General features: G+C 36.6%; 4 protein-coding genes, 2 long non-coding RNA genes and 1 other non-coding gene across 15 annotated transcripts; 5 read left to right on the top strand and 2 right to left on the bottom strand.

The window, feature by feature from the left end:
• Positions 1–9,969: 9,969 nt before the first annotated feature.
• On the top strand, positions 9,970–10,878 carry LOC118485395. Its single transcript, XM_035981472.1, has 2 exons — positions 9,970–10,414; positions 10,526–10,878. Exons 1-2 carry the CDS (start codon positions 10,202–10,204, stop codon positions 10,787–10,789), a joined length of 477 nt encoding a protein of 158 aa, XP_035837365.1. The 5' UTR covers positions 9,970–10,201; the 3' UTR covers positions 10,790–10,878.
• Positions 10,879–14,574: 3,696 nt separating this feature from the next.
• On the top strand, positions 14,575–18,854 carry LOC110903226. The gene is made up of 3 exons (XR_002571759.2): positions 14,575–14,788; positions 18,268–18,324; positions 18,625–18,854. It is a non-coding gene; the product is annotated as an uncharacterized LOC110903226 (long non-coding RNA).
• A 10,617-nt stretch (positions 18,855–29,471) lies between these two features.
• Positions 29,472–33,526, bottom strand: LOC110899284. Of its 9 annotated transcripts, none has more exons than XR_004875871.1 (11): positions 33,413–33,526; positions 32,917–32,960; positions 32,744–32,812; positions 32,559–32,660; positions 31,834–32,137; positions 31,618–31,712; positions 31,431–31,534; positions 31,214–31,320; positions 30,807–31,000; positions 30,639–30,720; positions 29,474–29,993 (listed from the first exon to the last, which is right to left on the bottom strand). It is a non-coding gene; the product is annotated as an uncharacterized LOC110899284 (long non-coding RNA). The 9 variants fall into 9 exon arrangements; XR_004875872.1 differs by lacking the exon at positions 31,618–31,712 and having other exon boundaries at positions 31,834–31,932; positions 32,039–32,137; XR_002570091.2 differs by having other exon boundaries at positions 29,473–29,993; positions 31,618–32,137.
• Positions 33,527–47,525: 13,999 nt separating this feature from the next.
• LOC110901670 (keratin, type I cytoskeletal 10-like) lies at positions 47,526–48,080 on the top strand. The gene has a single exon (XM_022148478.1). The coding sequence runs from the start codon at positions 47,526–47,528 to the stop codon at positions 48,078–48,080; it is 555 nt and encodes a 184-aa protein (XP_022004170.1).
• A 2,693-nt stretch (positions 48,081–50,773) lies between these two features.
• Positions 50,774–51,394, top strand: LOC110901671 (uncharacterized mitochondrial protein AtMg00810-like). The gene has a single exon (XM_022148479.1). The coding sequence runs from the start codon at positions 50,774–50,776 to the stop codon at positions 51,392–51,394; it is 621 nt and encodes a 206-aa protein (XP_022004171.1).
• A 2,195-nt stretch (positions 51,395–53,589) lies between these two features.
• On the top strand, positions 53,590–65,046 carry LOC110899285. Its single transcript, XM_022146164.2, has 18 exons — positions 53,590–53,888; positions 55,348–55,537; positions 55,651–55,878; positions 56,028–56,114; positions 56,519–56,608; positions 57,469–57,595; positions 57,675–57,772; positions 58,512–58,680; positions 58,782–58,903; positions 59,950–60,078; positions 60,161–60,259; positions 60,333–60,390; positions 61,049–61,124; positions 61,220–61,349; positions 61,974–62,131; positions 62,543–62,810; positions 62,901–62,994; positions 64,105–65,046. Exons 2-18 carry the CDS (start codon positions 55,352–55,354, stop codon positions 64,884–64,886), a joined length of 2,901 nt encoding a protein of 966 aa, XP_022001856.1. The 5' UTR covers positions 53,590–53,888; positions 55,348–55,351; the 3' UTR covers positions 64,887–65,046.
• A 2,380-nt stretch (positions 65,047–67,426) lies between these two features.
• Positions 67,427–67,497, bottom strand: TRNAG-CCC. Its single transcript has one exon. It is a non-coding gene; the product is annotated as a tRNA-Gly (tRNA).
• Between the last annotated feature and the right edge of the window lie 4,592 nt (positions 67,498–72,089).

Raw genomic sequence — 72,089 nt, 5'->3', positions numbered from 1 at the left:
CAGTCCCTGTTCATGTTTAATGCTATATCTGACACATTTGAGGGCCGTTAAACCATTTTTCAGAACGTAAGATATGCGCGAAAATGCAAACTTATGCACTTTTTGACGCTTTTAGTCCCTTTTGACCAAATAAGATTATTTTTGCGCACCAAACACCTCTAAGCCTATTTCTAAGCTATGTAAAGGATATTTAGGACATGTTTAACTTATGATCATATTCCGGAAGGTTCGATACTGATATAGGGTAAAATACACATATTTGTCCCGTGCAAAATGTATAATTATTGTGTAGGTTTTATTTATTTTTATTTAGTTTTGTTGTTATATTACATTATTTTATGTTTTGACAGGTCCTGGTGCAAATAGAGCGAAAATGAGTAATATAAAGATGACCAGACAGTTGAGCAGAGTAGGATGCTAGTGACCGAATTAAAATTGCCGTTATTTTCCTTGATTGGGCTGAGACCACTATCTCTATATAATAAGATCAATGGATTAGAATTGCAATTAAAGAAAAGTTGCTTAAAAATAGTTTATAAACTCAAGAGACTAAAAGTTGACAGTAAGTGAAACTTAATTAAATGTGGGAGTACATCTATGGTGCATCACGAGAAAAGAAAAGAATACAGTAGGGACGAATTATATATTTATTAGAGGGAGGAGCCAGATTTTACTAAATAATAGTCAAACTTGGAAGCTAAGCAACATTGTACGAATACATATATTGGATAAGATCAGCCGCACATAGGGACGTACAAAGGAGCAGTGTTGGACGGCTGAATATGGGCCAAGCCCATTACGAATAAAGAAAAAAAAAGGTTTTGTGGTGGATGCCAACATATACATCAGCATCATGCGGCTGGGGGAGGGATCATCAGTTGGACGCAAAAAAGATACAACATCAGGAGGTTCGGTCAGCAGGAAAAAGAAGAAGTGTTCAAGATTCAAAGCCGCAATCAAGATTTAAGTCGAGTTCACAACGAGTTAGTATTTTGGTTTTAATTTACTTTATGTTATTCGAACCAATGAACATGATTGGTTATTTATTTGAGACTTATTTCTTTTTAGTGAGTCTGGTTCTTGGCTAAAACTCTTTTAACTACCTACGCATGACAATAGTTTAAATAAAGTTTTGATTTTTATTCGGTTTTTGGCGTGGTTTATGGATTTACTTGTATTGTAAAAGCTATGAAATTTTAACTTGGTGTATATGCATGCTTGATATTTGTTTTATCGCTGTTTATTGCTTCGTATAATCCTTGGTGACGGTCTTTATCACATAATAGGGTTATGCTAGGGTTCTTGATTTAGGTGAGTGTCTATATCACATAATAGATCATTAATCCTTTAGGGTGATATGCATAAGTAACCTTAGAAGTAATAATCGGTAATTTAATAAAATCAAGTGTTCTGCTAATCTTGTCGCTGTGAGGCTCGAGGTTATTAATAGGTCTCGGTTTGGTTTATAGCTAGGTCTAAGAAATCGGTCTAGTCTTTAAACATTCTCTTGTCTATTAAACCAAGATTAAAATCTATAGTTGCCTTAGACTTTCGCGTTGTGAGGTAGATTGTCTTATTTAGGCACTTTCAAGAAACTAGAGGACTGTGAAGAAATCTAGAAAACCGGTAATCATAACAGCCTAGGTAGTGCCTCAAGAATCACCTTGAGAGGGATTGAGGGGCTTAGTTGGTATCTTAATAGGTTTAGCATTTAAAGATCCCAGTTCCATACCACAAAACTATCGAATAGAGATCCATTCTGAGTCGAACTTGCATCTAGCCTAGGTAGTCTTCATCACCACTAGTCAAAACCTTCGTTCGAGTTCGTGTCTAGTCTTTTAGCATTATTTTAATATTATATTTTTAGGATATTTAGAAACCCCCCCCCCCCTCAAATAAACAATTAGTTAAAATCCGTGTCAGTCTAAGTCTAGATAGAGTCATTAGCGTAATTTAGTAGAGTCTCTTGGGTTCGATACTCGGACTTCCTTAGGCTGTATTGCATCGATCGGTACACTTGTCGGTCGTGTGGTTTAGGTTTTAGAGAGTCTTAGTTTTATAAATTTAAAACTTAGAGAGTCTAGTTTAGGGTTTAATTTAGTTAATTTAGTTAAACCACTTTTAGCACATCAAGTTTTTGGCGCCGTTGCTGGGGACTCTTTGGCAATTGCGTTGATTACTTTATTTGGACTTAATTAACATCATACGTGCTACTTGCTTTTGTATATTGAGTCGTAGGAGTCTAATTGTTCGTGTCTTTTATTTTTCTTGAGTCTTGTAAATATGTGTGAAATTTGTGGAGGACCTCATTTTACTGTTAATTGCCCACAATATGAGGGGTCCTCTGCACGATGTTACGCTAACCCTTTTATGTGTCAAAATTGTGGTATACCTCACATCTCTATATTTTGTCCATATTTCCCGAGGTACTCCACACGTTACGCTAACCCTTTTGTGAAGTCACAACGATATTTTTCACAGGGGTATTCTTTGAATTATTATGATAATCAGCCATATTACGATGATCCGTATCAGCAAACACAACATAACCAGGGTCAGACTAGCGATAGAGGTTCAGGGGGTAGTTTGAGTAGGATGGAAGAGATGTTCGCTCAGATGATGACACAAAACGCGCAGATGATGACGCAAAATGAGGCGACACAGAAATCTCTAGCTGATTTCACTAAAAATCAAGAGCAAATTAATAAAAATAAAGAGTCTGCTTTATTAGATCAACAGTCTGCTCTATTAGATCTTCAACGTACAGTAGATGACATTGCTAGGAGATTGAAAGAAGAGGAACAAGCGCAAAAAGTCCAACCAGAACAGCCAACGACTGGCTATACATATGATGCGGAAGGGAAAAAGTTGTCGTATGAGGATTGGTCAGATGAAGAGATTACTTCAGTCACGGAGACGAAAATGGACGCTGAAGTCCCACCTCTGATTCCACAAATTCCAATTATTAATTACTGGAGTGACTCTGATGATGAAATAAACGAAGAAGAATGGGCGGCGTATCAGAGGTCGTTAGTAAAGAAAGAAGTAATTGAAGAAGAAGTGGAATTGGGGGATTCCACTGGTTGGATGTTTGATGAAGTGGAAAAAGAAAAAGTGATGAAGGAGGAAGTGGATTTAGGAGACTCACTTGGGTTAATGTTTGGTGCAGAGGAAGAAATTGAAGAGGTAGAAATTAAGTCGTCTGGGGAGGATGAGTTTTTAGAGTTAGAATTAGATGGTTTACTAGTCTATGAAGATGTAGGAGTGTTGGATCCTGATGGGGATATAGCGTACTTTGATGCCCTACTTGAAGGTGAACCGACAGAGATGATCGAACCTACCTCTTACGAAGAGACTAAGTGTGGAGATCATCCTGCGAGAGTGGTGGAAGAAGAAGAACATCACAACTGGCCCATGGTATTAGTGATAGGTGAAACTGAAAAATCAGAGAAGCCACGGGAGAAGGCAAAGAAAAGAAAGAGAAAGGATCTAAACCGGAAGAGGATCGAAGGTTGGGGCGAGATGGAAAAGAAGAAGACATTACAATTCACGCATGATCAGTCCTCTCGCTACATGTCATGCATTCGGTTTTTTCCAGGTAAGTATAAATTCTGGTGGTCTGACCCGTTTCAAATTTTTAAAATATTTTATAATTCCACCAATAAATTTTTAACTATTTTTGAGGACCGGATGGAATTAAACGGGTTGGATAGGGTCCAGATCAAAGAGAAGCCTCCTGATTAAATTCAAGTGTAGGGAGGTTTTGTAGAGTTTGTAAATTTATTTATTCGGTGGATTTTCGGTAGTTTGTAGAGTTTGTATATTGAGACTTTTATTTTGTATCATGAGTCTAATTTAGTAGTGTTGAGTCAGTTTTTTTTAGAGTCGGTACTGCTTTGGTTTTTGCTTGTTTTTGTCTATGCAGGTTTGAATCGTACCACCCGTACTCAATCTCCATTCGGGTGATTTTGGAGCTGCTTATCAAATTCCAGGCATTTATCGAGTGTACTAGTCAGTGTCAAAAGCCGATCGCGAATGAAATGCTATACTGTGACAACCGGTAATTTACGCGCTTAATTATGTCATTAACAAGCGATTAACGCAATAGTAAATAGTGTTTACAGCGCAAATAAACTTAATTAGGCCTTTGGAGTGCCTAGGAACGTCCGTACGACTTTACAGTGCGCGAGCGGTGGTTTGCAGAGAAACATGGGAGACGTTAAACGACAACGGATTGAAACCGAACAGAATACTGACAACGCCGACAAATATGGATGTTACACGAATATTTTTATGCTTATGAAGTTTGGGTTGCGATATCGTGTCTCGTAGGAATTACGGGCCACTTACACATGAGATGAGCTTGTGGGCCCTGGGCCCAAGCCCAAAACCCACAAGCCTAAACCTACACGTAACATATTAAATCTTGACAAGATTCACACAATCTCCTCAAATCTACTCAAAATCTCTATATAAGATTTTTGCCTCAAAGATTTGAGACACAAAATCCATACAAGATCTATATACAAGGAACATAAGGAAATAACTTTAGTTAATACCCATATGAATTATTATAAAGCACCTTCCTTTTTCATGTATCTGTTATACACACTAAAACCTCACTTTCTCTCAAATGTGCATAAATAACACCAGCCAAACACCACTCTCGTCTTCTACCCACACAAACACACAACTACTGTTTACCCCCTCCACCACTTTCGATACCCACTGCAACCCCACAAAAGTTGGGGCATCTTCCTCCTACCCAGAACACAGACACAATCAAGCACCCATGTCTCCTCCCCCTCTCTAAGGTAGTCGGCCGACCACCATAGTTGGTGGTGGCGGCGCGTGGTGGCTTGGCGATGGGCGGAGAGAAAGACGAAGAGAATTATCATAGAGAGAGAGAGAGCTGAAGAGATGAGAGAGAGGGCGCCGGAGATCGAGCAACACCGCCGTGAGCGGCGGCGGCATTGGTGGTGCGGCGGCGGTAACGAGCAGAGAGAACGGAGAGGAGAGAGAGAATCGGTGATGGAGAGCAGCGGTCACGTCTCGAACCGGTGGTCTACGTCTCGAACCGGCGGTCCTTGTCTCGGACCGGTGGTCCTTGCTTCGGTCCGTCGGCTTTCGGCGGTAAGACCCCCTCCTATTTCTTTTATCTTCTGTTTTCTAAAAATCGATTGTTGGTTCTTATTATTGAAGATGATTGATGATATCAGTGGTGGTGGTGTTTTAACGGTGAAGGTGGTGGTGTTACGGCATACGGCGGCGAGAAACGGAAGAAACAGTGAGAGAGACGGCATCGTCGGAGGGATTCCGGCGATGGCCGACGTCGGAACTTCGACGATGGAGGTGGTCCGACGGAACCATGCCAGTGACGATGATGGTTTGGTTCAGATTCATGTTCGAGTCAGATTCAAGTCGGTCAACAGAAGGTCAAAGGTGGTCAACCAGGTCGGTTCGGTTCGCGGTTCATGGATTCGGGTCGACTCGGTCGAACCGAGTCAACTCGGTCAACCGAGTCAACTCAGTCAGTCAACTCGGTTGACCCGGTCAACTCAGTAAGCATCGTCGGCGTTCGATACTAGAAGATGGTAATAGTTTAAGTCGCGATTATTTTCGTTAACTATTCCTTATTTTAATTATACGTGATAACGAGATCGAACCGACATGATTATATTTTGCATTTTATGAAATATTTGGTAAGTTGATATATTTGTAATTGAATCTTGGATTGAATTTTGTTAAATAACGACAACTTGGTTGTCCGGGCCGTCCAAAAACAGAGGAAACTCTGCCCGTTTTTCGAGAAAATCTGTAAAATAACTACGTTTTGTTATAAAACAAACTATCGGATTTGAGTAACTATTTTATAGAAACGAATACCACTTTGAAATTATGTACGACAACAACTTGCAATCACGAAAACGACGATACTGAAATTATTTCGACAACAAAAATAAATATAGTTATTATTATATTTATTTTTTTCAAACGAACTCGAATCATTTTATAAATAAATATAGTATATATATTTATTTCAAATATCACGCGACACGATTTCGTCTTATAAAATAAATATGGTTTTCATATTTATTTCAGATATCGTACAACACGAATTCGTTTTTACACAAAAATAAATATAGTTTGTATATTTATTAAACAATACGTATTCTTTTATAAAAAAAATAAATATAGTTTTATATTTATTTTAAACTTCAAGCGACTCGTACTCGTTTACAAAAATAGAGTATATATTTATTTCAACATCGAACACCTAGATGATACTTCTATAAAATAAATATAACATTTTATATTTATTTCAAACGCCTAAACGGCGTACTATATATCAACATACGACCTCTCAAAAACGAGCTAACAAGTATAACTTCTTCGCTTCTTTTAAGTTGACAATTTACCATTGAATCGTTCAGTTAACGATTCGGTAGAGCTCGGTAACACGTAGATTTGTTACCACATAAATCAAAAACTTATAAGATATTTCGTGCTGGAATACTGTAGAATGCACGCTAGCGAGTCTCGTCTTGGAAACGACATCACAAAGTCGTATATAGCTAGCTTAGCACAGGAATATTCAGGTGAGTTCATGCTCCCCCTTTTCTCTTAACTGTTTTCAGTTTTATAACTTCGGGGGTGAAATACATGTTACAAATATTTTTATGTTAAACAAATGGTATGATAACAAAAAGCACACTTGGTGAGAACGAGTAGCAAGTGTGTTGTGATATAAGAATACAAGAAACACACTTGGTGAGAACGAGTACCAAGTGTGATGTGATATAAGAATACGAGAAGCGCACTTGGTGAGAACGAGAACCAAGTAGGATGCGTTATGAGAAATGATACGAGAAATCGTGTCACGAATAGGGTACATAAGCACCATTAATCAACAATATACCTAGACCGCAGAACAAAAGGTTAGATCTAACGGGTGTCGGGCATCCACACTCTCGGTGAGGACGAGTACCGAGTAGTGCTTTTGTGTCTCAGTATATGCCAAATAGAGAAATGCCTAAGGTTTGGTGGCTTCCTATGTCGTGTCACATGTTAATGGCCTTGCAACCCATTAACAATCCTGAAACTTACAAGAATACTTTGTTTACATAAAATTCATACCATACTAAAACTTGATTTATACTTAAGTACGTGGGGTACTCAAGAAAACTTGAATTAAACTTGAGTACGTGGGGTACTCAAGAAAACGGGAACTAACTTGAGTACATGGGGTACTCAAGAGAAATGTGAATTATACATAAGTAAGAATACGTGATCTGTACAAGAAAATGACTTTTTTTTTAATTCGTTTTCTCAACAATACTTCAAAAACCGGTTACTTCAAAAAGATTTATTTCAAATCTTTTACAAACAAACTATGAACTCGCTCAACTTTATGTTGACTTTTTCGCATGTTTCTTTCTCAGGTTGCATTTCAAAGCTAAGGCACGGTTGGAATAGGAGAACCATTGGAGATACGAGTACTTAGCGGCGTTCATTTTCTAAAAGACTTAGCTTATTTGCTTCCGCTGTGCAACGAAGATACCAGTCCAGTCACGCCAATGCTCTGATATTTTGGGGTGTGACAGATTGGTATCAGAGCTATAGGTTACAGCGAATAGGGTTCCTGTAGAGATACCTAGGCTCTAACCTCAATTTTCTCTGGGAACTTAGAATATTAAAACCCGAATACAGAACGCATAGTACTCGAATATGGTCTCCAACCGTTGCCGAAAAGCAAACAGTCAAAAATTTTGTTTTCAAACATACGCTAAAGTGGTGTTTTGCACACAGTACACAAAATAGTCACATACAGTACACAAAACCCTGAGAGTTTAGGAAACATACATTTAAGACCTTCGGAAACTCATGTTGAAGTTCATTAAAGGTCATCACGTAGGAACCGAGAATATTAACTCCGGCACACACTATTATTCATATTGTCTATGAAGTTTTGACTTCCCGAACAGGCAGCCTACGCATAATGAAACGCTAGTGCACAGGTATACGTGAAAAATAAGCTATACATCAACGGATATTGAAGTACGTCACACACGACTTTCGAGAAAGCGGCAGTTTGGACGCGGTCCTGCAAACAACACGAGTCATGCTAAGGAGAAGACGTATCTCTCCGCAGTCCCCCTAACTCAATAATGGCGAATACGCTATGTTCGACATTCCATTGTAACGTCACCTAACAACTGGTCGTCACATGCAACCCCAGGTAAAGTCCTTAAATTTCTTTTATTGAAATTTCGACTTTCACAATTACCGAGTAGATTTTCGCATCTCTACTCCTCTTGATGGTCATTGCATCACAATAACTTCTTCATTATAGCGAACGTTCATTTTCTTCATTTCTTGAAAAATTCATATGTTACGCATGCATCGTTTGTTACGCATGTGGTTTCGTTTCGAATAAAGCGTTTCATTGAAGCTCAAATATTGTTTCGCTAAATCTAATTGTTGATTTGTGATTCGAATGACCTGCATTATTGTAATTGTTGGCTTCTTCATTATCAGGTCAACACATTTTCTTGAAATCCCTTTCTTTCAAGTTACATATATGGTTTTCGTTGTGACCATGCCGAAAGTTTTCATGTCGATACATGCAATTATTGTCGGCTTGCGCCGAAGTCAAATTCAATTGTTTGAACTTGTTCATTTCACATATTCAATTCAAGACACCATATGATGTATTGAAAACATCATATTCGAATTCGTTTTAACAAGCATTTCATTGTTCCGAGTCGTAGTAGATTTGTTTGGTCTACGACTCCATTAAGTCGTTTGTGATTTCGACACCTTGAGGTGACATTTTCACTAAATTGAAGCTTGCGCTAATCTCATGCACGGATTTAATTGTCTGTTTATTGATTTAGATTAAATCCGCTTCGATTTATTATCGCGCTTTCATTTGACTTCAAACACAGGTGATACTTGTTTGATCACCACTATTATTGAATTATTTTTTTTATCACTACGACACCTTGTGGCGTCGGTAGAACTTGCAGCTTGGGCTGATCATGACCGAGCGTTTCATACAAAACAGTTTCGTTGGGCTTGTTGATTCTAAGCTTCTCCTAGCGAATGTTATTGTTTCTAACATTCATTTACATATTGTAACCGTCCACTTGGAATTCTTTTGGTCGAAATTCCTCTTTTATTGGACCCCTGTTAACTTGATCACACTAGTGACTGTATCAGTATGCCTCGTTTCCTTTGACATTATTCGTATTTACTTACATATAACGTAACTCTAAGGAGTTGACGTAGTCTAAATTTCGAGGACGAAATTTTATTAACAGGGGGAGACTGTGACAACCGGTAATTTACACGCTTAATTATGTGATTAACAAGCGATTAACACGATAGTAAATAGTGTTTACAGCGCAAATAAACTTAATTAGGCCTTTGGAGTGCCTAGGAACGTCCGTACGACTTTACAGTGCGCGAGCGGTGGTTTGCAGAGAAACATGGGAGACGTTAAACGACAATGGATTGAAACCGAACAGAATACTGACAACGCCGACAAATATGGATGTTACACGAATATTTTATGCTTATGAAGTTTGGGTTGCGATATTGGGTCTCGTAGGAATTACGGGCCACTTACACATGAGATGAGCTTGTGGGCCCTGGGCCCAAGCCCAAAACCCACAAGCCTAAACCTACACGTAACATATTAAATCTTGACAAGAATCACACAATCTCCTCAAATCTACTCAAAATCTCTATATAAGATTTTTGCCTCAAAGATTTGAGACACAAAATCCATACAAGATCTATATACAAGGGACATAAGGAAATAACTTTAGTTAATACCCATATGAATTATTATAAAGCACCTTCCTTTTTCATGTATATGATATACACACTAAGACCTCACTTTCTCTCAAATGTGCATAAATAACACCAGCCAAACACCACTCTCGTCTTCTACCCACCCAAACACACAACTACTGTTTACCCCCTCCACCACTTTCGATACCCACTGCAACCCCACAAAAGTTGGGGCATCTTCCTCCTACCCAGAACACAGACACAATCAAGCACCCATGTCTCCTCCCCCTCTCTAAGGTAGTCGGCCGACCACCATAGTTGGTGGTGGCGGCGCGTGGTGGCTTGGCGATGGGCGGAGAGAAAGACGAATAGAATTATCACGGAGAGAGAGAGAGCTGAAGAGATGAGAGAGAGGGCGCCGGAGATGGAGCAGCACCGCCATGAGCGGCGGTGGCAGTGGTGGTGCGGCGGCGGTAACGAGCAGAGAGAACGGAGAGGAGAGAGAGAATCGGTGATGGTGAGCAGCGGTCACGTCTCGAACCAGTGGTCTACGTCTCGAACCGGCGGTCCTTGTCTCGGACCGGTGGTCCTTGCTTCGGTCCGTCGGCTTTCGGCGGTAAGACCCCCTCCTATTTCTTTTATCTTCTGTTTTCTAAAAATCGATTGTTGGTTCTTATTATTGAAGATGATTTATGATATCAATGGTGGTGGTGTTTTAACGGTGAAGGTGGTGATGTCACGGTATACGGCGGCGAGAAACGGAAGAAACAGTGAGAGAGACGGCATCTTCGGAGGGATTCCGGCGACGGCCGACGTCGGAACTTCGACGATGGAGGTGGTCCGACGGAACCACGCTAGCGACGATGATGGTTTGGTTCAGATTCATGTTCGAGTCAGATTCAAGTCGGTCAACAGAAGGTCAAAGGTGGTCAACCAGGTCGGTTCGGTTCGCGGTTCATGGATTCGAGTCGACTCGGTCGAACCGAGTTAACTTGGTCAACCGAGTCAACTCAGTCAGTCAACTCGGTTGACTCGGTCAACTTAGTAAGCATCGTCGGCGTTCGACACTAGAAGATGGTAATAGTTTAAGTCGCGATTATTTTCGTTAACTATTCCTTATTTTAATTATACGTGATAACGAGCTCGAACCGACATGATTATATTTTGCATTTTATGAAATATTTGGTAAGTTGATATATTTGTAATTGAATCTTGGATTGAATTTTGTTAAATAACGACAACTTGGTTGTCCGGGCCGTCCAAAAACAGAGGAAACTCTGCCCGTTTTTCGAGAAAATCTGTAAAATAACTACGTTTTGTTATAAAACAAACTATCGGATTTGAGTAACTATTTTATAGAAACGAATACCACTATGAAATTATGTACGACAACAACTTGCAACTCACGAAAACGACGATACTGAAATTATTTCGACAACAAAAATAAATATAGTTATTTTTATATTTATTTGTTTCAAACGAACTCGAATCCTTTTATAAACAAATATAGTATATATATTTATTTCAAATATCACGCGACACGATTTCGTCTTATAAAATAAATATGGTTTTCATATTTATTTCAGATATCGTACAACACGAATTCGTTTTTACACAAAAATAAATATAGTTTGTATATTTATTAAACAATACGTATTCTTTTATAAAAAAATAAATATAATTTTATATTTATTTTAAACTTCAAGCGACTCGTACTCGTTTACAAAAATAGAGTATATATTTATTTCAACATCGAACAACTCGATGATACTTCTATAAAATAAATATAACTTTTTATATTTATTTCAAACGCCTAAACGGCGTACTATATATCAACATACGACCTCTCAAAAACGAGCTAACAAGTATAACTTCTTCGCTTCTTTTAAGTTATTTACCATTGAATCGTTCAGTTAACGATTCGGTAGAGCTCGGTAACACGTAGATTTGTTACCACATAAATCAGAAACTTATAAGATATTCCGTGCTGGAATACTGTAGAATGCACGCTAGCGAGTCTCGTCTTGGAAACGACATCACAAAGTCGTATATAACTAGCTTAGCACAGGAATATTCAAGTGAGTTCATGCTCCCCCTTTTCTCTTAACTGTTTTCAGTTTTATAACTTTGCGGGTGAAATATATGTTACAAATATTTTTATGTTAAACAAGTGGTATGATAACAAAAAGCACACTTGGTGAGAACGAGTACCAAGTGTGTTGTGATATAAGAATACAAGAAATACACTTGGTGAGAACGAGTACCAAGTGTGATGTGATATAAGAATACGAGAAGCGCACTTGGTGAGAACGAGAACCAAGTAGGATGCGTTATGAGAAATGATACGAGAAATCGTGTCACGAATAGGGTACATAAGCACCATTAATCAACAATACACCTAGACCGCAGAACAAAAGGTTAGATCTAACGGGTGTCGGGCAGCCACACTCTTGGTGAGGACGAGTACCGAGTAGTGCTTTTGTGTCTCAGTATATGCCAAATAGAGAAATGCCTAAGGTTTGGTGGCTTCCTATGTCATGTCACATGTTAATGGCCTTGCAACCCATTAACAATCCTGAAACTTACAAGAATACTTTGTTTACATAAAATTCATACCATACTAAAACTTGATTTATACTTAAGTACGTGGGGTACTCAAGAAAACGGGAACTAACTTGAGTACGTGGGGTACTCAAGAGAAATGTGAATTATACATAAGTAAGAATACGTGATCTGTACAAGAAAATGACTTTTTTTTAATTCGTTTTCTCAACAATACTTCAAAAACCGGTTACTTCAAAAAGATTTATTTCAAATCTTTTACAAACAAACTATGAACTCGCTCAACTTTATGTTGACTTTTTCGCATGTTTCTTTCTCAGGTTGCATTTCAAAGCTAAGGCACGGTTGGAATAGGAGAACCATTGGAGATACGAGTACTTAGCGGCGTTCATTTTCTAAAAGACTTAGCTTATTTGCTTCCGCTGTGCAATGAAGATACCAGTCCAGTCACGCCAATGCTCTGATATTTCGGGGTGTGACATATACGATTGAGCTGGATTGGACGAGAGATTTGGAGCTTACACTTTATTAACCAGCTAAGTCCTTTCCATTTATGCCCTTTGTCTTTTATTTTTTTTTTTATTTATTTTTTAGTTTTTTGAGTCGGTTTCCATCCTACATTGAGGGCAATGTAGAGTTTAAGTGTGGGGATGGGAAACTATCGTTTAGTGTCTTTAGTATAGTTAGTCGAGTCATAAAAAGTCGAAAAAAAAATTCAAAAAAAAAATTGAAAAAATTGGAAAATGTCTTTTGAAATAAGAAGTTTGCAAACTAAAAAACGGAAAATGATAGAAAAGTCGGATTTTTGTTCGGGTTCAAATAATAATAACATGAGATAATATAATTGAGCTTGTGTCTAGTTTGGGATATGCGGGTAGGCTCGATTCGGTTCTAGGTTCCTTTGATCTTAAAATATACCTAATTGTCGGTCTACTAGTGGGTTCTCATCTAGGGAAAGTGAGGAAATTGAAACCGCCGATAATAGTATAAGGGATGCCGTTATAAGCTAAATATCATTAGATTTTTTTGTCATATCTCGTTGAAAAAGGAAAAATGAAAAAAAAAATAAACGAGCTAGAAACTTAATGAAAGTAGCCATTCCTATGTAGTCTGTGGTTGGCTATAGCGACTCTACAGCCGGATTACCGCTAGGATGTGTGAAATCGACCTTGCAAAGAAAATAAAAAGTACCGAAGCCTATGTAGTCTGTGGTTGGGGATAGCGACTCTACAGCCGGAATGTCTCTGGGTTAGGGAAAGCAACGTCTACGCTCGAAAAAAGCAAAAAAAATGAAAAAGTGATGAAAAGTGAAAATGAAAAAAAAAATGGAAAGAATAGATTTGATTTTAAACTCTCTTGATCTTGGTATAAGGCGGTTAGGAAATAACCCAGTGGTTGTTCCTTTTGTCCTATAAGCTTGAGGGGGGATTAGGTGGACCTGCGATTCTTAGCGTGAGACCCTAGGTGGATTGACCATAATTGAACTAAACTTGTATGAAAAGGGCTTGGAACCGGGTTTGGGTTTAAGAGGACAAGTATACTTGCAATCGCGGCTAACACAAGTTTCAAGTTTTAATAAGTGATTTAAGCTTTTGTCCTGAATAATTATTCCGTCTATGATTCTGTTTTGCATAATTCTTTTTCGAGGACGAAAAAAGGTTAAGTGTGGGGATATTTGATATAGGGTAAAATACACATATCTGTTCCGTGTAAAGTGTATAATTATTATGTAGGTTTTATTTATTTTTACTTAGTTTTAGTGTTATATTACATTATTTTGTGTTTTGGTAGGTCCTGGTGCAAATGGAGCGAAAATGAGTAATATGGAGATGACCAGACAGTTGAGCAGAGTAGGATGCCAGTAACCGAATTAAAATTGCCGCTATTTTCCTTGATTGGACTGAGACCACTATGTCTATATAATAAGATTAACGGAATAGAATTGCAATTAAAGAAAAGCTGCTTAAAAATAGTTAATAAACTCAAGGGACTAAAAGTGGACACTAAGTGAAACTTAATTAAATGTGGGAGTACATCTATGGTGCATCACGACAAAAGAAAAGAATACAGTAGGGACGAATTATATATTTATTAGAGGGAGGAGCCAGATTTTACTAAATAATAGTCAAACTTGGAAGCTAAGCAACATTGTACGAATACATATATTGGATAAGATCAGCCGCACATAGGGACGTACAAAGGAGCAGTGTTGGACGGCTGAATATGGGCCAAGCCCATTACGAATAAAAGAGAAAAAAAAGGTTTTGTGGTGGATGCCAATATATACATCAGCATCATACGGCTGGGGGGAGGGATCATCAGTTGGACGCAAAGAGGATACAACATCAGGAGGTTCGATTAGCAGGAAAAAGAAGAAGGGTTCAAGATTCAAAGCCGCAATCAAGATTCAAGTTCGAGTTCACAACGAGTTAGTGTTTTGGTTTTAATTTACTTTATGTTATTCGAACCAATGAACATGATTTGTTATTTATTTGAGACTTATTTCTTTTTAGTGACTATGGTTCTTGGCTAAAACTCTTTTAACTACCTAGGCATGACAATAGTTTAAATAAAGTTTTGATTTTTATTCGGTTTTTGGCGTGGTTTATGGATTTTCTTGTATTGTAAAAGCTATGGAATTTTAACTTGGTGTATATGCATGCTTGATATTTGTTTTATCGCTGTTTATTGCTTCGTATAATCCTTGGTGACGGTCTTTATCAGATAATAGGGTTATGCTAGGGTTCTTGATTTAGGTGAGTGTCTATATCACATAATAGATCATTAATCCTTTAGGGTGAAAATTGCATAAGTAACCTTAGAAGTAATAATCGGTAATTTAATAAAATCAAGTGTTCTGCTAATCTTGTCGCTGTGAGGCTCGAGGCTATTAATAGGTCTCGGTTTGGTTTATAGCTAGGTCTAAGAAATCGGTCTAGTCTTTAAACATTCTCTTGTCTATTAAACCTAGATTAAAATCCATAGTTGCCTTAGACTTTCGCGCTGTGAGGTAGATTGTCTTATTTAGGCACTTTCAAGAAACTAGAGGACTGTGAAGAAATCTAGAAAACCGGTAATCATAACAGCCTAGGTAGTGCCACAAGAATCACCTTGAGAGGGATTGAGGGGCTTAGTTGGTATCTTAATAGGTTTAGCATTTAAAGATCCCGGTTCCATACCACAAAACTATTGAATAGAAATCCATTCTGAGTTAAACTTGCGTCTAGCCTAGGTAGTCTTCATCACCACTGGTCAAAACCTTCGTTCGAGTTCGTGTCTAGTCTTTTAGCATTATTTTAATATTATATTTTTAGGATATTTAGAAAACCCCACAATCAAATAAACAATTAGTTAAAGTTCGTGCCAGTCTAAGTCTAGATAGAGTCATTAGCGTAATTTAGTAGAGTCTCTTGGGTTCGATACTCGGACTTCCTTAGGCTGTATTGCATCGATCGGTACACTTGCCGGTCGTGTGGTTTAGGTTTTAGAGAGTCTTAGTTTTATAAATTTAAAACTTAGAGAGTCTAGTTTAGGGTTTAATTTAGTTAATTTAGTTAAACCACTTTTAGCACACCAAACACCTCTAAGCCTATTTCTAAGCTATGTAAAGGATATTTAGGGCATGTTTAACTTATGATCATATTCCGGAAGGTTTGATACCATATGAATCGGTATACTTTTGCACTTTGACGCAAATAGTCCTTTAATCGCACAAAGAAGCGCGAAATGTCGTTTAATGATATGCAAGCCTTCCATGGCCCATAATGTGATAACTGGCACCAAACCGGTAATTTCCGTACACTTTAATTATTACTTGATGACTGCAATTATGTGCTTAAATGTCAACATTGTCTGATTACATACTATACTTGTGAATTCATGCGCGTTTTATACTACAAGAATTACTTTATGCATTAATGAATTGCGTTGCGTCAGAAATACAAGTAAACTCACCGGTAAGACACATTGTGTCAACAAATCTGCAGAAAGCAGTTACACAATAGAATTGGAGCCTAGGTGTAGGTCCAACGACAAGAATACATTAAAACCCAAGAGTACATACAAGGGTTAACATATAGGCTTTCCGGAAGCTAAAATACGCACTAAAAAGCACCCGAAACGCACTTTAAGTGCAGAATTTTATTAAATTCAGCTATAAATCAGCTTTTAACACTTAAATATTTTGCAGAATTCATGTTTTATTATCTAGAATACCCTCCTAAGTGTTGGGAATTAAAAGGGTTACAAAAAGATACTTAAAAGACACTAAACGGTGCAATTTAGCACTTTAACGAACCGGTACTTAACCGAACAACCGGACATTACCCGGGACATCAAAATATTACTAGGAACATTGTTTATATATATATATATATATATATATATATATATATTTTTGAGCTAGTATTGGGTCCCGAACATGTAAACATACTACATAAAGCATGATACACATTAAACACTAGACTTATACATTTAATCTTCCACTAAATTACCTACTTACCAAACAATTTACACTTTGCCCCCCCCCCTCTTGCTCATGGATGGCCCAAGTGGCCCCCACACCTCAAGATTCACCTAATCTCCTAAGATTTCTATAAATCTTCTCTAAGATCCTCCATGATATTGTGTAAGTTTTGATGTGTACTTAAGGAGGCATTAAGACCTTTGGGTATTAGGGATTGTGTATAAGAACCATCATCTCCTTCACATTATCACACTACACACCCACTCCTTCCTCCCACCTCCATTCTCGGCTCAACCACAACCCCACACCATCACCATTTTCAATCACCTTCCATACAATCCAAGGTTATTTCATGGAGCTAGAAGGTCATTAACAAAGCTCGGTGCTCATGGAACTCGAAGGACCTCACTCGTTTGCTTTTAACCACTTGATCTTCATCATAGTCCTTCCCTAGCTTCAAGCTAGTAGTAAGCACATTGAACACTCTTATTTACTTCTATTTTTAGTGGTTAAAAGACTTATTATGTTGAAAACCTTATGAACATTAAAAGACATATTGTAACACCCCGAGTTTCGTATGATACGTTTTATTATTAATAAATTTAATAGTCTTATGTATGTATAAATGTTACTAGAATAATAAATAAATAAACAAAAGAGAAAGTGCCATGTTTTGGATAGATGAGGGGGCTAAAATGAAAATGTTGACTTAAAACACCTAATACAAGAAAATGCCCAGTAAAAGGAAAGTGTGGGTGTGCGATCGTGAGCAGGGAACCAAGAAGAACTCCTCATCTAACCCTAACTTCACAATCCATCAAATAAAAAGGGAAATCGGGGTCTAGTTGAATGCATGAGATAAGAATGGTGATCACCTAAGTGTTTCTTGTATCAAGTAAGTCAAATTTTGCAATTTGGTGATGTTTGATTTAATGGGTTTAGTATAATTCGCGAATGTCTTGTTAAATTCAGTATGTTTAACGGTTTCTAAGGGGATTTAGACATCACTAGATGCTAATTTTTAGTATGAACATGATTAGGGCAAAAACCCATTTGCATGTCAAATAATGCTTAGAAATTGTGAAGCTTTGTATGTTAATTTGATGATTGAATTATGAAATAGTTATGAATATTGATTTAGAATTGTATGCTCTTGATTCGAATGATAGATTCTAGCATGGTAGGATGTTTATGTTACTCAAGGAGTAAACTATAAAGTTGTGCTTAAAATGCTTGTACATTATGCTAGTCAAGTGATATGCACACCATGTGTTTGACAAAATGCCTAAATGAGTTTAGTTATGGCTTTTGCATGAATACTTGTTAAGATGATGCAATTTTCTCATGACAATGACGTGTGTGATTAGTAGATATCATAAGGTACAATAAGGATTGTGAAAGTGATGTTTATGAAAGCTAAAGTGTAAATTCATGACATATAGGCTCGAAGAAAGAAGAAGGAGCAAGTCACTCGAAATCACAAGCAAATCAAGATCGCGGTAAGTTCATATGAACTTTATTTACTTTAAATATAGTATTACGATAAGTAGTATTTGGATTCTATGGAATTTGTTGTAAAGGTTCATAACGGGTCGAATGACGTAAGTGAATTGAAAAGTATGGTCTTTAATGATTCATGGTGAATGATTCGGAAAGCGATACATTGAATGTTTCCGAATGGAAGTATGAATGCTAATAAGGTAACAAGACATGTTAACGGGTCGAATAATGATAGGTAATTAAAGGAATTTTGAAGTAATAGGTGTTTTGAACTAATAATGTTTTGTTATGAATGTTAGGTAAATCCCTTGCATGATTGCGGCGCACCCGAACCGAACACATACACGAATCGTCGACTTTATGCGCTTCCGGTCCAAGATGTTGGTTTTGATGGGTTATCTTACCATTTTGTTTAGTAAATGTTGTTTTGTAAGTGACTAGTTTGTTAGTAAAAAGTTTGGATACTAGACTTTTGTGTAGTTTGTACAAAAGGTTCATGGCGAACCATATACGGTCTTAACTTTGATTATGTTGGAAGGTGTCGTAGTATTAATAGTAATGGTTTTGTTAAAACAGGGAGAAAGGTACCTATTACGAACGGGTCATGTCAAAATTTTGGTAAAATTGTTAACAAAAAATTTTATGTGTCGGTTGGTCGAACGAGGAATTTGGGCTCCACAAGTGGAAGTTTATGTTATTCGTTAAATGTGAAAAATTCGGGCGTTACACATATTCATAAAACTTGAACATAAAGCTTATATACATGATGAATCTTGATGAAATAGTGATGTTTTGCATATGTGTGATATTTGTTGTTGTTTATTTGAGATAATGATGATTAATCACCACATGAAGCTTGCTAGATGATGTTTAAACACTTAATCTAGCAAGTAGGGGGATGATTATGTAACAACCTAGAATAATCATCTCCTTATCTAGTCATGAACTTGATGAATAAATGATTTTTTGAAAAGTAATAAACAAAGTGAGCTAGTAAACTTATAGATCCAAGATTTATGAATGATTTTCCAAGAAAACCAAGTTTAAAATATGATTTTTAGAAGATCATGATTTTTACTCAAACTTACATTATTTTTTGTAGTAAAATAAGTGTAAAGATACTAGAGAAACAAGAAGATGTTACAAATAAACATTTTTGTAAAAATTGATTACAAGTTGTAAAGGACCAAACCTTTTAATAACGTGATTTACAAACAAACAACCATGTTTTTAAGGGTAACTAAGCCTACTAAATAACATGGTGAGTTACTACAAGTTTTTATAAGAACCTCAAGTTCATGATATAGTGTGATTTACATGATTTTGGCTTGTAGTAAGACTTGAATGAGTTGTTGATGCTTGATGATGATTTAAAAGAAAATAAACACATGTTTTGAAAACATGGGAAACCTCCATTTTTAGGGGAAACTCTGTCAAAATTTTCTATAAAATTTTGACACTTAGAAAAATATAAGTTTTGAGAAACTTATTCCCTAAAATGTGTATCTAAAAATATTTACCAAGGTTTCCCGAATTTTTGTGTTAAGAAACGATGATTTCTTCAAGATTAAAATTGATATTAAGTATGTATATATTTTTGGAGAAAATATATATATTTAATTGATCACCAAATTTTGTGCTAAGTATATGTAGTATGTATTATACGTGATAATGTATTAGGACTTGAAAATACGCTAAATACTCATAAGAAGTAAAAGCACAAAAAATTACACATACAACATGCTTAGACACATACAAGAAAGTATATTTATGAAAATATATTTTTTCATAGAATAAATAACTTGGACAAGTTATGAATGTGAAATGAAGTTTTGAACAAAGATACATAATTCGGGTGAAAAATACAAGATACTTATATTAATTTTCAAGAAAATAATATAAGTAAGACACATAGTTAAAAATATAAACTATTTTTAACACAAGAACACATATACAAAAGATAATGACTTGTGCTTGTGCGATACAAGTCTAGTGACTAACGATAATAAAACACGTTTAGGTCACGACGCTAGATAAGCAAATCCGGTGAAGTTTACGACGCAGGAACGCAAAGTTGTGAGTTCATGCTCCCCCTTTTCTTTTAACTGTTTTCAGTTTTATAACTTCGGGGGTGAAATACATGTTACAAATGTTACAATGTTTACAAATGGTATGATGGATACAAAAACAAGAAGCACTCTTGGTGAAAACTAGTATCAAGTATGATGCGTTTTGAGAAATGATACAAGAAATGATACGAAAGATGATACGAGAAATGATACATGATACGAGAAATCGTGTCACGAATAGGGTACCATAAGCACCATTAATCAACAATATACATAGACCGCATAACAAAAGGTTAGATCTAACGGGTTTCGGGCAGCCACACTCTTGGTGAGAACGAGTACCAAGCAGTGCTTTTGTGTCTCAGAATATGGCAACTAGAAAAATGCCTAAGGTTTGGTTGCTTCCTAGGTCGTGTCACATGTTAATGGCCTTGCAACCCATTAACAACTTGATTTATACAAGAAAACTTGATACATACAAGAATACATGACTTAGACAAGAATACTTGATTTATACAAGATACATACCATGTTTTTCATACAAGTATACAAACGTTCAATACAAAAACTGCATGAATTCACACCAACATTATGTTGACGTTTTTCCAAAACTCACATGTATTTCAGGTAACTAAAAGTGGATGTGCGCGCAGACTTACTCATGCTTTTGGATGTCGTTTATGTTTATCGTTGAATAAAGTTGTAAACTTTCAGAAAATGTGTTGTCTCGTGATGCAAACACTTAAACTATGATTTCAGTTATGTAATGTTTTGCATTTGAAGTTATTTTTATGAGCATGTAGTATGTTTACCAATCGTATGCAATGAAAACCTTTCATGATCACACCTCGTGCTTCCGCCTTAGAAAGGGGTGTGACACATAATGGGTATTTCCCAGCATGTGTTTAAATATTGCTACGCTCTCGATCGCTTAAATGGTCACCAAAAGGCGTAGATTCAAAAGTTGACGCTTTTGGTCCCTTTAATGCGCAAACTTGCACATATCATCGTTTAATAGCCTCGAAGCCTTATCTAATCCATATTGGGCATTCTTGAGAGTATTATTAAATATCACGATGCTTCGGGTTCGCTAAAAGGTCATTCAGAGCTATAATTAAACATATTGACACTTTTAACCCCTTAAACTTGCAAAGTTGCGCGTAACGTCATTTAAAGGCATAAAACCTCAGACGGCCAATAATTGGCACTCCCGAGAGTATAATCAAATATCATGAAGCTCCTGGTTTGTTAAAAGGTCACTCAGAGGTAAGAATTAACATGTTGACGCTTTTAACCCTTCATTGCGCAAACTTTCAATTAATTACGCAAACGGCTACTCTTGATCATCAAGTGGCTCATTTGTGAATATAATACCGTAAGAAGTTATTTGGAAACTTATTTTAGGTATGTTAACACTTCTAGTCCTTTCAAAATCAAAGTTTTCGATTTTTCGCAAAATTAGTCCCTCAAATTCAACGTTTGACTTTATTAGGGTATTACACGTGTTAATACATCATTGGACGTGATTTTATGTGGTGTTACAAATTTACATAAATGCACACGTGTTAGTATAATAACCCATTTTAACATTAGTAATACTCTCCCCGAGACGGCATTCAAACGACTACGTCGGGTAGAAACACGACAGCCGTTACGGAACCCTAGATCAATCGGGCAGCGTATCTAATACGTATCTAGGGGTTATGATACTTACAACGGAGCAGAACTTCGTTATTTAGGGGGTATTATACCCGAGATTATGCCTACACTTCAGAAATTTAGAGAAAGAAAGAGTTTTGAACGAATTCGAATGAACTGCCGAGGTCTGCTATTTATAGGGCTGCATTTCGGGTCTCTCGTGGCCCGCGTAAGAGTAAGCTAAGGCTTACGCAACCCGCGTAGTAGGGGTGTAGCTGCTAGGGTAAATCATTCGCCGAACTAGGGTTAACACGGAGCTGACACGTGTCGGCTCAGGGATGCGCCTCGTTGCAGGGCTGTCGCGTCCCGTGTAGACCCAGGTGTGGTCTTACGCGGCCCGCGAGCGACACAAAAACTTTGTATTTATTTAATTTTTAATGTTATATCGTATTTTGGACTCGGTTTTCACATATGAGGTGTATTTTAAGACATATAGGAATATTTTTAATATATTTAGGGCGTCAAAAATATTTTGAGGGTTATTATAAAAATCGAAGTGGAAAACGTTGTGTAATCACATAAAACTGTTATATCTTACTTGAAAATGGTCGGACAACAATTCGGCAGTGTTTCAGTATGAAAATCAGCAAGTGAGAATGAGAAGGAAGGGCTTGGGTATTTATAGAGGAGTTGGATTCGAACAGGGAGCATCCGTTCGAAGCAGTTGCCTTCGTACGAAGGCAGTGCCTTCGTACGAGGCCAGCTGGCTTCGTTCGAACGTGTTGTTTTGGGTGGGAAACTCCTCGTTTCGCATGTAGGATGCTCGTTTAATGCGTTTTGTTGTGTTAGTTAGTGTTAGTACTGTCACACCCCGATTTCCACACGTTTCACCGGTGGGCCCGGTGGGGGATTACCGTGACGTAGTTGGCAACAATACAGTCAAACAACACAATATTTAAATGCACAGCGGAAGCAAAAGATAGATATATTTCAACTGAATATAATTGTAATATCGTGTATCACAAGTAGCTGAAATAATCCACAGGGGGATCAAAATAAAATAGGAAATAATGTTCAACAGTTTGACGTCCAAGCTTGCGAGACTTATTGTGGACGCTAGGAGGAAGCCAGCCTATTGCGCTTAGTACCTGCACTTAACCTTTTTGGGAAAATACGTCAGTTTACACTGGTAAATACATTCAACCGACACTTTTGAAAAAGGTTTAATAAAATTGATTTGAATGCACGTGGCACAAACTTTTATAACTTGAGATAATTATTTTAATATAATACTTGTAAACGAATTACATGTTTCTTTGCGTTCAGTAGCCCGTTCCGTAGACCGGGTTAAAGACTAATAGACACACCACAGGTATAACACCCACAAGGTTAATCCTTAAGTGAGATACCATTTTTCATATGCAGCTGTCAGGTGTACGCCTACACCCCGTGCTTAGGTCGTGGCCATCTCGTAAGATGATGCCAGGGATATCCGGGACATGGTCATTAACCCCCCAAAGGCTTTAAGCAAACAAATCAAATTTTTAACGGGTCATCTTGATAATACTTAACCACTAATCGATTAAGATCAAATGCCCGACCAAGCGGTATTTTATATACCATACCCCAAGCCCGTATAGGGAAATAAGTTAAAAGTATTTACCTTTGCAAGTATAATTCACAAACAGCTAATGCAAGTAGCTTTTACCGGGTCTCCTATTCTGGAACGAAGGTTTATAATAACCTATTAGAATCCTAACGGGTCTTTGATTAAGCTTAAACTTAGACCGGTTAGTATTAACGAAGGATACGGTTCGAACGCACGATTAAGCGAAGACCGGAATAAAATGTGATTTAGACCTGAAAAGTTTGAAGACTTATTTAATATGGGTAATCCAACCACATTCTGGATTTTGAGATAAAAACGACAAGGTTTGAGCCGTTTCGGCTAATTTATGTAAACTAGTTACATAAACCGAACCGAACGCGTAAATGGCGTAACGGGTAACCGTAAGAGTCCTACACAGGTTTCCTAAGTTAATATGCTCTAAAGAGGTTGGTCATTTTAAAGATTATAAAAGAGATTTCTGGGTTATACAGGAAATCTGAATTTTCTGACCATATTATAAAGTCCAAAATACTTTATTTATTATATGGAATCAGTAGCAGTTGGATTCGGGTCAAAATACCATGTAGAACTCATTTTATGTCCGAAAAGGGTATATTCGGTATTCACCGAATCAAGGTCATAACCGTAGGTTATGAGCAGGTTAAAAATAATTAAAAATCTTTAAAAATCCCAAAATATTATTTTACATCAGTGTGTAAAAGGTTTGGTGTTGAATTTTGGGTTTAGATAGGTTTTATGCTAATTGCGCCGTTTAATTACAAAAGTTTTCTTAATTGCGCTATTTAGCATAACTCCTATTCTAGACCTCGGATTGACATGAAATTTTAGGGACATGCTTAGAATTCAGTAACTAAGGTTATTTTCCTTTCACATATCCAAAATTCTCGTTTTAAGGTCAAAAGGGCAGTATGGTTAACTTTAAGCATATAACAGAAAATGTGCAAACGGCTCGGACAAACAACGAACCAGCCACAGAGGGTTATACCATCATGTAACCTGGTCCTAAGAGATTCCTAAGACATATCTAAGTCATACCAAATTGGGTCAGAACTGAAGTCAAAGCAAAAGTCAAAGTTTTGCAACTTTCGGTTCCGCACCGGGTCAAAACAGTAAATGGTCGGATCAAACAAGCTTAGACCAGTTATAATACTTATTATCAAGTTATATGAGCGATAAAACAGGTTACATGCCATCTACATTGTTAATTATGCGTTAAATCGAAAATTAGCATTCTGTTGACTTTTTCTAAGCAACTTTGACCCGACATTTGGACTAGTTAGAGTGGGAATCAGAGGGTGCCCTTTTAAGGGTTTAATGCCCACATAATTACCAATATATAACTATCTTTGATTCGACTAATCACTGGACCATTTGTGATTAATCGTTAAGTCAATCGTTAATTACGACGGATTGACTTTTAAGCTAAAACTAAGCAAAAACTTAACTAAGAAGGGTTAAGCACACTTACTGAAGTCCTATACACGACCAGAGATGAGTAGTGAAGACACTTGAGCTCTAGAAATGATCAGAAGTGTTGAATGAAGGTATGGTTACAATGGTTGCATCTCATGGCCTTTTATAGTAACTTAGACACCTTAGATCATTGCCACACAAGTCTATAATGGATCCCAGATCATCAACACTTGTCCCTAGAGCATAGGGGTCATTTAGTGGGCGCCCATACTGCTTAATAATGGCTCTAAGTCGGTTAAAACACCAAACAGTGCTTCTGTCCGCATTTTCTGTATCTGGCCATCTCACGCGGCCCGCGTCAAAGGTCCTTCAACCTTTATGCGGCCCGCCTGAATCTCTCTGACAGAACCAAATCTTTCTACTGTCCACGCGGCCCGCATAAGCTCAATGCAACTCTTACGCGGCCCGCCTGAGACCTGCTGTAAGATTTTTCAAATCTTTTTACATTATTGCAGCTGGCTCTTGGCGTTTCGAAGGGGTAACTTTGCACTTTGGGCCTTTCTTATTTACGTATAAGGGCCTCGTGACTTTTACCCAACTTATAAATCCTCGGTTAGTTTGTTACTACCTGAAAAGTCATAACTTCCAATGTTGACGCTTTTAACCCCTCACATACGAATTCGATCATAACTTTCTCATTTTATAACGGAACCTGATGAAATTTATATCGTGCATTCTAGTGAGCATATTTTACCGTTATAAAGCCTCGGGTTTGTTAAATGGTCACTCAGAGGTACAACTTAAACATGTTGACACATTTAACCCCTGTAGCTTGTGATCTCTCACTTTCTTCCACATTTCGTTCCGTATGATCCATGATTCATTCGTTTGAAGGTACGAGCATCATGTAGGGTTACTATAAAGTATATTTATCCCTTGTTGACATTCTGAACCCTTGAATTCAAATACTTTCTATGTTTGCCAACTTTAGTCCCTCTGTAGTATTTATTACCACGTGCAAACTTATGACACGTGTCATTACTTTATAGAACGCAAAAATTTCGAGGTGTTACAAGTACATTATGTAGTTTATCGAGATGTGAAGTGTAGCATTGCGTTGCATTTCGTTGTGATAAATCGAGTTGTGCAAGTAAGCGTTTTACCGTTTGGAGCGAGTAAACAATGCATATAATAAGCACACACAATTAAAGCATATAAGAACACACAACATAACATTACTACTACTAGTAGCATTTACGATTTAGCGTTTTTAATCATGGTAAGCGAATGTGGAGGCGTATGGTAACCAAACAAATACAGTCGGCAAATAAGGTAGCATAATTCTCTGTAACTCTTGTTGCGTTAGCATTTGCGAATATAAAGTGTTTAAAGCGTGCAACGGTGCTGTGTGATGGAAATGTATTTAGTATAGCAAAAACCTTTGTTTATATCGAATCTCAGAGTACAAGACGGTTACAATCGAAGCAAGTAGCAACAGATAACCATCCGAAAAGTCGGGTTATTACAATTGTTCCCTGTATTAGTTGACGAAGTTCCACTATTTCTGCTTGACATTCTAAGAAAAACAAGGAGGTTGTCATTTACGCAGAACATTACCACGACCCCGTGCCTCCACTTCTGTTATGATTTCGAACCCAGAACTCTTTGTGTTAAGTTATTTTTTCTTTGGTTTTTGAAAGTTTTGAGCATAAATATCTTGAAACATTATTGTAAAATATTTATTTTAAGAGAGTTTGGGTTTAAAATCACTTATTTATGTTGATGAAGCTTGAAACTTTGAAGATTCAAGCTTTCATGGAGGTTGAATGTTTTGGAAAAGAAGGAAAGATATGAAACTGAAAAAGACAAGAAGGTTTGATGAAACCTTTTTGGGTATATGTGTAGAATCAAATATGATCTTTGTCTTTGAAATTAGTCCAAGACATGCTGTCCAATGGCTGACTTTACAGAAAGTGATAGCAAAGTGGCCACGACCCTGTGCCTGGGTGGCACGGCCCGTGGTCTACAATGGGTCAGAGTGGCTTTTGGCCGCTAGTGGCCACGGGGCGTGTTGGCAAGGCACGACCCCATGGTTTCCTAACAAATGGGCATGGGGGCGTGCTCATGTGGCACGACCCCATGGTGTCCTAACAAATGGGCATGGGGGCATGCTCATGTGGCACGACCCCGTGTTGGTTTTTTTGTTTTATGAAGTTTCGTCTTATTTAAGGCGTTTAATTTTATCAGGTGGATCTTTTCTCGTAGGGACAACATCAAAGTGTTGGATGTACCTAAGGTTCTTGTGATTTATACGAAAACGCAAGAGGTTGTCGGAAAGGAAGAATCCTAAACTATACAGTGGGGGCGGTTAGGTTTTTGGGGAGTGCGGGTGGGGAGGTTAGCTTTTGTGAGGGGTGCGGGTGGGGGTTTAGGTTTTTTTAGGGTTTATGTTCAGGGGTTAGTTTTATTTTTTTTAAGGGTGGGTGGGGTGGGGGGGTTAGGTTTTTTGGGGATAGGGAGGGCGTTTAGGATTTTGGTGGGAGGGTGGATTTAGGTTTTTGGGGGGCGGGGGGTTAAGTTTTTTTTTTTTTTTTTGGGGGGGGGGGGTGTCGGTGGGGGCGGGTTAGGTAGTTTAGGCTTTTTCGTATTATTGCACATGTGCAGTACAACTTTTGTTTTGAATTTTTTTATATATTAAAAATAGCGAAGTTTAATAAAAAAATTCAAAAAAAAAATATGTATGTTTTTAGGCTTTTTTTAGTTAGTTTTTTGGTTTTCTCATTTAAACAAGTTTTTTTCATGATCCATCTCATATATATATATATATATATATATATATATATATATATATATATATATATATATATATATATATATATATATATATATATATATATATATACCTATATAGTGTGGGGTTCTAGAGTGAACACTAGTGTATTTGCGAACTGAGTGAACAAATCCTGGCCATTGATCTACACACGTGTATGGCCAGGATCTCATCATCAAATTGTAAAATACACTAGTGTATTTCAACATCAAATCCTGGCCATTGATCTACACACGTGTATGGCCAGGATTAGTTAACTCAGTTCGCAAGCTACACTAGTGTTCACTCTTGAACCTAATCCAATATATATGTATATATATATATACTAGTCGTTTACCCGCGCGATGCGGCGGGAAACATATCACTTAAGTTGGTGAGTTTAGGGCTATGTACTGGGCGGTTCGGTTTTGAGCCATAAATCGATTTCAATGGCTATAAATCGATTCCTAACGGCATTATAGCCGTTGGAATCGGTTCCAACAGGTGTTGCAACTTTTTCTATAAGTTACCCGAAGAAACCTGTTACACTCTACCCAGAATCAGTTAGAATCGGTTCCGGTATTTTTGGTTTAAAATCGGGAAGGAACTGGAACCGATTCCTACAAGGATCGGTTCCATTCAAACTCAGTCAAGAACCGGATACGGTTAGGAACCGGTTCCGGGTATTAAAAAAAAAAAAACCGATTTTCCTATCCCTAGTAACGCCTCGCGCATTACAGATTGCATGGACTCATGAAGCCCATTAAATACCACTCGGCCCCAAGCGTTACAAAAGTTACCGTCACCGATGTTGACAGCTCTTTAAATTAAACTTTAAACTAATAATACTAAAATCAAATGAACAGTATTAAAATAAATAAAAAAATTGGTGAAGCCCGTAAAACGGGTTAAATTATTTCACTGGGGTAAGGTGGAGTAAAAAGGGTAAAATTAGACCTGGCAAACGGGTCGGGTCAGGTCATGGGTCAAAACGGGTTCGGGTCAAAACGGGTCAATTATAAAAAGGCTTGTTATGGTTCAGGTAGAAACAGGTCCGGGTCAGAACAGGTTCCGGGTAGGGTCGGGTCAGTTTTTTTTTTCAATAGAGCTTTGGTGATTATACGGCCGGAAGTACTGTTGTAAAACTAATTAAAAAAGTTCAGAATTTGAGAAAAAGATAAGAGCTTGAGATGTGAGCCATGCCAATCTACCATGTTTAAGGTTAGTAGCAATGCCAATCTTTTCACAGTATCCAGTTTTCTAATTCTATTTAACTATCAAATAGATCTTCCAACACTAAAAGAGCAAAAGTGGGCGGACCACAATGCATATTGTATACTATCAGAACATTTAACCCACTATTTTCTGGAAAACTATAACCTAAAAGAACAAGTTGGGTGTCCTATTTCTTCTTAGGCTATTAGCATATGGTAATACAGTACAGTAAAAACTCCCTATACAACATATAGAAGACCAAAAAAATATGAAAAATCATTCCTACTGACATGTTCTAATCTACATTTAGGATAAAGGGATATACCCATGCATTTCTTAATTCCCTTAAAAACATTCTTTGGCTATGGCAATAAACAGTAAGCAATAAGGAAGCCCGGTTTAAAAGTTGCATCTATGCGCTTACAAAATACAAAGATATTGTTCCGTTTAAAGCACAGAAACACATCAAATCCATCTATCAAATTCCAAAACTCCTCCACAAAATCAAACAAATTCACAACAAAATTTAAAACGTTTACACAGATACACATCAAATCCATCAACTACGGCGCTCATGAAGTGATGATGATACCTTCACCGGAAAAGATGCTGTCGCTGATGAAGATGCCGGCAGAGGGTGTGGAGTGTGTGGCGGAGGAGACGACTGAGACGGTGGCGGGTTTGTGACGGAGGAGACGTCGGTTCAGTACTCAAGCGAACCCACTGATGCGACCCCATTGCTCAAGTTCATAGACTTGCTGGCTCGGAGTATAGCAGCTGTCTGAGGGTTTCTGTATCTGAACCGGGTCAAGAACCTTGACCCCTTGTTTCCCCAGTTGCTGCACCTCTTGTGGCGACACTATTTTAATGCACCATACCCTGCTCACAAACTCCCTGTTCATATAAAAAAAAGAAACACCACATGATAACGGGACGTAGGTGTTAGTAAAATCTTATAGGCGAACCAAAACCAAATTGATACTTTTTAGAGTAAAAGGCCATTTTTGTCCCCAGAGGTTTGGCTAGTTTTGCGACTTTCGTCCAAAGGTTTGTTTTTCCGCATCTGGATCCAAAAGGTTTGAAATCTTGAAATTTTCATCCGGCTTGTTAACTTCATCCATTTTTCTCTGTTAAGTCAGGGGTATTTCCGTCTTTTTTGTCACCAAGGGCAATTCAGTCATTTTCACATAATGTACATGTATTCAAAAGACCGAATTGCCCTTCAAGTTAACAAAAAAGACAAAAATACCACTGACTTGACAGAGAATAATGGATGGAGTTAGCAAGCTGGGTGAAAATGGCAAGATTTCAAACCTTTTGGATCTAGATGCGGAGAAAAAACCTTTGGACGAAAGTCGCAAAACTGACAAAACCTCAGGGACGAAAATGGCATTTTACTATTTTTTATGTGGCCCGTTTTTACCTGATCGCAATGGATTTTAGCCCTGAAGATGTAATTAGAGGGCATCCTCTGCTTTCAAGTGTATTTAGTTCACAACAGTTTGATAAAGAGATCAATGAGCTGTCAGTGATGCTTACACTGTAAGAACTATTGATCATTTCAAGGTCGGTGCACCTACGAGCAACCGCAGAAATGCCTTTATCCGTAAGTCCAATTGACCTAAGCAACAAAAACATATTCACCATTTATTCATGTTCAAATGCACTATAATTACAACCCTCAAAAGTAAATTTTCAATTTCAAACCTGTATAAATCGAGCTCTATAAGTTTCTTGCATCCATTCCCGATAAAAAATAAGCCCCTCATCGGTCATATTTAGACATATCCCAAGCTTCAATACAGATAGTTCAGAACATCTTGAAAGACCATCGCCTGTCACCCCCATGCACTTACTTAAGCTTAGCACTTTGAGCGACACACACCAGTAGCTCCACCCACCTGCTGAACAATTTTTGGCAGTAAAAAACTGACAAACATAATCAATGAATATACCAACATAACTATTTTTTCCCAACATTCAATTTGACATAAAACTAAATTTGATTTTAACATTTACTATGGTTGCTTCAGTCAAAAGTGACACCAAACAGAATCTAAGCACCAATACAGAAGGCCATAAATTGCCATGTGAGAACTGAAATAAAAACGTACCTTGGCCAGTTCAGTTAAGAAAAGTCATTACAATCATGGTAGCTCTGAATTTTCCTCTTCCTCTTGCCGATTTACCACGTCCCCCAGCCACATGAACTTCGTGATCCCTTTGTATCAGCAAAAAAAGTCAATACGTAAAAGTTAAATTACAATAGTCGAAACACCTTCCTGAAATTTCAGTGAGTAAAATGTAGAATCAAACATGTTTAATCTTAACCTTTGCTCATCATCCCAGTCAGTGAACCCTTAATTACTCAGCTTTGTTTACCAATTCATCGTCTTTTTGTCCAAGACCCGTCATCATATGCTTGGTCTGCTTCCCTTACAAAATTGCACCAGACCAGAAAAACAGTTCAGAATGGTTCTCTTCTTTTTGCAGTATGATTCGCCAATATGAGTGGTACCTTTTTTAGGTGAACGGTGAGGGTATGGGTGTACTTTCGAATCTATGAAAAATAAAGTCTTTTTTCAAAAACACATGCTACTAATATATAGTTACCTGTTCCATTTTTTTTAACAACCAAACTGAGATTCGATGACTAAAACATAGAACATAGCTGGTAGCAAAGACTGAACAACAAGCCCACCACTAAAAACACAAAATAACGCCAAGCCCTTACCCCTCAAAAACACTACAAGAAAAGAATTCCAACTGCCAAAAGAAATATTCCTCAGTTTTGACCTCTTAGAAGCCCACCAGAACATAGTCTCTTTAACACCTGCCACCATTTTGAACGAAGAAGTATTCGAAGTATTAAACACCTTTTCATTGCGATGTAGTCAAAGTCTCCACAAGGTCATGAGGAAAATAGAGTGAACCACCACCTTTTTCGCATCTGAGCCACCTGTACCCCTACCATAGTTCAAAGCCTGCTGGATAGAAGCGAAGTGGGAAGGAATCAGAGCTGTGATCCATGAGCAGACCTGACACCAAACCATCCGAGTAAACATACACGCCGACATCACATAATCAGCCGTTTCCACTATACCACACAACTTACACGTGTTATTAGTGTTTGACGCAAACATAAGATGGGTTTATAATGGTTTTTCAATGTTATAAAAATAATTGGTGTCAAATATGAAGATATGATTGAAAACTATATTATTTCAATAACTATCCGATCTCTTTTAAAATACGGTTTAGGACCTTATGCATCGAAAAATGAAAATACATTTTGGGCGACTCTTGAGCCATTTGACTGACTTCCGGTTTAGATACACTTTTTTTTATTTTACCCAATCGACCCGTTAGAGATAAAACATAACCGGAATCTACCCTTTTAAAAACGAACTGGTTAAAATTTCCATTTCAATAAATGGAAACAAAAAAGGAGTTCCATACCAAGGACCACCAAAGCCGATCTCATAAAATAGATCATTCCTTCCACATGCAACCCCCACAGAGACCCAATGCACAGGAGCCGCCCATCCTGATTGATCTTACCTGATTACATAAGAAACATCAGACTTGACGTCAGTTGTCACTGATTTAAAATCTCAAAGGAAGGCAAATTGTTCTGGTTTTACCTTGTAAAGTAGGCTATTGATTCTATTTGTAGTGGCATCCAGAGTGGCCTTATCATGCTTTGTTCCAGCCTGCACTTTAACATTAATCAATGTATATTTATTATTATAGCAATAGTCATAACATATCATACATGGTTCAACCAAATGAATGCAATAAGCAAGTTAAAAGTTACCTCTGTGCTAAGGAGACACTTCACCAGTTCAGAGCGAGAAGAAACTACAATTGTGGTAAAAAAATTAAGCAACCACCAGAAGCCCTTAGCATGAACATATTATCATCCTAATGCATGCCGATTAAGAAGTATACTTTACCTTTGATAGAATTTCCGTTAAGGAAAGCACCATTTCCACCAGTGGTAGTGAAAAGCTCCTTAACGGAAATCCCATCAAAGGTAAGTATACTCATAGCTATAAGCAATGAGTCATACATCATTAATTCATTATATGAGTTTCTGTAATCATATTCAATCCATTAATTTCGACCCGTATGAGCATCCATTAATTTCAACACAGATCTGAAAGTATTACACAGATCTAACACAGATACATCCCAAATCAGTAGAAAACCTGTTTAAAAAAACTTGTAACACATAAAATTTAACCGCGTATCAACATAAACTACAGAAAAACCCAAAAAAAAAAGATAGATCAGGTTAAAAAGAACGGTACCAATCTGGCCACCAAACGGTAGATCTGTGTCATCGTCATCATCTTTCACCCACAACCACCATCGTTGATGAACCCATCGCCGAGAAGAGAGAGAGAAGAGAGAGAGAAGAGAGAGAGAAGATCTGATGTTGTTTTGTGAGATGTGTGAGCATTGAGAGAGAAAGCATATGGTGATCCGTGTGAAGTCAAATGGACGGTCCCGATCTTGATCCGTGTGAGAAAGTTAAAAAATTGGACGGCAGATGTATAACCTTGTAAAGGGTAAATGGTTTTGTGTTTTCTTGTGCCTTAACAGTTGTACATTGTGCATTAAGTGTTTTTTCAACACCTTGTTCAATTACCATCTTGTCCTTCACATATGTTTATTAAAGTAGTATAGATATATATATATATATGCTAATTACAATGAAGAAACCCATCTTAGTTCAAGAAACCCAAAAAACTCATCTATGTGGACAAGGAGCATCCACGTAATTTCTGTGACGTATGAGTAAAAGGGCAATTCAGGTATTTCACATCATCTTTTTGAGCTGACACATGTTGTAGGCTGAATTCATAGGCTATAGTGGGAGGTTGACTTGATATGATACATTTTTTTTTGAACAACAACCATCTATATATAGATATAGAAGCCAGCAAGGGGCTGGAAAAAAATACACCAGTTCAAAGAACAAAAACAATTACAACATAGCAGAAATGTCAAAAGTGACCCACTCTTTCCAGCCCGCTGAGATACCCTTTGCTCTATTCTTCATCCACAAGAATGATTCTTCTTTTGTCAACTCCACAATAGTTTGGACAGGGACCATGTTGTCGTTGAATTCCTTTTCGTTTTGTGCTAACCATAGTCTCCACATACACGCCATAGCCACCATTTGCACTGTTTGCTTCCACTTTTTTGATCCAACTTGCACCGAGATGTGATCAAATAGTTGCGAAACCGAAACCCACTCGCAATCCACAGAGATTTTTAGCCACCTCAGAATGTTCCACCAAACTGCTTATTCTGCACCTGCTACAAAGATTGTTTGTTCTGCACCTGCTACAAAGATTGTTTGTGATATTAATCCCTCTTTTCACCAAGCTTAGTTTATCCGCAATTCTCCCATGCTCGGCCCGCCAAACTAAGTAGTTAACCTTGAGAGGAGCCCAAGCATTCCATTTGAAGGATCCACAGTCGCTAGGAACCGTCCCCTTCAGCTCTAACTCTTGGCGAATACTTTTAGTGGAGAACCTCTCCCCTCGATCATTATCCCAACGCCACATATCCTTTCCGCCTTTGAAACGAACTTGCTGAAGAAAGCACATTAAATTGCCAATTTCCCTCCATTCCACCTCAGACCTTGGGTTTGTTATCCAACCCCATTTCCACTGGTAGGTGGACCCGACCATCTCGAAATAGGAGTCTAAATACCCTCCTTTATCAATGGCCAACTTGAAAATATTAGGGAACAAATATTTCAACGGCCCTCGACCCAACCAATTATCGTGCCAAAAAAAGTGTTTCTTCCATCTCCCACTTCAACCAGAAGCTTATCTTTGACCCTTAGACCTGTCTTCCCTAGCTTGCCGTCCAATTCCGCTATATTTTTCCACCAACCCGTTGTAGACCGCTTCACGGGAATGATATCCTTACCTCTGTGCGGACCATGAATTGCTAATATAACCCGTGCCCAAAGTTGATGCGGGTTGTCGCGAATCCTCCACCACCATTTCATATAATTTATTGTTTGTTTTCACCTACCCAATCCATATATTTTTGCATTTCATTAATAGTGATATGCATGATTTTAAATAATGGAAATAAACGTATAATAGTGTATGATGTGATCTTTCGATGCAGCTAAAGAGATTTTCTAAGGTGTAAAATATTAATTAAAAGATACATGGCTTTATTTTTGGTATATTTAAGACTTTTTTTCTTATATTGTGCTAGTTGATTTTTTCAAATCAATCATTATAACTTTTTTCTCATGTTACATATATCATCCCCACCACAAATGTTACAGTACAATATAACATAGCCTAACAAAGCATGTTGTCATACTTCTTCCCTAAAAGTAAAATTCATTTGTTGATGTAATCAGCAACACTTTTACTATTTTTGGTACATTTCTTATAGTGACATAATATGAACCAATGAAAAAACGCAAATTAAGGGTGCTATATTTTGAGCGTTGTGGTTTGATGTTTTTTGTGTATATTTTAATTTTTTACATGGGAACTTAGATATACCCTATTCTTCCTACCTGTTTTTTACATGACCAACAACATCTTTTCTATTTTTTTTTTCTTAAATTAGATTTTTCATTCAATATGTAGATGTAACCAGCAACAACTTTACTATTTTGTTTCTTGTTACATTTTATTTTCCAACATAATAACAAGGTGTCTCATAACAAAGGTGTCCCATTATAATAACAATAAACAAATGTTACATTTTTATTTTTGTTGCAACAAAGGGGGAAGTAAACAAGATTCATCTCTTACAATTTTTTTTCTTCAAAGTAGCTTAAAAAATAAACAAATGGGGCATATTAAAGTTTAACCTACACCCCATACCTACATACTTTTTTGTGCGCTACATTATTTGAAAATGGGTCACCATCAAACAGCTTGACTGTTTGTACTTTCTTTTTCGGACACACTTTTTCCCGCTCCGTTGCTTATCTTTACTATGCGTAGGCTCCAAAAAGGTTTATTAACATGTTACAATATACAAGATTCCAACAATGTAAAGCTTTATATACATAGTTTTTGTGTACATATAAAGAAACAATACTAACAAATGTAACTTTTTTTTTTTCAAAACAACATCTAACTTTATTTATTTTTTGAAATTGTGTGGCATACCAAGTAACATTTTTTCATAGAAAATTTTTTGTAACATTGTAAAATCACATAAGTAATGTTACTACTATTGTTCAGCACCAAAAAATTAGAAATATACTTTATACATAAGTAATGTTACTACTATTATTCAGCACCAAAAAAATAGAAATATACTTTATATAACAACACACACCGATCTGTTTTTGTCAAACTAACTTCTATCCCTTTTTTTGTTACATTTTCTTCTAAATGTGAACCTTTTTTATACATTTTTTTTTTAAATTGTACGGCCTAACAAGTATCCTTTGTATCAAAACAAAACATTTTTTTTAACAATTTTAAATTCACACACACAAAAAAAACGTTTTTGTTATTCAACACCAACAAACAAAATAAAAAAAACCTTTTTATTTATATATATATATATATATATATATATATATATATATCATAATTGTTGCATTTTTAATAAAAAAATTAACTTTTTTGTAGAATGTTTCATGTTTTTAATGATCCAAGTAATAAATTATATAACATTTACACCCTTAATGATATTTTTCGTAGACTGGTGTTACATTTTCATAAATATTTAGGTGTTATATACATGATATACATTATCACACACACCAGCCTTTTAACGAATATACATAACATGTTATTAAAAAAATATCTCATCCTTTTGCAACACTAAGTAACATTCCGTAACATTTAAGTTGACACGTTTTTTTCTAGTGTAATATACACTGCATGGACCTTAGTATATATATGGATTTAGTGTTTTTTTTAATTAGAACTAGTGTATAGACCTTAGTGTGTATACGGATTTAGTTTGTTTTTTAATTAGAAATATACAATTTTGTTTTCTAAAAAAAATGTTACATACCATAGTTTAGAACACATAGCCCCTACATACCCTATACACTTTGTTGGGATTGAACCCTACCAGAGGAACAGATAATGTAAAGCCAAAACCAGATCACATCCGTGGACTACCAATAAGCAGCAGTTTACACTTTGCTCTCCCCTTTACAGTGGTATTCTAACAGCTGATCGATCTTAAGTGCTGCTCAACTACAACAACTGATGAATCAAACACTGATGATACTCAAAAGACTGCTGAAGATAAACTCTGTTGCTCTATCTACTGCTGTGTTCTAAGTACTGCTGAAGACTCAAGCACTGCTCATTCAAAGACTGATCACCTTTTGAAGAAAGCACTGATGTTCAAGTAATCAGTGCTTAGGCTACAACAGTGGAACGTGAAGCAGTAGTTATCTCTAGTTTGTATTATGCTGATTATCAGATGTTGTATATCAGTAGTTTGTATAGAACAGTGTTTATAGTTTGTTAGGTCGTTAGATGTCACTATCATGGTGACGTTAGCTGAGGTACATCAGTAGTTTGGTTTGCCTATAAATGGAGCGGTACTCTGTACTGTTACATTTGATTCGTTTTGAGTGAGTTCTCCTCCTCAATTCAATCCTTTCATCTTGTGCAACCAACTCTGGAGTATCAGGCTGAGGGGGAGTTTAGTATGTAAACATGCTGTAATCATTTGCTTTGTATTATTTAACCCTTCGTCTCAATGAAAAGCATGTGTTTATCAAACTATTTTCTTCCGTTGATTGTGTTTACAAAGTTTGTATCCATTTCCGCTGCACTTTACATTGTTTTACATTTATTGATATGTCAAGTTCATACAAACAAACACAATCATGAGAGCCTCAGATCCTAACAATTGGTATCAGAGCCTGGACAGTCAAATTCGATCTAACAATCAATTTGACATAACAGTTCGGCTCAAAGTTCATTGATACTAAGGGTGGTTGTATTCAGTTGAAAAACAGAGTAACGAGTGAATCATGATCAAAATGGTTATTCAGAAACTCTGTAAATCAACCAAGATGTCATATGACACACAAATTTCACGCAACCAATGATATCATGCACAAGTCACTCATAGTTTTCAGATCTGTAAAATATCTGATAAATTATGGGATCGTTCGATATTTTAAAAATTGATTTCAATTGTTGTTTTGATATTTGTGATGTTTTCATTAAATGCTAAAGTATGAACCTCAGATTAACAAAAACCTATGTTCTTAAAACATTAGTGTTTTTGACAACATAAAAGAGGGAAATTAAAACTTTAGTCATTCAGATCTTATGTGTTGAAAACAGGTTGAGTTCCTCAAAAGGACAAAATCAACTATGTTAAAATACATTAAGAAAATCAGGAGTAAAAAATGTCCAGATCATAGGTAATGAGAAGGTTGGCATACGCAAGTGCAAAAATGTCCAAATTTCTCAAAACATTGCTGAAAATGATTTTTGATTAAGTATTCTTTCCTTGAAAACCTTCCAGTAAAAGTTTCAATACTCTTCTATGGAAAGGGTAAAAAGGGAAAGAAGAAGAATCACTAAAAACTAAAAAGTGTGTTTATCTCAAAACTTTTGAATTCAGAAGAAAAGGGTATAAGTCCAAAACACTTAAGAGTCCACAGGTTAATCCTACAAAAGGAAAACCAAAAATAGATCTGCATTTTTGGTTAAACATAATGTCATCAATCAACCATGCTTAATCACTATATCAGGGAAGTTCAGGTAACAAAAGTATCTCCAGATATTTTTTAATAAAGAGGAATAGGCCAAATTTCTCATAAATTATTCACATGGTAATAAGGTTCACAAAGAACTTTCAAAACCTTTGTGAACGGGCTCCTCATGGTAACAATCAACTGACAAGGAAATGGTACCAAACAGTGGTTACAGGACTTTGGTTCAAACCACTGACCATTGTCCTAAGCTTGAGAATGAAATGATCTTGACCTTATTCGAAGTTACTTTAACTCTTGAGACACACCAGATCTAATTGATTTTATTATCAGAAAACTTTTACTCTTCAAATAAAACAGGATATATTATTCTTTATTTTTCCTTAAGAATGATATACTTTGCACTTTTACTTGTTTTTGGTAATAAAAGTTCAATCACCTGTTGGGATATAGAATCCTTTTATTTTTGCATAGGGTGATATATTCCTTGATAATGAATCAAAAGGAGATGGTGAAATAGTTAGGGACATTTCAAACTCAAGTTTCCATCTCATATCAAAGTTGATTGTTAATAAATTTCAAACATCTGGTTGCTCATGTTTTACTCTAAGTTCTCAAAAGGAATATTAAAACACAAAATGAGTGATCAAAGCTAAATGTGATAATCATCTGGGATACTCAACCACTGTCAAAATCTATAGAAGTGTTCAAAACTTGAAATAGATAAGTGGTAAAACCTGAATGCAAGGGCTAGAAAATTTTCTACGTTAAAAATCCCTGTAAACCCTGTTAATATGATTAATTCTGATAAATTAGCATCTAAAATGTATTTGTCAAGAATTTGATTCTGCAGGTAACTCACATTCACCATCAACAGATGTTGGACGTGATACTAAAATCATTTCCATCATCAGAGCAGCAGATGTACAAAACAGCTGTTAAAGCTCATCCACTGATGAACAAACAGTGTTTGACCAAAATCCAGTATCTCATTCATCCATCATCACTTGACATCAGACACCACTTTGTGGGGGATTGCTATGAAAAAGGTTTGATTTCTCTGCATCATGTCCATCCTAAAGATCAGTTGGCAGATGTACAAACCTAAGAATTTGATACATCTACCTTTGAAAATTTCATCTATAGGATTGGAATGCTAAACATGGATCAAAGCAAGTTATCTTGTACTCCATGTGTAAATAGCGTCAAAATGCTTTCAGAAAATCAAAATAAAGCCTTAAAAATAGTTAAAATTGAATTTTCTCAATAAATATCTAAAGTCTGATGAAACCTTAATTTCCAAAACACAAGCAGAGGTTCCTGAGCAGATTTTAGCAGCTACCATTGCTCCCCAGGCACCTGCTGCTGAGCCCACTGCTCCAGGTGATCAAAGTAGCACACCCACTGCTTTGAAACCCACACCTGCCACCAAAAAGACCAAAAGAAAAACATCCAGAAAACCCACCAAACTCACACCAAAGGCAACTCTGGAAGATGAGATCCCAGAGTCAATGCTAGTGACAACACAAAAGTCACAAGTAACCACTGCTGCTACTTCCTCACAGCAGATGGAAGAAAGATCTCAACCCCAGCCTAAAACTCCTCCTGCATCCTCTCAAAAGGATCAGGTTGTAAGCACAGGGACACCACAATATGAAGCTCTGGACCCACTCGGATCCATCTTCCACAGTCCTGATCCCAAGGACATGTCTCTTTCAACACCTATACCCTCACCAATCATATTGCCACAATCAATAATACCCCTGTTGCATGCAGTTGATATGGCACAGATATAAACCAGTTCCTCTCCATCACCCATTACTGAGAGTATACCTCCACAAGTGACTGGGTCTGATGCTCATACCTCTGCTACCCCAGCAACAGCTGAGGAGGTTACACCCCTGAGTTACAAGTAACTCTCGGTGGTAGTTCAAGTGGAGCAGCAACTACAACTGATGGATCAACAGATCTTCAGTTGGACAGTTGTTACATTACTAAGACTCCCTTGAAGGCAATTTCTTCCATGGCAACATCGGTAACCACCGGTGAGTTAATTCTAACCACCGGTACCATCAAAGGTTTATCGGTTGCTGAAGAAAGAAGTCCCCAGTACCAAGAAAAAGGGGCATCAATGGATGATTTTTGGGACTCAGCTCCTAAGTCACACATTGATACAACCACCACTGGTGGGGATTCAGATGATCCTGTTAATTCAGGTGATGATTCAAAGTATAATGAATTGACGGCCAGAGTTGAAAACTTGGAATCTTCTGTTGCCGAGATAAAAGATATGGTGCAGCAGCTGTTAGAAGCTCAAAAAGCCTAATCAACTGTTCCTCCTGCTCAAGCATCTGCTCCACAAGCATTTGCTGCAAATGAGCTATGGAATATCTTTCAACCCATGCTTGAAAAACAGCAACAAATGGCTGCTCAAAAGCATGCTCTTCAAGTACAAATGCTGACCAACATGGTGGAATCAAGGTTCAAAGTCACTCAAGCAGATATCAAAGCTATAAAGGCTAGCATCCAAAAGACTGCCCAGAGTGAAAAAGCTCCATCTACCATCTTCTTCATGGATACACCCCTGGCAGATAATGCCAAAAAGGGGGAGAAAATCAGGTTAAGAAAGAAAGGAATTGAAGATGGAATATATATTGAACCAGAAGATACATCAGCAGTTACAAAAACAACTGATACAAAATCTTCAAATCAAACAGCTGATACTTCAACAGTTACAAAAACTGCTGTCAGTAGCCAAACAACTGCCATATCATCAACACAAACACCTCCAACACACACCACATCACCACACACCACCACAACTACTGTTCCACCACCACCATCTGTGTCCACAACACAAAAACCACCATCAAAACCAAAAACTACCAAACCATCATCACCCCCTGCCAAAAAGCAGAAGACAACAGGTGTCACAACATCTGTTGTAATGGCAACAGCAGTTGAAACACAAGTTGTTTCAACTACTGCTAGTCAACCACTGATCACCACCCAAACAACTGCCACAATAACCCCTGCTCAAAAGCAGAAGACATCTGCTGATACATCAGCAGTTGTGATGACAACAGCAGTTGAGACACCAGTTGTTTCAACAGTTGTTAGTCAATCATCCACCACTGCCCTATCCTTTCCTATATCACAACCAAAGCTCCTCAGTAGAAAAAGAAAGCCAATACCTGCCAATGAGGGAATACATGATCCTAATGCTGCAAAATATCCACTGGAAATTGAAGCTCTCAAAAATGAGATGAGGCAATTCTATACAGAAGAAGATCCTTCAAAAAGAAGATTCTCCTCACTCATAGGCTACATGCCACCAGAGGATATGGATGATTACCTCAAGATCAAGGCAAGGCAGGCTAAAGTAAAAGCTAAGGTTGACAGTGAAAAGGAAAGTCTAAGCGAAGAAGGCATTGCTAAAAGACTGGAGTTCTACCTTACAAAGGTAAAGCAGATAGAAGAATTTGCATAAGAACTAGACAAAGAAAAGGCTGATCAAAAGAAGAAGTTAAGAGAACAACTTCTAGCCTTCATCATGAAAGAAAAGTTCTATCCTGCTGAAGAACAACAGTTTAAAGAATGGCCATTAGTAGCTTTGAAGCATGAGGCTGAAAGAATCCAAAGAATCAAGAATGATCCTTCAAAGAAGAAAAATGCTCCAAATTGGAGTAAATACAAAAAGCTCATTGCTGACCTCACTGCTGAATATAAAGGAAAGAAAAAGGAGCTAGTGGATGCTAAGATGGACACTGCTGAAGCCATATCAAAATGGTCTAGGCAGCAGATTGATGAAGCCTATGAGAGGCTAAAGAAAAGGAAGAAAACTGCTTCAGATGCTTCAAAGAAAAGAGAACATATGATGAAGCTTGAACAGAAAATTGAAAACCTCAAGACAATGTTAAAATCAGCAGACAGTCCTACTCTTGGGTCAAACCAAGATGAAGGCAAACAGCTGACTGAAGAAGAGGTCATAGAAAAAGAAGCAGAGTATCTCAAGGACACCATCTTAAAAATGGGTCTGAATGAAGACAGCTCATCAAAGCTTCAAAACCTTTTTAAGAAGGTACTCAACAAACCTGCATCTCCAAACACTGCAAAAGACAAGACAGAATTTGAAAGACAAGAGCTTATTGAACAAGAAACTGCAGAAGATATAGCTGCAGCAGACAAAGTCATTGAAGAAGCTTTCAAAAGAATGTCTGAAAGTCTGCAGATGTTTTCAAGGCCATCATCTCTCAACTCATCAGCAAATAAGTCTCTCCCAAGAAACCCACTTGGCTTAAAAATACTAAAGTGGATGTCTGATCAAAAGACCCACGTATTGACCCTGGTCAGAGCCAATGGCGAAGTGAAGTACATATCAAGGAAAGAAGCACTAGGCCTTAGTGTTGAAGATTTGCAGGATCTCCTTGAACTTTCACTTTGTAGGGATGAGGATGACCAGAGTGCAAAGGAATTTGAAGCTGAATTCAAAGAACAAGCTAAGACACTCTTGATGAGTAATAAAGGTCCTGAATAATGAAGGGTTTTGGCATTATCTGTTCCAAGGGGAGATTGTTGGGATTGAACCCTACCAGAGGAACAGATAATGTAAAGCCAAAACCGGATCACATCAGTGGACTACCAATAAGCAGCAGTTTACACTTTGCTCTCCCCTTGACAGTGGTATTCTAACAGCTGATCGATCTTAAGTGCTGCTCAACTACAACAACTGATGAATCAAACACTGATGATACTCAAAAGACTGCTGAAGATAAACTCTGTTGCTCTATCTACTGCTGTGTTCTAAGTACTGCTGAAGACTCAAGCACTGCTCATTCAAAGACTGATCACCTTTTGAAGAAAGCACTGGTGTTCAAGTAATCGGTGCTTAGGCTACAACAGTGGAACGTGAAGCAGTAGTTATCTCTAGTTTGTATTATGCTGATTATCAGATGTTGTATATCAGTAGTTTGTATAGAACAGTGTTTATAGTTTGTTAGGTCGTTAGATGTCACTATCATGGTGACGTCAGCTGAGGTACATCAGTAGTTTGGTTTGCCTATAAATGGAGCGGTACTCTGTACTATTACATTTGATTCGTTTTGAGTGAGTTCTCCTCCTCAATTCAATCCTTTCATCTTGTGCAACCATGCTGTAATCATTTGCTTTGTATTGTTTAACCCTTCGACTCAATGAAAAGCATGTGTTTATCAAACTATTTTCTTCCGTTGATTGTGTTTACAAAGTTTGTATCCATTTCCGCTGCACTTTAGATTGTTTTACATTTATTGATATGTCAAGTTCATACAAACAAACACAATCATGAGAGCCTCAGATCCTAACACACTTGTACACCACACATAAAAAGATAAAATATAGGGGGCTATTATGATATATTGGGAAGAGAATTCACAATTTCTCAGATTTCTTTTTTATCACTGAGTGCTATTGATATTGTCACATCAAATGACAATTTTTTATTGTACCATTTTTGTAAAGTCTTTCCTCCGCATCCTTTTTATGGAAATTGTTAATACAAAAAGACATCTTTGTTTAGTGTAACATAGTTGAATGTTGTAACATTTTTTTTTCACTTGGCTTATGTAAAACTTTTTTTTTCAAAAATCATTTATTCTATATAGGTAAAACACACGTTAATGTTACAACATAGTTGCCCCACAATTTTTCTGTTACATGTACATTTGTACATATAAATATTTAAGCAGAACACCATACATAAAACAATGCCCATATGGTTTTTTATATAAGCAAGTAATAAGATATTTTAAGCATAGCACCATACATAAAACAAAATATTACGGTAAACTAATACTTAGGTTTCTTTGTTATTCAACACCAACAAACAAAAGCAAGAAACACATACTACAAAAAAATGTAGTGTTCAGTACTTACAAACATAAACCCGAAAAAAGTCCATTCCTTTTACACTAAGCAGTTAAAGCGGTAAAATAGTGGATAGCGGTCAAGGTCTGCTATACGATATATAGGTTATAGCGGTGGTATATCGGTGATATAGCGGTAATTTTTATACGATGCATAATTTATGTACTTATATATATATATATATATATATATATATATAGGGGAAGGTTCAAATGAAAACCACTAGTTATTGTGAAAACTCGAAAACTAACTAAAAAAGCCAAAAAAACATACCAAATTTTTTTTTGCATAATAATTTTCGCAGGTTTTTTTATATAAAATTTTTTTCAAAAAAATAAAAAAAAATATTTTTTTTTTTGTGTAGTGCACATGTGTAATACTACACATGTGTATGTGTACTAGACATGTGTACTACCAATTTTTTTTTTAAGTTTTTTTTAATATATAAAAACCAGCGATTTTTATAAAAAAATTGAAAAAAAAAAATTTTTGTGTGTTTTTTAGGTGTTTTTTAGTTAGTTTTCGAGTTTTCACAATAAAAGTGGTTTTCATTTGAACCATCCTCTATATATATATATATATATATGTCTTTGAAAAATACTAATAGTAATATCAAAATTCATAGTTTTATCATTCCAAATATTATTGGTAATGTCTCCACTTCAAAACATAAAAACATAAAGTGTCGATGTTTGAAACACGATCTAGTCATAAGCAATGATATCTTCCTCCGAGTCTACATCAACCTGCGATGGTTATTGAAGACTGCAGAAGAGAACAAAATTCGAAACCAAGATGAACTCTGAGTATCAGACGAGGCAGACGAGGCACTAGCTTCCAGCAATTGAAAGATTTAGCTTCGATTCGGATTATGAACAAGCTTCCTGATGAAGAAGTGCTTCCAGCGACCTCAAACCAGTGTGCGCTCCAAAACATTGGTCGTCGTACATCATTAATTTAGGTTTAATTGGTCGTATCTAGGTTTTATCAAACATTTGCGCCTTTTACTGTAATGGGTTTAATTAATAAAAGTGGGCTTTTCATTAAATTTGGGCTAACCGCTAAAATCGGTCCAGTAGGCGCTATACAGGTCTTCAAATAGCGGCCAAATAGCGGGTTATAGCGTCGCTAATAGCGGTTCCGCAATAACCAACCGCTATTTGGACCGCTACAAGCCCAGGTGTCCACTAACCGCTATTGCACCGCAATAGCGCCGCTATTAACTGCATAGCTTTTACATCGTTCAGTGTAATGACATATATCCACACCCTAATTAAATGTTTTTTTCCTTTTGTTTCCAACCGAAATTCATTATGAACAAAAGTAAATCCTTTTTTTTTCAATAGAATATTTTCTTGTAACACCTTTAAAACCACACACAAACACTTTTTGTTATTCAACATTAACAACAAATCATAACCCTTACAAAAAATACACAAACAACAAATCTATAATTTTATCTACAGTCGTATGTAATATTTTTTTTAACCCAAATGTGTATGAAGCAACACCCAAACCTGTATATAAAAGCCCAGATTCTACATAAACAAAGCCCCAAAAACTATAAAAAAACCTTCTTTCTACCCCCAAAAACAAACTAGTTAAGTCGATGCGCTAGACTTTTCAAATGGTAGAAATTTTGGGAAGATTGATTTTTAAAGTTATACAAAAGATGAAAATACAAAATAAACCTTTTGACCATTGATGAAACAGGTTTTCATCTAGTATTGTTGAGAAAAACCATTTACCATTTTTCATGCTTTTTTACAATCTGGTTTAATCTATCTGTTGATCTTAAAACGACAACAAATTTTGAACGATATATTAAAAGTAAACGGCACCTTTTGTTTTACTTCAGTTGTTCCATGTAACTCTCCGCGAATTGTTGTTCTTTTTCTTAATAATCAGATTTTTTGCAATGCTTAGAATGTTGTAGGAAGGATGAACATTGAGAGATTTTTATGAAGAACTTTCATCAACAATGACTATCTCATGGGGATATGTGTTTTTGTGATAAAAGATTCCTGGAGACAAAAAGTGTAATGATTCTTTATATGCAAAAGTAGATATTTTGCTTTTGATTGATGTAATCGTACATGGTGCAGGTTTCATACTCCCAAGAATTGTAATGTATTTACACTTTTCGAAACTACCCTTATAATACAAATAACAATATTATATTTTTTGTTAATCAGCTTTTGATCTTCATTTGATCTCAACCGTATAAAACAATCAATCAATGGCTCATATTAAGTTTTCTTGGTTTCCTTAACTTTTTCGAATTACATTGTTGGACTGCAAGGATTGCAACAAGGTTCAACATCTATCTTAACTGTGCTTCTAGGATTAGATTTGAGAAGCTCCTCACCATAATCCCTGAGATTCTCACATTGAGCCTTATAATGACCCTGCACTTTCTCTGTTGCCTTCATCTTAGCCCTAAACACTTGATGCAAAGTCATTTCCACTAGATATTTCCTTTGTAGATCTTCCTGTAGAGCTTTTAGTGGTATCGCAGGATTGTTTTTTAACAATGTGTTGAATTTTCTTGGCTAACCAAGCAATTGTGCACAGTCTAACATCTCTGGTATTCAAACAAACATGTTCTTTGTTTAAGGTTTTCACAATCCAAGAGCCTGCTTTTTTAACTTTGGAAACATATAGCATCCAAGGGCAAGTGGGTGTAATAGACAATGTATAATAGGAAACAGTATTTGTTATATTTATTATGTAATATTCTCTCCAAAAGAAGAGATTGATTGTAATCTTTATATATTGATCTGAATGAATGAGAAGAAGGCAAGAGAGTTACATTCCCGAACATGTCTGCTTACTGTCAAGCACTCAAGGTGATTTTTGACCAACTGACTAATCTTGGCTCCCCGATTACCGACGAACAGCTTGTTTTGCAACTTCTTACCGGCTTGAATGACCAATATGAGAACACAGCATCAGTTATACAACAGATGAAACCCCTGCCCGATTTTTACGACACGCGATCCAGGCTGTGCATGGCTGAATCACGCAAGCTCAATCAGGTCCGACATGCGGCACGGACGGCTGGAACGGCTCTCAACGCCACCGTCGAATCACGAGACAAGCCCGAGCACAGAGAACAACGCGCGGATATCTCCGAGCGGGGACGCGGTAGGAGCCGCGGACGTGGCCACGGTCGTGGTCAGAATGGCGGCTGGAACGACGGTCGGGGTAGCGGCGGTCGTGGGAGCGGGTCCTCCTCCTTCGGTTATGGTGGACAGAACTCAACGCCTGTTACTACTCCTTTTGGTGGATTTTACTTGTGGACCTTCTTTGCTCCTTGGGCCGGCCCAAATAATAATGGCACCCAGCCACAACAATCACAACAATGGAACAGTTAGGCCTCCTTACCTCCCTGCCCATACCCAACTAAACCGAACAACTCAGCTGCAGGAATATTAGGCCCTCGCCCAGCTCAGTCTTTTGCTGCCACTCACATGCCTACCAATATCAATCAAGCTATGTATGTTTTGTCTCTCAATGATCCATCTTGGGCTATGGATACGGGTGCCACAGGTCACATGACTTCTAACTCTAAACTCTCGTCTTTATTTAATACTAGCATGATTCGAAACATCATTGTCGGAAATGGTCAAACCATTCCCGTGTACGGACAAGGCGACCTTACCCTACCCCCTCCCCTCCCACCTTTTAAACTGAACCAAGTCCTTTACGCACCCTCTCTAATTAAAAACCTACTTTCTGTTAGTCGCTTTACTACCGACAATAATTTATCTATTGAATTTGACCCGTATGGTTTTTTGGTGAAGGATCTCAAGACTCGGACTCCTATCCTACGATGCAATAGCTCAGGAGATCTCTACACCTTTGATCCTTCTCAAGTCATCAAGCTCACTTCTCCCACCGCCCTCAATGCCATCTCTCAAGACACATGGCATCAACGTCTCGGTCATCCGGGATCGTCTTTATTGCATTCCCTTAAACATTCTAGTTTTATTAATTGTGGACAATTGAAAAATAATGTTTGTCAATCTTGTGTGTTTGGTAAACATATTAAACTACCTTTTATTGATTCAACCAATGTTACAAAATTACCATTTGATATCATTCATAGCGACCTTTGGACCTCCCCGATACTTAGTACGGGGGGTCACCGTTATTACATTCTTTTTCTTGATGATTTTTTCCAATTTTCTATGGACTTACCCTCTTACAAACAAATCCCAAGTTTTCTCTATATTCACCACCTTCTCAAACATGATTCATACACAATTTGAACGTAAGATCAAACAGTTTCAATGTGATAACGGCACCGAATATAATAATCTCTTGTTTAAGCAATTTTGTAATAAACATGGCATGATTTTCCGATTCTCCTGCCCATACACCTCTTCCCAAAACGGGAAGGCCGAACAAAAGATACGGTCCACAAATAATATTATCCGCACACTCTTGGCCCATTCCTCTTTACCAAACACATATTGGCCCCATGCCTTGGAGGTTGCCACCTACCTCCAAAATATCTTACCAAGCAAACTTCTTCATAACATTTCTCCTACCCAAAAGCTATACCAACGAATCCCCCTGTACTCGCATCTACGTGTTTTTGGTTGCCTATGCTACCCTCTCGTTCCTTATACCACTATTCACAAACTTCAATATCAGTCCATGCCTTGCGGCTTCCTTGGTTATCCTACCAACCATCGGGGATACAAATGTCTCGACCTAGAAACACGAAAAATTATTATTAACCGTCACGTCATCTTTGACGAAACTATCTTTCCCTTTGCTAATAATCCAAAACCCTCTCTTCACTCTTATGACTTCCTTACCGTTAACCTTCATCCTCTACCCTTCCCTCCTGTCGGCCCTTACCCACCTACTCCTGCTACCACCCCTCCTTCCACCTCTTCCCCTGTCCAACTCGAAACCTCCACCCACTCCCTCCCACTTCATTTATTCGGCCCATCCCCTACCACTTCAAACAGCCCACTTACCACTCCTAACAGCCCTCCATCCAACCCACCACCGCCCCACTCACATACCGGCCCATCACCCCCCCACTCATCACAGCCCTCCACCCAACTCCAATCAAGGCCCACCTGTGATACACTCCAACCCACTACCTACCTCCTCCCTTGGCCCATATGCGTCGGCTGCCCACTCCCCATCCACGCCAGCCTCTAACCCAATACCTTCCCCTACTTCACAGCCCACTCGCACTTCACCTTCCCCTCCAACCCCACCCCCTCCCCCTCCTCCTACCCGAACCATCCGCACTCGTTCAATGGATGGAATCGTTAAACCGAAAAATATCTTTAACCTTCATTCCTCGCCCATCATCCCTATACCTAAAAACCCAAAGGACGCCTTGTCCAACACGGAATGGCATAATGCCATGACCACCGAATTTAATGCTCTTATTAAAAATAAGACGTGGGTTCTAGTTCCGAGGGAGCCTAATATGCATGTGTTACGTAGCATGTGGCTATTTCGCCACAAATTTCGGTTAGATGGTACATTGGAACGATACAAAGCACGTCTTGTTTGTGATGGTAGTAATCAACAACTTGGGGTGGACTGTGGTGAAACATTTAGTCCTGTTGTGAAACCCACTACCATACGCACTGTTTTGTCACTTGCCTTGTCACAATCGTGGCCCATTCATCAACTCGTTGTTACCAATGCGTTTCTTCATGGTAACCTTAACGAGACAGTATACATGTACCAACCTATGGGGTTTCGTCATCAACAATATCCCGATCATATGTGCTTATTAAAGAAGTCGCTTTATGGTTTGAAACAGGCCCCTCGTGCATGGTACCAACGCTTTACAGATTTTGTTCTCTCCTTGGGATTCAAACAAAGCAAGTGTGACAATTCTCTTTTCACTTATCGCCACAATGGAGCTACAGCCTACTTGCTAATTTAAATTGATGACATCATTCTTACAACATCGACAGACTCTCTTCGCATGCACCTTATGTCTCATCTCTCTGCTGAATTTGCGATGAAAGACCTCGGGCAACTCAATCATTTTTTGGGTATCCACGTTCGACGGCAAGGTAACACCATGTTTCTTTCTCAACAGGTTTACGCAAAGGAGATCATTGATCGAGCCGGTATGTCTACATGTAAACCGGTTGCGACCCCCGTTGATACTAAGCCAAAACTTGGCTCAAATTCGGGCGCTGATTTTGAGGATCCAACGTTGTATCGTAGTCTTGCGGGCGCCCTACAATATCTAACATTCACGCGACCCGATATTTGTTACGTTGTGCAGCAAGTCTGCATGTATATGCATGCACCGAAAGTCGACCACTGGAATGCTCTCAAACGCATTATACGATATCTACAAGGTACCTCCTCTCACGGTCTCACCATCGGTACCTCAGCGGACTTCTCTTTACGTGCATATACCGTTGCCGATTGGGCAGGTTGTCCGGATACGAGACGCTCCACTTCCGGCTACTGTGTCTATTTAGGGCCAAACATTGTCTCCTGGTCGTCTAAACGTCAATCCGTTATTTCTAGATCTAGTGCTGAAGCCGAATACAGGGGTGTTGCCAATGTCGTTGCTGAGATTTGTTGGCTTCGCAACCTTCTCTTGGAGCTACATCGACCTGTCACCACAGCTAGCCTTGTGTACTGTGACAATATCAGTGCAATTTACTTATCCGGTAATCCTGTTTAACATCAACGTACGAAGCACATCGAACTAGATATTCACTTTGTTCGGGATCTGGTTCAACGCGGTACAGTTCGTATTCTTCACATTCCTACGCGTTTTCAAGTGGCTGACATATTTACCAAGGGTCTGCCTAAAGTCTTATTTGATGATTTCCGCTCCAGTCTCAGCATTCGCCCTCCTCTGGCTTCGACTGCGGGGGTGTAATAGACAATGTATAATAGGAAACAGTATTTGTTATATTTATTATGTAATATTCTCTCCAAAAGAAGAGATTGATTGTAATCTTTATATATTGATGTGAATGAATGAGAAGAAGGCAAGAGAGTTACATTCTTTCAGGGTGGTATGTTCTTTTTAGGGTTAGGGTTAGGGTTAGGTGTTGAATTCCCTGAATTGCCCTTTGTTGTTCCTACGTGTGAGGGCCCCTCTGCCTCTTGGGTCTTTCTATAATTGCCCTTAAATGCAGGTGGTTGTGAGGTGCCTTCAACATTTATTTCACAACTAGTCCGTTTTGGAATCCCACCCAAACATTTGACCCGGAATCTGGTGTTATCATTCCTTGTACTATGGAGTTGTCTCCTGGTATAAATTGCATGATTCTTGACCATCAGCTTAATACTGTCCTTATCAGCAAATGACTGTCCAAGATAAAAGGGACGTTCACTTGATGTTTTACACCTTCTCTTGTTTTTCCTAACACTCCTACAAGCTCTTTCAAGAGCTGTGTCAACATCTGAGTCAGTTAAACTTTCGAAACCATCTAAATCAACCTGGTCATTGTTTTCATCTACATCAATATCTTGTTCATGCTCTTCAGTAATGTCAACATCTATTGCAACCTTATATTCATCCATATCTACACTATAATCTTCCACTACATTATCTTTATCAAATATGTAGTCTGGATCTTCATCATCCTCATCATCTTCCTGACCTACCTTATCAATTGTATCTTTCCTACTCTTAGCCTTTACACTTTTCCTAGTTGTAGACTTTACACGTTTGCTAGGGGTAGTCTGTACACCTTCTGCATTTTCACCTTCACTTGCACTACCTTCACAAGAACCTTCATAACTACCATCAACACTATCACATTCACTATCTTCATCCTGCAGATCACTATCCTCATAACTTCCTTCATCACTCAAGTCTACATATTCAGGTTCTTTTTCAACATCCTTTTTAGAAAATCTGCTAACATGTTGAATATACACATCTAGCACTTTGTTTGTTTCAACATAGCTAAGCATTCTAATGATATCACTGTCAGTGCCTAGAGGCCTTAAACCTACCATTAAATCTACCCTTAGAACCCTAAAATGGTAAACCACAACATCCTCTTCTGAATAACCTAATGCTAACAACATATCATTCATAACTATCAATGAAAACAGATCAGAATTCACATTATCCACATAGTTTACCTGACCCCCGCCGTATTCAAACTCAATTTCATCAGTGAAATCACCACCATGGTGAAATTTCAAGGTGAATAATTCAGGCCGATAGCTGTAGAATAAGAAAAAAAGGTTTATTCAACATTGTCTTAACGATTTTTGAAAAAATGGCAACAAAATTCCAAGTTATCAATCAGAAATACGTACCGTATTTTACATCAGGATCAAAACCGGAGCCTTCTTTTCGAACAGAGCAGCTAAAATCCTCATAATCGTCCATTGGACAAGATGATCGTAGAACATAGGATTTCGGAGGGTTTTGGAGAAGATGATTTTTGGGGAAGATGATAATATCTGTGCTTTTATGAGGTCAAAGGGTTATTTAATATTATTAATTAATTAATAATGTGTTATAATAAAACTATACTGACTATTTTGCCCTTGCGAAAAAAGACAAAATAACATGATTTTATTAGACTAATATCAACTGATTTCACTTTTAGACCAAAATGGCAATAAAAATAAAACCACAAGAACCCAGATTCAAAATATTTAAATTTTGAATTAAAATGTAAAAAATGACCAAACCGACCAAAATCACAGTTTACTCTAATTTGATATATAGACATTTTAAAATGGCACGTTTATAATGAACTCTTTTTAATCCAAACCACACGTTTAGCAAAGCTTAGTCACAGCTCACTACATCCACAAGTGTTGACCTATAACAACATTCCAACTTATTGGCAGTTATGTTTGTCTTTACTTCTATTCGCATGTGGACACACTTCATTTATAAAACAAAAACCATCGACCCCAACTCTTAACCGTTTTTATTTTCAACGTCAACTACAAAACCCGATCATACCGATATACTCAGTTTCGATCGCTGAAAACTCAATTCGTCGTTAATTTCGGAGAAAAGCCACCAGTCACTAACACGTCACCTCCACTTTCACGTGTCCACGTGTCCTTCCCTGAAATCGGTTGTACGTTCCGTACGTCGTCTAGAACGTCTTACAGAGGCCACTTTAACTGTCAAACGATCCAGAGTCGCCGTAACAGTGTAGCTAATTCATTGCGAATCGACATCGTTCTAGGTATTTTTTATTCGCACCGTTTTCTTTCCGTTTCTGTGTTAAGTTTTGTTGCTAATTGATTCCGATTTCTTCGATTGAGTAATCGATATGTTGATTTACGCGTTCGATTTTGCAATTTGACTGTGAGTTAATAAGTGTTTAGTGTTTTGTTGCTAATTGATTCCGATTTCTTCGATTTAGTGATCGATATGTTGATTTCTGTGTTCGATTTTGCAATTTGACTGTGAATTGTTGTGAATTGATTATAATAATATGTTTGATTGTTCGCCAAATTTGAAGTAATTTCGATTCAGTGTTGATTGAGTGATCAAAATGTTGATATTACATGTTCACTTTTGCAATTTGACTGAGAATTAGTTAGTGGTATGTGGCTAATTGGCTCCGGTTTCTTCGATAATTATAAATTAATTTCAATTTTGGTTGATTGAGTGATCGATATGTTGATTTTACATGTTGATATTGCAATTTGATTGTATATTAATAAGTGTTTTGTTGCTAACTGATTTTGATTTCTTTGATTCACTTCCAAATTTGCAGTAGTTTTAATTTAGAGTTGCTTAGAGTAATCGATATGTTGATTTTACATGTTGATTTTGCAATTTGACTGTGAATTAATAAGTGTTTCGTTGCTGATTGATTCCGGTTTCTTCGATAAGTTTGAAGTAATATGAATTCAGCGTTGATTGAGTGAACGATATGTTGATTTACATGTTCATTCTGCAGACTGTGAGTTAATAACAGTTTTGCCGTTAATAAATTCATATTTCTTCTATCCATATTTGCAGTAATTTCAATTCAGTGTTGCTTGAGCAATCAATATGTTGATTTACATGTTCAGTTTGCAATTTCACTGTGAATAATTAGGGTATTGTTGTTAATTGATTTCGATTTTGTCCTCCAAATTTGCAGTTAATGGCGATTGAGTAACCGATATGTTGATTTATGGGTTCATTTTGGCAATTTGACTGTGGATTAATAAGTGTTTTGTTGCTAATTGATATCGATTTCTTCGATTGTCCGTCAAATTTGAAGTAATTTCAATTTAGTGTTGATTGGGTAATCTATATGTTGATCTACATGTCCAGCTTTGCAATTTGACTGTTAATAAGTGTATTATTGTTAATTACTTAGATTTCTTCGATTGACCACCAAATTTGCAGCTTGTTGTTCAGCGTTGATTTAGTGATTGATATGCTGATTTATGTGTTCAGTTTTGCAATTTGACAGTTAATTGATAACTGTTTTGGTTAATTGATTGAAAATTTGTGATTACAAAACCTCAGATCTCAGGATTCTTTTGAGGTTTTAACTTTTAAGTACATATTGATACAGATATATGATCATATGAAATGGGAACAATTGTTTACACATTTGGGTGTCTGACTTATTCTAGGGCTAAATGATTTCACTGAAAGGTTATTGATATATTTATTTTGGTTATCTTATATCGTATGTATAGAGGTATGAGAATTTCGGAACTCGTCGGTGCTTTTGTTCGAAGAATACTCCGTGTTCCATACTATCTGATCACCACAATTATTATTTTGTACAATGAACTTGCTAAGCTATATACAATGGGATCGGGGAACATCTACAAGAGGCGAATGAAGGTTTTCTCATTGGCGTTTCTCGTATACCTGGATTACAAGGTTTGTTCATTACTTCATTTGTGTGTTTATTGAGTAAAAACGGGGTCTTTTAAGGCGTGTATATTCAGTTCTTTGACATAAGGATCGTTTGTTTTTGGTGTTGGTTAATGAAGGCGTTGCAGCAGAGAGAGAAATTGACGAAAAGATCAAAACGGGATGGTTTATGGGAGAAAGCTCATGAGCGGAATGCTAAACGTGTTCTTAAGTTGATTGTGGAGTTGGAAGGTTTATGGGTGAAATTGGGACAGTATTTATCTACTCGTGCCGATGTGCTTCCCGAGGCCTACATACGCCTTTTGAAGCAATTACAAGACTCTCTTCCCCCTCGCGGATTAGACGAGGTATTATTAATTTGTAGAATGATTATCTATTGCATTTGTCATTGATTTAAAGAATGAGTAACATAATACGTGTGAGTTGTTAAAATAGATTATCACATGTTACACTTTCTTTTTCCTTGATCATGTTCTTTTTATTCTGCATGCATCAGGTCTGTCAAATTATAGAGACACAGTTAGGTCAATCAATGGATAATCTATTCACTAATTTTGTCCGTGTACCTTTAGCAACAGCATCGGTAAGAACCCTTTTACGTTTATTGTCAACGCAATTTTTAACATAATTTCGCAGAAGGCTTACTGTAAGATCTTAACATAATAAGAAATCAACAATAAACTAAAAACTAGACATTGTCATATACTCCATATTACTTTAGCAATCAACACTAAACCTACACATAATTTTGATCTTCTGGCTTCTGCTTCAATTTTAGTTGATAGTCACTCAAATTATATTAGTAATTAGTAACTATATATTAATTAGTTCAAAATAAACTAGTAATTACATACACATCCATGAGCAACCAAGATCGTTCCAAAACTAAAAATTCCTTTGATCTACACCAACAACGAGTCATAACTTTGCTTTCCATTTGGTTAAATAATCTCTGAACCATTTCGATTGCATAAATAATATATGCAGATAGCTCAAGTTCACCGTGCAACTCTACGTGACGGGCAGGAGGTGGTTGTTAAAGTTCAGCACAAAGGCATTAAAATTATAATCTTGGAGGTAGTTCATTCTGGAGTCTCAGTTCTTTCTTTTCATAGCCATCGACTTAAATTTGATCATGTCATTATGCGATATATTAATAGGTAGAGTGACCAAAAATGACATTTTTGTGGACAAGGACAGGCCTTCTGTGAAATGAGAGTAGAAATCAATCAAATTAGGTTAAAAGAAGGGATAAAGAGATAATTCCTTTTACCCTTACATAAAAACCTTTATTGCAGCTGATATGAAGCTTATAATCCAAACGCCCCATATTATAATATAATATATATTAAATTATATCATGATTGCTACAGTAAGTTATTTGCTATTTTTGTTTTGGTTATCAAAAGTTTTTTTTTTTTGGGTCAATTTGGCCACATGAAACATAGGCTTTCTTTTATTTTATATTTATAAACTAATTAGGAAATACAAATAATTATAAATTTTATACTTCAATTATTTTTTCCCTATGTTTTTATTAGATATGTTAAACAATTTGGGTATTATTTATTCTATACTTTTTTAGGTTTTAGAATAATTATAGTTTTATCTGATTATTTTTTTGCTAAATTCAATTGTATAAATTTGGATATGCCACGGTACTATTTCATACCTTTTTTAGTTTTAGAATAAATATAGTTTTATCTGATTATTTTTTGTTAAATTTATTTATCAATTGTAATAAATTTGGATATGTCACAGTTTTACTCGATTTTAATTTATGATGTAATTTTTTCGTGTATTGCGAATATACTGTCACATGTGTTTTTATCTACTTCTGCATGGTTTTACTCGAATTTAATTTATGACGTGACATACCGCCTCAACGTGCGGGATATTTTACTAGTTGTAATCATCTAACATTAGTTCTTTTACAGGACTTGAAAAATGCAAAGTCAATAGTGGACTGGATAGCTTGGGCCGAACCGCAGTATGACTTCAACCCAATGATAGATGAATGGTGCAGGGAAGCACCTAAGGAACTAGATTTCAACCATGAAGCTGGTATGATATAGATTACTACTTTGGTTTATTTGCAATTCTTGTGTTCAAGTGTCGTTCTTAATGAATTTTGTTCTTGTAGAAAATACTAGAAAAGTCTCTAGAAATCTAGGATGCAAAAGTGAAGGCCGTGACAAAAGACCTGAACATGTGGAAGTATTGATGCCAGAAGTTATTCAGGTATCATCCTTCCTCACCCTCTATAATAGATTGAGGCCAAGTTTAATAGTACATTCCCAAAAGTAATATGACCATAAGGGTCTAAGGAGCGTGTTTTTTGGGCTTTGGGTTTAACTAGGCCTAGGATAGAAATTTGGGAAAGATATTTAGGCCCAAATGGTACTTTAGGGCTAAGTGGGCCTAGGACCAGTCTTGGGGTCAGGCCTGCTTGTTCTTAAGTGTAGATTGGTGATACAGTCTAATGTGGTAGAATCATATGAGGTAACCAGCTTACAAACACATGTATTACACTGGTTAAATACGGAAAAAAATGTAAATTATAAATTTGTATATAATCTTATCAATGAAATGAGTTATTACATAAAATATTGAAACAAAAAGAAATGTTACATTTTCAGCTATCCAAATATATTTTTTTAAGTTTTTACTTCTCTCTTGAGTCGTTAGAATCCATCTTGTTATATACAGTTGTAAAACAGTAACACTAAAAATATGAAAATAATGATGATAAGATTGGAAGTGTTTTTAAAATTTATTGCAAGTTATAAGGTCCGAACAAGTTAACTGTAATAAGCTCGTTTAGACTGATCCTAATACGATGAGTACCTACATTTCATAGGTATAGTATAGTCTTCTCTATGCACCCTAAGTTATATAAGAAAACCATTTGTAGCAGTAAACCAAAAACTGGTTATTTAAATGATATATGACTTGCTAATAATTTTTATTTCATTCGTAGTCTACTGAGAAAGTCCTCATCCTAGAGTATATGGACGGAATACGTATAAACGATTCTCGTGCTCTAGAAGACCTTGGTGTTGACAAACAAAAACTTGTTGAAGAAATTACACGTGCATATGCGCATCAAATTTACGTTGATGGGTTTTTTAATGGTGATCCTCATCCGGGTACTCTCTCTTTCCGTCATTGCTCTCAGTTCTGTTTTGACATTCACTTCAAACATTTTCGGTTTGACTTCTCGGTCAAATCTTCTTTTGACTATTTTCAGGTAATTTTCTTGTGAGTAGGAAACCTCCCCATCATCCAATTTTGCTTGATTTTGGGCTTACAAAGTTGCTTTCAAGCTCCGTGAAACACGCCTTAGCAAAAATGTTTTTGGCAGCTGCAGAGGTTTGTACACTAGTTATATAATTTAATGTAACAAATATATAAATTATATTTGTCCCCTATACATTTCATCTTTTACAAATCTTTGGTTAACATTTCGGTCTAAATTTTGGAAGTTAACACGCTGCAACGCGCACGTGTGGCTTAACGTTTTTACGTCTATTTTTTCCCAGTTTAACGGCCCTATCGCAACGGGCGGGTCCTAAGTCGACTTAGTTATTCTTTTCTACTTTTTACGTTTCGGTCTAATTTTTACACGTTAACACGCTGCGACGGGTGTGTATGGTTCAATGTTTTTACGTCTACTTTTCATTCGGTTTAACAGTCCCGCTGCAAAGCGCGGGTCCTAAATACTAGTTTCTTTCTAAATACTACTCTTGGCGAACTTTTGGCATATAGATCAGTTTTTAACTTCGTGTAACTAATTATCTGATTATTGTGACTTGAAATCGCCTTGGATAAACATATGCTGCTTTTGCTTTTATAATAACCAGTTTTGGACAACTAATATCATCCGCACTGCCACAAAACTGATTATGCAAGGGTAAAATAAATAAACTTTTTACTTTTTCTTATAACCTAATTTGGAAGACTTTTATCCCCAATTCGCAAACTTCATTGAAAAAGGTCACTTTTGGTCTTCTTAAACATGAATTTCTTAGAGTAAAGTACACGGCTGGTTCTGTGGTTAACCAAAATTTTGGATTTTGTCTCTAGCTTTTCAAAAGTACATGGATGGTCCCTGAGGTTTGCACATTGTAACGCATTTAGTCCCTAGCCAACAAATCTAAAGGCTTCAGGAGGTCCAAGTTAGGGACTAAATGCGTTACAAAGTGCAAACCACAGGGACCATCCATGTACTTTTGGCAAAAGTTGGGGACTACATGTGTTACAAACTGCAAACCACATGGACCATACGTGTACTTTTGGAAAGCTAGGGACCAAATTCAAAATCTTGGTGAAGCATATGGACCATCCGTGTACTTTACTCTAATCATAAATTATCAACCACTGAAACAACTAATTATTGTAACTGTTTGTTGTTTCAGGGTGATCATGTGGCGCTTTTGTCTGCATTTGCTGAAATGGGGCTTAAGTTGCGCCTTGATATGCCAGAACAGGCTATGGAGGTAACAAATGTATTCTTCCGGGCTACTACTCCAGCAACTGAAGCTCTTGTAAGTGGCACCAATTATCTAGCGGTTTTCTTAACATAAAACTGTCTAATTTGTGCAGAACTCATCATTCTTTTTGGTTTAGGAAAATATGAAATCTTTGGCAGAGCAAAGAGCGAAAAATATGAAAATTATACAAGAAAAAATGAAACTTGACAAGAAACAAGTTAAACGTTTCAATCCTGTAAGTTCTTTTCTTTTCCTAGTGTATATATCATGTTACGATTCATAGGAACTGATTAAAAGTTATCTTCCAGATTGATGCTTTTCCAGGAGACATTGTCATTTTCTCGAGGGTCCTTAATTTGCTGAGAGGTTTTTATTCGGTCCTTCAGATTATTTAAATAATTCAGGCGTTAAATATTCAGTTTTCAGTGTTTGGATGAATATATTCTGCTTCTCCAAACACTCAAAACATCAAAATATCTCATCATAAATACAACTTCAGAGTTGATTATGTGTTTTGGACATGGTTGTAAAAATCCTGCCTAGCCTCCGATTAGTCGCCAATTAATCGCTAGTTGGAGGTTCACCGTGTAATTTTTTCATCTAATCGGCTAATTAATCGCTAGGCGGTCAACAATGGTCAAATCCGGTCCTAGTCGGCTAAAAATCGGTGGCAGTCTAGCGATTCCGGCTAAAACCTGTAAATTCTGGCAAAGATTCCAGCCAAAACCCCGTAAATTCCGGCACTTAATTCTATCTACCTCAAAATATGTGTCGAAGAAGGTGTTGAAACATGTCTACTTAAAAAAATTACATATAAAAATGTGAGTATATACATATAAAACTGAGAATTACATGTAAAATCTCAATCCGATTAATTCCTATTAATCCCGATTAATCCTAGTTAGTACCCCACCAGCCGACGAGCGCCTAGCGGTTCTTACAACACTGGTTTTGGATACTCAAATATCATATACACTATCAAATCTCACATCCAAATTATTCAAAACATTCTAAATCATTTCAGGGCTTTCTTCCTCGATGAATGTTCGCATAAGCTATCTAAGTATCATGAGACCTTTCGCCGAATCCGTTTTGAAAAGGTATGATCTGTTTTTACTTTAGTTACGCGAGTTGACACTCATTCTCCGATCATACGTAACCATACCCTTCTTTTATAAACTATCATCTGTTTCAGTGACATGAACCATGGACCATCCTCAAATCCTAACTGGGTATACGACAGTCCAGTGCATTCTGATGTAGAAGCCAAACTGAGGCATTTCTTGGTTGAATTAGGGAATGCTGATAGAATACTGGGAATCCAGGTGTGCGTCACTATCAATAACAGTCTTTTAAGGGCTGTAATTGAGCCGAGCCAGGTTGAGCTCGAGTTCGAGCTCGAAATTAAATGAGCCAGCTCGGCTTGTAAAATGTTCGAGCCAGCTTGAGCCAAATCGAGCCGGCTCATTATTTTTGTATATAGTTTATTTTTTATACGAATATTGATAACATAAAAAACAAAAATAAAAAAAAGTACACGTGTATCTATATGTATTATTTTTATATATTTTAAATACCTAAAGGCATATTAAAAGTATTATATGTATAATTTTTTCTTATTTTCCCATATTTTTACATGTTATTAATTAATTATACTTAAAATGTTAACACTCCAACCCCCTCCACATATTTTTTTATTTGAATTCATTTAAATGAAAATTATTCTATGTATAATAAAACAATTCAAGCCGGCTCGCGAGCTCATGAGCCGAGCCAGGCCCAGCTCAAGCTCGGCTCGTTTACAACCGAGCTTTTTTCGAGCTTTTTCCAAGCGAGCTGCAACTATTTTGAACACCCCTATAATTAATGTGGATGAATTATGCTTCCGATCGCAGGAATAATTATCTGCAACAAAACGCTTGATTGTATTATGTTATTGTGTTTCTTAGGTTTGTGCATACAAAGACGGGCAAGTGATAATTGATACTGCAGCTGGAGTACTGGGAAAATATGATCCTCGTCCAGTTCAACCCGATAGCTTATTTCCTGTTTTCTCTGTAACAAAGGGAGTCACAGCTGGAATGGTACATTGGCTGGTTGATAAAGGGTATACTCTTTTGTTTGTGTGGAAACTGGCAAACCACTAATATTATTTAGTGTAGTCGCTAACACTTTTCTCTAACTACAAAAACCATTGTCGTGAAACCTTATAATAAATATTAATTTTTTTAAGTGGCCTAAATGGAACGTATATGAAATTTGGTTACTATTTAGTATTTTTTTTTTCAAGTTTAATGTGAAGAAGGAGATAACTCTGAAGAATATATTCACTAAATAATTACCAAGTTTTATAATTGCTCCATCATTCAGTTTAGATAATTATAAAAAGAATTTCTATAAATACGACAATATTGAAAGGTATAGGTAACTTTATTATAACAAGATAGAAACTTGGTTAGAATTTTATGATTTCATCCCTGTTTTTAATAATAAATAATCATATGTAATTTCATTATAGGAAACTGAAGCTTGACGAAAACGTTACAAACATCTGGCCCGAGTTTGGCGCAAACGGAAAAGATCAAATAAAAGTCAACCATATACTAAATCATACAGCTGGTCTGCACAATGCGCTAGCCGGTATTGCTGAAGAAGATCCTATGTTATTTTGTGATTGGGACGAGTGTCTAAAACGCATTGCTATGGTTGCACCCGAGACAGAACCTGGTCGTGAACAATTATATCATTATTTATCATATGGTTGGCTATGCGGTGGAATCATTGAGGTACCGTTACAAATGTTACATACCCCTTTGCATTTTAGTTCCTTTTAAAACCCTTGAAGTGCTTAACATTTCATTATTTTGAACACGTAGCATGCTTCTGGGAAGAAGTTTCAGGATATTCTAGAGGAAGCTTTTATTCGCCCACTTAACGTTGAAGGCGAACTTTATATAGGGGTTTCTCCGGGTATGATTCACCAAAGTTATCATAATTTAATAATAGAGTAAAACACCATTTTCGTCCCTGAGGTTTGGCTAGTTTTGCGACTTTCATCCAAAGGTTTGTTTTTCCCATAGTCACATGGATCGCTGTTCGATCCGGTTCGCGGAACGAAAACGGGTACGTAGTTCGTGAAATTTTAAAATTCTGTACGAGGGGGGTAGGTTCATTCAGAACGCCAATTTGGTACGCGGTACGGCGTACCATATAGTTTGGTACGTCGTATCGTATATAAAACGATTATTAGAATATAGTTTATAAAAAAATCCAATTTGAAAAACAAATTTGATAATCATATCCAAAATTCAAAAGCATTTCATAACCATAATCATACTTCATAAGTTCATAAAGAAAACTCATAAAACAAAAGCAGTTCATAAGCATAGTTCATAGCATAATCCATTAAAAAGGCGGGAAAAGTGTCTAAACACGTTTGCAATTCGTGCATCTATTGACTGGTACACGAATCGAATCGTTCCGAAACGGCGAATTTTTCAGTCGGAAACACGTTTTTCAGTGATTCGGAACGAGTATTGTGATAATCGGGTACGACCTTTTTTCCGATCTGGTTCGCGAACCCAGGCCGAATGGTTCGATTCTGTACCCGATTCTGGTACGGCCAAACCGATTCGGGATTCGAGGGGGGATCTGCGTTTCCTGTGACTATGGTTTTTGCGCATCTGGATCCAAAAGGTTTGAAATCTTGCCATTTTCATCCGGCTGGTTAACTCCATCCATTTTTTTCCGTTAAGTCAAGGGTATTTCCGTCTTTTTTTGTTAACTTAAAGGGAAATTCGGTCTTTTTCACTTTATGTACAAGCATTTAGCATAATGTACAAGTATTCAAAAGACCAAATTACCATTTAAGTTAACAAAGAAAACAAAAATCCCCCTGAGTTAATGAAGAAAAACAGATGGAGTTAACGAGCCGGATGAAAATGGCAAGATCTCAAACCTTTTGGATCCAAATGCGGAAAAACAGACCTTTGGACGAAGTTGCAAAGCTGGCCAAACCTTTGGGACGAAAACGACATTTTACATTTTATAATAAGAAATTGTTTTATAAACTCGTTTCAGGTGTGGAATCTCGGCTGGCAACTCTTACACTTGATACAAGTGATCTTAGTAGGTTAGCGCAAAAACCCGACATTCGCAGGGGCAGCTCGATCTCCACCGCACTGCCTTCCACATTCAAGTTCGAAATGATTGCTGGCCTCATTCCGTTATCCAATACGCTCAATGTGCGTCGCGCAATACTACCTGCCGCCAATGGACACTTCTCAGCTCGTGCATTGGCACGCTACTATGCCACCCTCGTGGACGGTGGTGTTGTGCCGCCCCGTCATTCCTCTTCTTCACTTCCACCACTCGGAAGCCATCCTCACCACCCCATATTCCTTACCAAGAAAACTTCAGTGAAAGATGGAAGCAAGAAAGATTCAAACGGTTCCACAAGTCCACAATCCGATCTTTACATCAGAATACCGGAAACCGATGATACAAGTGATGAAGTCGACTCTAAAATCTTTACACACAGTAGAACAAAAATTCACGACGCCTTTTTGGGAAGTGGAGATTACAAGGATTTGATTATCCCGAATGGGAAATTCGGGCTAGGATTTAGAAGGGTCCAAACAACCGATGGGTTTATAATCGGGTTTGGTCACTCAGGTATAGGTGGATCTACAGGATACTGTGACATAAACAATAGGTTTGCCATTACTGTGACGCTAAATAAGTTGTCTTTTGGGGCTTTGACTGGGGAGATAATACGGTTCGTTTGCTCGGAACTTCATCTTCCGGTCCCACAAGACTATGCAGGATCAAGGGAGTCCATTCAACAACCTGTGATCAATTAAACAATATCTGAGGTACAACATGATCAGATATGTAACCTTGCAGCAATTTTGAGTTAAAAATGTTTAGGGAATTATAAATATGGTGTGGTATAAAGCTCATTTTTCTTCACTAATTCTCTTGTTACTTTTTGCTATTGTTATTATTGTTAAAACATCAAAATCAGTTGTGAATTTAAGATTTGAAACCACATATCCTTTAACTTCGTAGAGGGAACAAAATAAATGCGCCAAACGGGTCAATTAGTCAGCCGGGTTGGATCGGGTCGTTACTAATAGCATATAACACAAATGTATCTTCAATAATGAAACATCCAACCTTTCTGATCACCATGACCCGTTCACGTTAGTGTCATGTCACCCACCTCTAATCAATCATCCATAACCACTACTCTAAAGGTGTGGTTATGACCCAAACCACTATCCCATTATTTATTTTAATTTATTTTTGTCTAAAGAAAAACGAAAGGAAATATTGGAAAATAGAAAAGAGGATCATGGTTGCCATCGTTTAATCCATGCGAACCATGGTGGATGAGACAAGGGGGTGGTGTAGCCTTTCATTCATGTTCCTACATGACAAATCATGTCTCAACCATGACCCCCACACTCTTTAGCCTTATAATGAGTTTTCTAATTTTGGTAGGTTTGTCAAATTTTTAAAATCATAAATTGACTGGCAATTATTGAAACTGAAAACATAAATAAACGTGTAAATTATGTTAATAAAGATTTACGCGTTTTAAGCTATAAATGAAAAGTGCGAAATTTTGTAAATTTTGAGGGAAAATCTTGATGTCGGAACACGTACAAGACGCGAAAGTCGTTCGAACGTTACGCGACAATTATGGCTTGACACGTGTGGTTTTTATTTTAGGGGCAAAAGGGTATTTACGTCTTTTAATCTTGTTTATATCAATAACAGAAAGTAACTTAAACACAATGATTTGGATCACACATTTTCAAAAAGTCACAACCCTTCAAACTACTTTTAAAATATATCATATCCCTTACAAAAAAAAGTCACAACTTTTAAATATATCACACCTCTTCAAAAAGTCACGACCTTCAAAATACTTTCAAATATATCACACCTTTACAAAAAGTCACAACCTTTCATATACATGCAAGAAATCACAACACGGTAGCCAACAATTGACTCTCACCCCTTTGCACAACTAACAATTAATTTCTATCACTTTCGCACCGCTTCGCACGCACCGCTTTGTGTTGTATATATTATAATATATTATACAAAAAACAACATAAGGATTAAGAACATGACGTTAGCAACTACGGTTGACCGCTATATGTGAATTAACACAACTCTCAGTTTGATATGTCGTAACTAATGGCAAGGAGACGATGACATCAACAACTTCTCAAAGCGTCTTTAAAAAAAACCACTCAATTAAAAGGTTGGCATTTAACGAGCCCGGCGAAAGTGGCATTTCGAAAGAAAAAACAGAAGAAAGTGACGTTTCAAAAGCCACGATTGACATTAATAAACAGATATTATAACTCACAAATAAATATTATTATTATTATTATTATTATTGTTATTATTCTTGTTATTATTCTTGTTATTATTCTTGTTATTATTGTTATTGTTATTGTTATTGTTATTGTTATTGTTATTGTTATTGTTATTTATTGTTATTGTTATTTATTGTTATTGTTATTCTTATTGTTATTCTTATTGTTATTCTTATTCTTATTCTTATTCTTACTATTATTATTACTATTACTATTACTATTACTATTACTATTACTATTACTATTACTATTACTATTACTATTACTATTACTATTACTATTACTATTACTATTACTATTACTATTATTATTATGGCTCATGCATTAAATATTCTTAACTTAAGTCTCACCGTTTGAGATTATACCACTTCATTAAATATTACCAAAGATACTTACATAGCATGAGATTTTTCTTCATATTCCAAGCAATGTGCCCAAACCGTCACACCGTACAATATCCCCCAAATCCGTTATTAGTTCTTCATACTCTATTCATCACTAATCACATCCTATCTCCAAATCAAAATCTCCTTTCTTCAAACTCCATTAGTAAATCACACCAAATCCATTAGTTTGTGAAATTTACTTATTGACTTATGACTTTTTGAAAAGAATTTTTTTAAAAAGTGTTTAGATTAGCTTATGGGGTGGGAAAAGCCAATAAGTCAATAAGTTGTTTTTTAAAAAGTGTTTGGCTTAGCTTATTGATCTAAAATGACTAAAAGGGACAAACAAATAATATAAGAAGTGTTAAATCAGGGGTAATATGATAATTCGGTGTTTGAAAAGTTATAAGCTAATAAAAAATCACAACATGTTAACTTCTCAAAAACTCCTTTTTCTTCTTTTCAAAAAGTCATTTTAAAAAGGACTTTTAGGTTTGCGAAACACTGAAACTCCTTTTTAAATTTTTGATTTAGTCAATAAGTTGGTTGGAAAAGCTTAGCCAAAGATGCCCTTAATACCACACTAGAAAAAGAATAATAAAATTAAAAATGATATATAAATGCGCATCCGGGGAATCGAACCCCGGTCAGTACCGTGGGAGGGTACTATGATACCACTACACTAGATGCGCTTTTTTGTTTGTTTGTGCTGACATTTTAACATTTTAATCGAAGTTTAATTTTTCAATATAGACAAGTGGCCCATGCATGATTCATGGGTATAATTTTATATACCGTACGACATGTGTATATATTTAAATGCTAAGGGAAAACGATAATTAACTTTCATCACAATAAAATAAATAACAAATGTATTCATATACTAGTTTATAAACTCACGTATTACACGGATTATATATATATATATACATATTTAAATACATCATAGGATTGAAATTACATTTTTACATATGATAGTGGAAACGATCTAAAAATTAGAGTTGTATTTTGTCAGAAATATTCAACTGAGTGTAAAAAGTATTTGAATGCTTAAAATGTTCTTAATCGTTTTATAAAAAAGAATACTTATATCATACTTTTGATAATATGTTTTTGCTACTCATAAACAATACACCAAATATTACAAAATGTGTATAAAAATAGAATGTACAAAAGGTGTTGAAACGTTGGCCTAACATGACTCAAATCCTTTTTACCCATAAAAAAATACATATTTGAAATGAACCCGTTCAACCTGACAAGAAGGATAAATAAGATTCAAACATTTCCTATTAAAAAATAAATAAAAATCCTATTACAAATATGTGATTGACCTGAGTAATTTATAATATTCACCTTAAGCATAAATTATTGTCAAATACAAGAATAAATCAGAAACCATAACTAATATGTGGCATATGAAAATTATAGATAATATGAAAAAAAAACTAAAGCATAATTATTTAATTAAAAAGTATTAAAATCATAGGTTTTAAAATTATAGATAATTGCCATTAAAAAAAAGTTGAAGTATAATCTTGAATTTTAATTAATATTAATAGCATATTATTATTAATAAACATTAATTAGAATTAGATGTTAATTAGATAATATTATTAATGATTTAAAAAAGAAAATGCCATGTGTCATTAGTTGGAATTTTGAATAAGAAAAGGTCATGTGACATTAGTTGGGGTTTTTTATTAGAATTAGATTTACGAAAGATTTGTGTAAAAATGAGAACAATCTATCTACTATAATAAAAGAAACCAACTTTTGAACACTTGTCATTCATTGAATGTATCCTTAAATCTATCCTTATCTTATATTAACTAAATAAATAATAAATTAATATTAAATCTTATCATACTTTAATAAGATATTATCCTCAAATCTAAATAATAAATTAATATTAAATGTTATCCTTATTTATAAAAATATAACTTTTTTTATTATTTGGTATACAAAATTATATTTATTCAACTCGTATAAAACGCGGGGTTTTTAAAAATTTAACTTTTTTTTTTTAATATTTACTATACAACGTTACATCTATATAACCCGTGTAATACACGAAGTTTTTAAAGATATAACTTTTTATCATCTGCTATGTAAAATTAGATTTATTCAACACGTGAATACACATGGTTTTTAAGGATATATACTTTTTTTATTTGGTAGATTTTTCAACCCGACAATACATGGGTTTTTTAAAGATACGACGCTTTTAGTATTTAATATACAAAATTACATTTATTTAATCTGTGTAATACCCATAGTTTTTAAAGATATAACTCTTTTTTATATTTATTTAACACGTGTAATATACGGGGTTTTTAAGGATGTAATTTTGTTTTATCATTTGGTAGATTTATTCAACTCGAGTATACACGGGTTTTTTAAAGATACGACGTTTTTAGTATTTAGTATACAAAATTACATTTATTTAATTTGTGTAATACACATGGTTTTTAAAGATATAACTTTCTTTTATTATTTGATATATAAAATTACATTTATTTAACCCATACAATATATACGAGTTTCATAAAGATATAACTTTTTATTATTTAAATATATAAAATTACATTTATTCAACCCGTGTAATACACAGGGTTCTAACCTAGTATCAAATATATAAAATAATTTATAAGGCACTTAACACTAAACAAATATAGTGTGACAACCCAAGATTTCAAAGATTAGTTTTGCGTTGTACCATGTGCGTGATATTCGAATAGTAAAGTATTGTTATGGTTGGTTAACTATACACGAAACCGTTAAACGTTTATATGTGTCGATTAGTTAATTTAGGAAACTAACTAAATTGGGCTGCTAATTTACTTGACACACCTGGGCCGCGAATTTGCTTAGCACACACATACCTCCTGGCCAACGGGCCCCTTTCATCTCGGCCTCTCGGCCCACGCGTTAGATCAGGCCCGAAGCCCAGAGCCCAACTCCCATACTATACGTAATTCAAGAGGGTTATGAGGGAGTTTTGGTGACTTTAGAAACTCACGTAAATTTCTATCTTCTCTCAATTGGTGCGACGGCAGGAAGCATCCCCCCCCCCCTTCAGGTCGCGACTCTCTTCTCTCGTTGTTCTCTTCTTGCTCGCATCCCTCTCACGGTTAGTATGTTTATCACTTAGATGTTTTACAATTGTTGTCATGGTAGGTTATGTGTTCATGTTCTAATGATAGAGGTGTATGTGATTATGATCAAGATGGTCGTTTAAGAAAAGTGGCACTGTGAAGGTGTGGAGTAATTGATTATTGATTGTGTTGGATTCGATGATGGTGGTTGTGCAAATCGTATGTGTGTATAAACGAAAACAAGTGCTTATATTAGTAATAGGTGATTTAGGGTTCTAGGGATATGAAAATTATTAATTACAAAGGTGGGCAAGTCTAGATCTGATTGCATGAAAAAAAAAACTAGATTAAAAAAAAATAGAAAAAGATATTGTGCCAACTGTTAAATGCTGATTAGTTTGTTTAGGAGTCATATAGAAGTTTGTGTTGATCTTGCTTGGGGAAACTGTTGGTGGTGATTGGGGGTTGGCTATTGAGAAAATTGCACACGTGGGCTGAACATCATTATTGGATCACACACCTATTGTGTTGGGCTATGTTGGATCGCACAAGGGCACCAAGTCAAACACTTGGTTCAGCTGCACAAGTCTTTGGGATTGGGTTTAGTGGGCCGGTGGTGTGGGTCGCACATGTTAACATTAGTTGCACATTGCACGTTTGGGCTGGCCATGTTTATGCCATGTCACACACACTTAATGAGCCATAATTGAACTATTACATATTGTTGAGTTATGGCCTGAAAACGCATCACCGGATAATAATCGTATGTGAAATATGAAATATGAAACATGAAATAGATAATAATCTTATGTGAAATATGAAACATGTAATGGATAATAATTGTATGTGGAATATGAAACGTGAAATATGACTATTTGTACATATGGTTAGCCTATGTGAGATAATTTGTGAGCTACTGGAATATGAAACTGATTATTACTAATAATCGTATTAGGGTTGGTTGAACCACTGTAAGCAAGTAACTGATCTTACCGAGCAAAACTAAGGTGAGTTCATCTCTTGAGCATGCGTCCCGGTGATTGGGACAGTCAGTGGGTATCTGGGGAGGGATAAGTCTTTTGGGTAGAAACGGGAATGTTGGATAATATACTCTTCCTATCACCTTTAAAGTCCCTCCGTGTTGTTTGGTTACCTGGGAGGTAACATGGTATTAGTTAGTAGCGCTACTTAGGTTTGGCAACCTCACCCCGTTCCTGGGAGGACGGGTGTTGAACTAATGACCTAGTCATGACCAATGCTTTGATAGGAGCATTGGAGAAAGGGCAAAATAATCAGAAGCCGTCTTGTATTGGGGTATTATCAACATTGTTTTCAACATTACTTTCAGAATTAAATTCAATGGATTAACTAAACACTTGGTAATCAACGTTTTCGTAAAACTATGAACTCGCCAGCGTTGTCTGATACACTTGTTGCATGCTCGCAGGTCGTTAGATATCCTGGATTTGGGAACTTGCTGTCTGCAGTAGCTGGAGTGGTCATGGGTCGACTGGAGTGATTCATGTGATTGACTTATTGATTTTATATCTTGGTTTGAAACAGTTTAACTTTGGTTTACTATTTGCTTCCGCTGAACATATTGGTTTTCACTTAAACTTGTTGATGGTATTTTATTAATGATTGAGAACTTTATTTAGAAACTTGTATGGGTTCAATGTGATTAGTGGCTCATTGTTGGTACGTCACACGCCTAACAGGGACACTCCCTAGGTGGTATTTTGGGGGTGTGACAGTTTGGTATCAGAGCCACTGGTTATAGTGAACTTGGTTTTAAAACGTTTTTTTTATAAAACCAGACTATAACCGAACAGTACCGAAATCGACCATTGCACACTCAGCTCCAGATAGCAAGGTTCGTCTCTCGATTACTCATTGCACAATATAACTAGTGAACACTTACATATGATATTGCATGTGATTGCACGTTTAGCACAACGATATGAATTCATGTACTACTTGCATGTGTTAAATGATTGATAGGGTGGTGTTACCTTAGAGATTCGCGACCCCTGTTTTGTGATATTCTTTGTTTGAAATCTGAGTTTGAGGAACCATTTGACATGAGTTAGGAGGAATTGAGATGAGCATGCAAATCACAATATTATTGTGGGTGCACACATAATAATAATGTGGGGTGCATGCGAGTCCCAGTGAGGCTTAACAAG

The sequence above is a fragment of the Helianthus annuus genome, chromosome 13, assembly GCF_002127325.2.
Source record: "Helianthus annuus cultivar XRQ/B chromosome 13, HanXRQr2.0-SUNRISE, whole genome shotgun sequence".
NCBI classification, from domain to species: domain Eukaryota; kingdom Viridiplantae; phylum Streptophyta; class Magnoliopsida; order Asterales; family Asteraceae; genus Helianthus; species Helianthus annuus.
Note: the sequence above shows the minus strand (reverse complement) of the source record. Positions and strands in the feature narration are given on the sequence as shown.

Excerpts from the sequence above, each read along its gene's own strand:
- LOC110901671 (XM_022148479.1), top strand. The coding sequence starts at position 50,774 with ATGTTTCTTTCTCAACAGGTTTACGCAAAGGAGATCATTGATCGAGCC.
- LOC110899285 (XM_022146164.2), top strand. The coding sequence starts at position 55,352 with ATGAGAATTTCGGAACTCGTCGGTGCTTTTGTTCGAAGAATACTCCGT. Across the intron at positions 58,681-58,781 it reads TAATGGTGATCCTCATCCGG|GTAATTTTCTTGTGAGTAGG; the intron begins GTACTCTCTCTT and ends GACTATTTTCAG. Across the intron at positions 62,811-62,900 it reads TATGCGGTGGAATCATTGAG|CATGCTTCTGGGAAGAAGTT; the intron begins GTACCGTTACAA and ends TTGAACACGTAG.
- LOC110901670 (XM_022148478.1), top strand. The coding sequence starts at position 47,526 with ATGTCTGCTTACTGTCAAGCACTCAAGGTGATTTTTGACCAACTGACT.
- LOC118485395 (XM_035981472.1), top strand. The coding sequence starts at position 10,202 with ATGAGAGAGAGGGCGCCGGAGATGGAGCAGCACCGCCATGAGCGGCGG. Across the intron at positions 10,415-10,525 it reads CGGTCCGTCGGCTTTCGGCG|GTGGTGATGTCACGGTATAC; the intron begins GTAAGACCCCCT and ends TTAACGGTGAAG.